The sequence below is a fragment of the Ornithorhynchus anatinus genome, chromosome 10, assembly GCF_004115215.2.
Source record: "Ornithorhynchus anatinus isolate Pmale09 chromosome 10, mOrnAna1.pri.v4, whole genome shotgun sequence".
Lineage (NCBI taxonomy): Eukaryota > Metazoa > Chordata > Mammalia > Monotremata > Ornithorhynchidae > Ornithorhynchus > Ornithorhynchus anatinus.
In genome coordinates, this window is record NC_041737.1 from 46,319,803 (window position 1) to 46,390,269 (window position 70,467).

Genomic DNA, 70,467 nt, shown 5'->3' on the forward strand with positions numbered 1-70,467 from the left:
CATGCCCCAGGGGTTGGAGATATAGCAGGAAGACAATGTCCCTTTTATGAATAAAGCAGACACTGCTTCCTGACCCTTTAAATAAGAAGTCAAGAAAATCAGCCACTGGCAAGTCCTTCTGAGCCACATCTTTCCTGGCTTCACTGGTGGGACCACCCAAATATTTTTCAACATGGCTCAAGGTTGGGCTGGAGCTGATAGGCAAATCCAGGATTGGTCAAGGATTACCTTTGGGCACCACAGTGGCCTTTTTGGGGAAATGCAGTGACTTTCACTTAATTCTTTTGGCCTGAGAATAGTCAGCACATTATCAGGTCAAGGAAATCACTGATATTTAAATAAGTTCAAGTGCTTCCCCCTTAAAAAAATAATTATGGTACTTGTTACATGCTTACTATGTGCCAAGTATTGTTCTAAGCCCTGGGGTAGTTAAAACTTAGTCAGGTTGGACAGAGTCCCTGTCATACATAGGATTCACACTCAACCCCCATTTTACAGATGAGGTAATGAGGCCAAGAGAGTGAAGTGCCTTACCCAAGGTCACACAGCAAACATGTGGTAGAGACAGAATTAGAAGCCAGGTCTTTCTGACTCCCAAGCCCTTGCTCTATCCACTAAGCCACACTGCTTCTCCACAAACTGCCACAGGAATTCATCCCAGATCCAAGGCTTTTACAAGGAAATAACTTAGAAAACGAGGCTGGCTGCCACATTTTCCCTTTTCAAACAATGTTGTTTTCCTAAAGGGAGCCTTTCCCCCACTATAGCCTCCCTCTCTTCAATCTCTTGCAGGGGCTGAAGTGTTCTGATATTGTCAAGTTCCCACATTCCTGTGCAATCGCCCTCTCTGCGAATGGAGAGGAACATTTCATATTAACCTGACATCCTGTTGCACAATGGCTTGGTCTGGGCTCCAGTGAGGAAAGAATGAAGATGCAGCTTGTCAATAGGTTTTGCCTACCATTCCTCATTCCCTACCTCCCCTACCCACCACCTCCCCAGCCAAAAACTCCTTCTCCATCTGGTGGGAAGGTACAAGATGGCTACCTCCCCCAAAGAGAGACCCACTGGGTCAACTCAATTGTTCCCTCCATTTCTGCTGTTTTAACTGCCCTGCAAGAAGAGGGAACAACAAATACCTATGGGGGTGGTGATGGGCAGGAAATATTTTGGCTGCAAACTAGCTGAAGTCCAGAACAGCCATGTGGACAGTCTTGCAGAAAGAGTTCTCTGAGGGTTGGGTTCGTGTTTACCAACTCTATTTTTTAATGGTATTTGTTAAGCTCTTACTATAAGCCAAGTACTGTTCTAAATTCTGGGGTAGATACAAGATGATTATGTTGAACACAGTTCGTGTCCCACATGGGGCTCACAGTCTTAATCCCCATTTTGCAGACAAGGTAACTAAAGCACCAAGGAGTGAAGTGACTTGCCCAAGATTACACAGGAAATGACTTGCCCAAGATTACACAGGAAACAAGAAGCAGAGCCAGGACTAGAACCCAGGTCCTTCTGAATTCCAGGTCTGTGCTTTATACACTATTCTGCTTCTCAATACTCTATTGAGTTGTACTTTCATTCATTCAATCGTATTTATTAAGTACTTACTGTGTGCAGAGCACTGTACTAAGTGCTTGGAAAGTACAATTCAGCAATAAAGAGAGACAATCCCTGCTCATACACTTAGTTCAGTGCTTTGCACACTGTAAGTGCTCTGTAAATACCACTGATTGACAGAAGCACCATGGCCAGGCTTCCGGCACAAAGTCAAGTATTGCCTTATCCTCTTTGCTGAGAAAGGGGGCGGGCAAAATATGGGCTCAAGTTTTCCAGCAGCTGAGCTTCCTGCTGCCCCAAGATAGGTCTCATGGAGAGAGAATCATTACTGCTGCCTGGAGCGGAAATGTCCAACACCTGTTGGGTGAGAGTCGCCAGGTAAAGGAACTGGTCTCTTGAACACCCGGATTGCTGGCATATGAGGAAATGATTTCTCGTAGTCCAGAGCTACCCAGATTGGCCCCCTAGGCCGCTTGAATTAGTGATCATTTGTGCCAAAGAGGCAGTCGGTGGAAGCTCCTGACCCAGGAGTCAGGAGTTGGCTACCTCTTTGTGCAAAAGAGCCAAACAAAAAGAAACCTTTGAGCTGTTGATGCACAAAAAACCCATCATACAAAACACATCAAGAACATAGTTTACCTCATTGTGGAATAATAATTTGAAGCAAAAGAGGACAGAGCCAAGGAGAGTGAGGACTTAAGTTTCTCAGTCTGCTTCGTCCCTTCCTGTCTTGGTTACCCTAATGAAATTACTACAATGATATTACCAGGAAATTATGGGGCACGATAAATTCCAAGGGTAAAAGTCTCCTCAGAAACCTTGAGTCAGAGAGGAACTGAGTGAGGAGAGCTGGCACCTCACACTAGGCCTTTCTCCTATCTTATTCACCTAAAATTTTTATCAATCAATGGTATTTATTGAGCACTTACTGTGTGCAGAACACTGTACTAAGTGCTTGGGAGAGTACGATACAACATAGATAGCAGACACATTCCCTTTCGCAGTCATGGAGTCTACAGATGGCAACTTTGAATTCATGGCAGGAATTGTGGAGGGTTGTTGCAGTGGGAAAGTATAGCAAACAAAAGTTTGTTCCCACCTTTTCTCTGTCTAGGATGTGACCAATTTCCCACTGAAAACTTCTTCCTCCTTCCTCAGTTACATTGCAGACCAACTGACAAGATCATGCTAGGAAGCAGCTTGGCCTAATGGAAAGAGTATGGAGCTGGGAGTCACAGGATCTGTGTTCTAATCTTCACTCCCCCACTTATCTGTTGTGTGACCTTGGGCAAGTCATTTAACTTCTCTGTGCCAGATTTACTTTATCTGTCAAATGGGGATTAAATCCTTCTGCCAATGATTTAGACCATGAGTCCCACACGGGACAGGGACTGTGTCCAATCTGATTACCTTGTATCTACCCCAGTGCCTAGTACAATGCCTGGCACGTAGAAGTACCACTTAAAAAAAAAAGGAAAAACCAAGTTTCAGAAGGCAGGGGGCTGGACCATCAATTCATATCCTACTCAGCCTTGAAAGTAGTTTCTTACCTATGTATTCAGGAAAAATAAGGATTTATGGTGAAGAAGAAAATGCAAATGCTGATTTTGTTCATTTCCTTAGTGCGGCATCTGCAAGGTGCACTAGAAAAAAAAAGTAGCTCGGCATTTTTAATATTTACCAAGATGCTCCACTATTGCTCATGAGCAAATAACTTCTGGAAAGATTTTATTCCTTTTCATCCCATATTTTAAAAAACGATTTTGGATGTTTAATAGCTTTTCCTGGCAACTGCCTTTCTCTGTCTCCCTTTCCGCCACCAACCTGAAACTCTTAACAGTGACATTTCCACGGTCTTAGGTAGAAGCGTCTGTTCATTTTTTCTCAAGGCTGCTGTTCGTAGCTCACATTCGTGGCCCAGATGCTACTTCTTTCCCCTGGGTCCCCTTTTGTCTATGCTTCATGCCAGCTGTGCAGCCTTTGCCTCAGTGACTCCAAATTACAATTAGCAGTGAAGGACATTGCTCTAAGCAAAATGAACAAAGTCAGTGTAAGGTTATAAAGGTCTGATTGTGTCCTGCCAGATTCACCAGGAAGAAACACCGATTTCTTCACTACCTGTTATCACATAGGTGCTCTAGCTGTTTCAGGTTATCCGATGCCAATGAGATGTGGCAAAACCCAACTTCACTCACACAGTTATATGTCTTGGTCTTGGGGGAATGTAGAGGTGGAGGAAAGAATTGAAAATGGATTCCCTCTAGTCTGTAAGCTCCCTGCGGGCAAAGAATGTGTCTACCAACTCTGTGATACTGAACTCTCCCAAGCACTTAGTACTGTTCTCTGCATGCGGTAAGCCCTCAAAAAATGTCATTGATCGATTGAGCCCCTAATTTAAATCAAAAGTTAAAGGCTGTAAGCTACTTTGGGGCCAGAACTGGGTCTACCTGCTCTACTGTACTGTAGTTTTTCAAGCGTTTAGTACAGTGCTTTGCACACAGTAGCACTCAGGAAACACTACTGATTATGGAGACTCTGGGCAGAGAATCTTTCCAGTTCTAAAGCGACACATCTGGCTGATCTATTCATTACCAGCATTAACCCAAGCATTTATCATCATTATTAGCATCAATGGTATTTACTGAGCGCTTACTATGTGCAGAGCACTGTACACAACAGATTAGAGCCCAGGTCCGATACAATATCTCAAAACAAGTAGTTCTGGTAGGGGAGTGGTCAGTCTTCTGTTCCCCTCCATCCCCCAACATAATGATAGGCAGAATGGACAGGTTCCACCACTGAAAAATGATGTTTAGTTAGCTTCGTGGCTCAGTGGAAAAAGTACAGGCTTGAGAGTCAGAGGTCCTGGGTTCTAATTCAGGCTCCGCCACTTGTCAGCTGTGTGACCTTGGGCAAGAAACTTAACTTCTCTGTGCCTCAGTTCCCTCATCTATAAAATGGGGATTAAGACTGTGAGCCCCACATGGGACAACCTGATTACCTTGTATTTCTCCCCACCCCCGCCCCAGTGCTTAGAACAGCGCTTGGCACTTAGTAAGTGCTAAACAAATACCATTATTATTATTATTATCAGGCATAGCACAATAGAATGTGTGGTGAGATCTAGGCCGGGTTTAGACTGCTCTAGGTCAAGGTCTCCTGAAAAAGCCAAGCTCTCCTAAGTGGCTATCACTCTCAGCCCCATAGCACAAATGAATATATCTATAAATTATATATTATAAATTATTTATTTATATTAATGCCCATCTCCCCCTCTGGACTGTACTTTCATTGTGGGTAAGGAATGTGTCTATCAACTCTGTTGCAATGTACTCTCCCAAACGCTTAGTACAGTGCTCTGCACACAGTAGGCGCTCAATAAATCTCATTGGCTGATTGATATCAGCATCCATATAAGATTTCTCAGGCGGAGAACCCCAAGATGTTGGAATTTGTGGTGCTGATGAGCTTAATCTTGAAGACAAAGAGGCACCTGCAAGCCACCAAAAAAGATGGCGTGTTCCCTCTAATAATGTTGGTATTTGTTAAGCGCTTACTATGTGCCGAGCACTGTTCTAAGTGCTGGGGTAGCCACAGGGGAATCAGGATGTCCCATGTGGGGCTCACAGTCTTAATCCCCATTTTACAGATGAGGTAACTGAGGCACAGAGAAGTTAAGTGACTTGCCCACAGTCACACAGCTGACAAGTGGCAGAGCTGGGATTCAAACTCATGATCTCTGACTCCAAAGCCCATGCTCTTTCCACTGAGCCACGCTGCTTCTCTCTGTGGCTCCCCACAATCCCCATCACAATTCACAGTTCAGAGCCAGCTGCCAACTGACAGTTCTGTGCGGTGAAGGCCACATCACCACAGCAGGGATTGCTTAAAGCCTCACCCCCACCTGAGAGCCAAAGTTTCTCCCGTGGGGGGTGGAGGGGGAAGTGTTAGATGGACAAATGGGTGGTCAAGCCAATAGAAGGTGATCTAGCAGATAAAACATGGGACTGGGAGTCAGGAGACTTGCGTTGTAGTCCCAGCTCCACCACTTCCCTGCTGTGTTACCTTGGGCAAATCACGTAATATCTCTGGCCCTCAGTCTCCTCATCTGTAAAATGGGGATTCAATACATGTTCCTACTTAGACTGAGAGTTGCATGTGTGACAGGCACTGTGTCCAATCGGTTGTATTTATTGAGTGCTTACTTTGTGCAGAGCATTTAGAAGCAGCGTGGCTTAGTGAAAAAAGCAAGGGCTTGGGAATCAGAGATCGTGGATTCTAATCCCAGCTCCGTCACTTGTCAGCTGTGTGACTTTGGGCAACTCATTTAACTTCTCTGTGCCTCAGTTACCTCATCTGTAAAATGGGAATTAAGACTGTGAGCCCCACGTGGGACAACCTGATTACCTTGTATCTACTCCAGCACTTAGAACAGTGCTTGGCACATAGTTAGTGCTTAACAAATACCATTATTATTATTATACTAAGCATTTGGTACAGTACAATATCATAGACTTGGTACACATGCTCTGTGCCCATAAGGAGCTTGTAGTCCAACCTGATTATCTATTATCTTCTCCAGCACTACGCACAGTGCCTGGCACACAGTATGCATTTAATAAATGATAATAGTAACAATAATAATAATAATCAAATGGCTGGAAATTTAGTGAGCCCCAGAGTGGGGAATTCACCCATCTCACATACACGGAAAAAGTTCGGATGATCCAAGAGAGTGCAGCTTAGAATTAGGACTCTGGAGCACCCACCCAGATGGTGTCTCTCTCACCTCCGGGAATTTTTTGGATATGAATCGAGAGGTTGGCAGGAAGGCACAGGATTGTTTGGCAGCCTCGGCCACAGGGGCCTTTTGAACATCCTATCCTACTACTGCTGTTTCCCAAACACTTCTCTGTGTTCCTATCCAGTCCTTGAAGAATCGTCCTCTCTTCTCTTCTCCATCCTCATGCATCCCCACCTCCCTGTCTGGCACTATACACAGTTCCCTCCTTTTAGCCAAGAGGATGGAGCTCCGTTTGGAGTGGGTTGCGGTGTTCTGTGCAATGGCTAGATGAGCTTTCTTTCAGTCAGAGCCAAACACTTCATCACGTTCCCATGACACTAAGCATGAGTGAGAAGCAGCATGGCATAGTGGATAGATCACGGGCCTGGGAGTCGGAAGGTCATGGGTTCTAATTCTGATCCGCCACTTGCCTGCTCTGTGACCTTGGGCAAGTCACTTCACTTCTCTGTGCCTCAGTTACCTCCTCTGTAAAGTGGGGACTGAGACTGTGAGTCACTTCACTTCTCTGTGCCTCAGTTACCTCCTTTGTAAAGTGGGGACTGAGACTGTGAGCCCCACATGGGATGGGGACTGTGTCCAGTTTGATTTGCTGGTACCCACCCCAGTGCTTAATACAGTGCCTGACACATAGTTAAGCGCTTAACAAATACCATCATTACTATCCAATTCCTTCCATTACTCCTGAGGGACAGGGGAACAGGGACACGGCCTGCTGCAAAGCTTCCTCCAAGAGGTATTTCACTTAGTTACAGAAGAGAGGCCTATCTTCAGTGAACGAACATCATTTATCTCTAACATCATTACTGAAAAGCTGCAGGCTGACAGCCACCATATTGTGCACAGAGCTGGAAAGGAATTGCACGCTGGCTGGCTTTGTTTCCCAACAGCGGTCCTACAAAGATAATATCTGTCCTGTCTTTGGGGCGGAGGTTAGACGGTGATGAGAAAAGGAAATATAATGATGTTCCTGATCATCTCTTGCTATCTTATAATCCCTTAGCGGCCTTAGTCAAATTGTTTCAGCCCCCTTAATTAAGGACTAGTGGCTATAAACCACTAGGAAGCAGCATGGCCTAGTGGATGGACCACGGACCTGGAAGTCAGCAGGATCTGGGTTCTAATCCCAGCTCCACTACTCGTCTGCTGTGTGACCTTGGGCAAGTCACATGTCTGTTAGTTCTGTTGCACTGTATTCTCCCAAGCATTTAATATAGTGTTCTGCACATAGTAAGTGCTCACTAAATATCATCAATTGATTGGTTCTCTGTGCCTCAGTTCCCTCATCTGTAAATTGGGAATTAGGACGAAGTCCCATGTAAGACATGGACTGTGTCCAACCCAATCACCTTATATCTACCCCAGCACTTAGTACAGTGCTTGGCACATAGTAAGAACTTAACACATGCTATAAAAAAAAATAAACCTTAGTTTACTCCTTTTCAGTGTTGAGAACCTAAGCTCAGCAGTATTTCACATCAATTTATCATGCTAGCCCTGCAGAAATTAGAAAGTCTATGTGATCAATCAATTGCATTGATTGAGCACTTACTGTGTGCAGAGCACTGTACTAAGCACTTGAGAGAGTACAATAACAGAATTGGTAGACACATCCCCTGCCCACAACGAGCTTATAGTCTAGAGGGGGAGATCAGACTAGTTTCCCAACTAAAAGTCATTTTGGCCCTTTTTTTTAAAATGGCATTTGTTAAGCATTTACTCTATGTCAAACATCCTTGGAGCTAGACTACTAGAAGAACATTCCTAAATTTTCTCTTAACAAATGGAGGATTTTCCACTGGTCTGCTAGTGGTAGGCCAAGTTTTCCAACTGGGGAAAATGAGGCAGCTTTACTCTCTGGGTGGATTAAAGCATTGATGTCAGGTGAGCATGGGCCAAAGTTACAAAAAAAACGGGGGCTACTCCCACTAAAATGGGCTATCCTCTACTCCTGAGGCAATTCACATCATCATTATTAATATTTACCAGGTGTAAAGCACCGAACTCGGCACTTGGGAGCAAACAATAAAAAGTTGGAGACAGTCCTTACCCTCAAGGAGCTTACAGTCTTATGAAGAGGATAGGAAGACAAACAGTATACGTATAACAACAACAAAATCAAATACAATTGAAGCAAAAACTGAAGGGCTAAGTGAAATTAACTGACACACGTAAGTGCCACTATCTGGGCAATGGGTTGACATTACCAATTATTCAATCAATGATATCTATTGAGCCCCTTCTACATGGCGAGCACTGTTCCAAGCACTTGGGGGAGTAGACTGTAACAGAGTTGGTAGACATGTTCCCTGCCCACAAGGAGTTTACAGTCTAGAGGCGGCTGCCTCCTGGGAGAGGGGCTTCTTTAAGGTCCTGAAGGTAGGGAGGCAGGGTATAAAGATCCACCTATCCTAAAAATCTTTACTGTCTAAAGGAAACAAATATGGATAGGCCCCGCCTCTATCTGCCTTCCCATTTAGAATCAGTGGACAAGTTTCTGTTCCTAAAAGATTTTTTGGGCCTGCTTGAAAAGAAGATAATCCACTTAAAACACAATGCTGGGGCTGGAGGGTTGGTCCTGTGAGCCGCTGGAGTCCAGAAAGGGGTATGAGGTGCAGCAGTGAAAGATTTGAGGTTTGCCCTCTCCTACCCCTTCCATAATTTCATAAACCTCAACTATGTCTCCTCATACCTTTCATCTTTCAAAACTGATATCCCAATTGTTTTCATCTGCCCTTCCATTGTAAGCATTTAATAAATGCTACTATTTATTCATATGGAAGTCTCTCCATCCCTTTGATCACCTTGATTGCCCTTCCTCTTTATCCACAAAGCATCACCACAGGTGATGGAACCTAACTGGACTGAACCGACCACCCTAATGGTAGTTCATCTGTTTAGAACTGAGGTAGTCGTGGCAGCATTTTGGAAGACTACTCAACAAGTCTTGGTGAATCAATGGTATTTATTGAGCACTTGCTATGTACTGAGCACTATACTAAGCACTTGGGAGAGTACAATACAACAGAATAGCAGACAATTTCCCGGCCCATAACAAGTTTATAGTCCAGAGGGAGTCCCGATTTTCAAATGTCACTTATACATCACCGTTCCCTCGGAAAATACTCTGAGGACTCTGGCCAACTGGCATGGGGATAACATACCAAAGAGACAAAACTAACCAGCATGCTGCCTTTCTGAATCCTGAGGAGTGGAACTCCAAATCGAGTGTTCTCAGGATCTGGAACCAAGTCAAACGGTTTACAAGTCATTGACTTCCTGCCATTCATAATCACATAAATAAGACTTGCATTTGGTTAGGTTAGGTTGTTAAGTCAATTCTTTCCCCCCTTCTCTGTTTCAGAGCCCCCATGGATTTCCCATCCCAGAGAGTGGTTTCTGATCTCTGCCACTGTGGCAGCTCTCTTTTAATGCACACAATTACCGTACATTGAACAAGAATGAGAAATCTCCATGTCTCCTGTTGGCGAAGAGCCCTAATAGCACAAATGAGCCTACTGCCAGCAACCCCTGTACAGGGTTATGACACCAGACCAGTGGAATCCGGGGGACAGGGGGAGGCATGTCCAAAGAGTAGTCAGGGTGCAGGGAGAAAATGAAAGCAGCTGCTGAATGGAAGGAGATACCCAGGAAACCATTCCTCTGTCCTATTATGCCACACTACCTTGACTGACAGCCCCCAACACCTTTCTTCCCATCCTGCAAATGAAGATGATTATGGTATTTGTTAATCACTTACTATGTGCCAAGCACCATACTAAGTACTGGGGTAGATAATAAAATAATCAGGTGGGACACAGTCCCCTTCCCACATAGAGCTCACAGTCTTAATCCCCATTTTATAGATGAGGGAACTGAGGCACAGAGACATGAAGTGACTTGTCCAAGGTCAGGCAGCAGACAAGTGGCAGAGCCGGATTAGAGCCCAGGTCCTTCTGACTCCTGGGCCCGTGCTCTATCAGCTGGGCCATGTTGCTCCTCTAAGTAAAGACGACTGAAGACAAAGATGCCAACTGAAGATGACAGTTTTAGCCCTGCTTCTTTGATGGCTTCCAGGGGTCACTAGTACCCAAAGAGATAGCCTTCAGAAGGGGTTAGTGCCACCAAGAAGACCCCAAGTCCAAGGAACCTCACTTGGTGTGGAATACTGGGCTGCCAAGAAGTCAAGTCCCAAGGGAAACTGAGAAACATCTTGGCCTACTGGATGGAGCACGAGGCTGGGAGTCAGGACCAGGGATTTAATCCTGGCTCCACCATTTGTCTGCTGTAGGACTATGGGCAAGTCACTTACCTTCTCTTTGCCTGAGGTACCTCATCTGTAAAATGGGGATTAAGAGTGTGAGCCCCATGGGGGACATTGTGTCCAACCTGATTACTTGTATCTACCCTAGTGCCTGGCACAGACTAAGAGCTTAAATATCATTTAAAAAATACCATTAAAAAAAACCTCCCCCAAGCCTCCCAAGCTGAGGTGTTATCCTTCCATGGAGGATACATGGCTTCAGGGTGGATTCCCTGGACACGGTCCTCTGCTCCAGACAGACTGACAAGAACACGGACCTTCCTGCGTGACCTTCCGTTAAGACCTAACCAAATCACCGAATGACAGAGGACAGGAACTTGATTCCCACTTACAGTCAAAAGTCTGGTGAGCAGACACAGAGCTGCCAGCCAACAAGAATGCCAAGAGGGGCAGAACACAGTGAACCAACAAATATGCTGAGGGTGTTCTGACCTCTTGGCATAAAGATGATGAATCCACGCAGGTCGAGCGGGCGACCGCAGACTCCTTGCCAAGGTAATGATAGGTGGCTCCAAGTAACCCAGCTCTTATCACCACCCCTGGGAGATTCTCTCTTCACTGAATAGTTCTCTTTTAGAAGGTTAACTTTCTTCCCCCACCGCCACGGCCCCTTCCTTCACGCCCTCCTCCCTAATGGCTGCCATTTCCTAGCACTCAGCCTACCGTATTCTGGGGGGCCGGGCCAGTGCCATTGCTCAGAAAAACCTTGCCAATCCCTTGCCCATGAGGTCGGCCCTGAAATCTGGGAAGTTGGGTTGAGACCCCAGAATCCCTGGGTCTTATCCCCCACTTCCCATTGAATCACTATGAGCACATCATTTAAGTCTTGGTTTCTCCCCTTGTGAGGACAGGGTTAAGAAATTTGGGCTTAGAGCAGTAGGACTATATACATCTGTTATGGGTTGCTGTAGAGCTAGGATGCTAATTGTTCTACACCTTCACAGAGAACAAAGCAAGAGAAAGTAGGCAAAAAGATGCACGCAGGGAATTTAATTTAAGCAGAAAGCTTGACAGTGAGGGTTATTAAATACCAGGGAGGTTGTAAAATTTCTTCCTCTGGGGAGGAAAGATTCTCACTGGGAAGACTGGAAGCACCTTGAGAGCAGGATTGCTCTGCATAAAATAGAAGCTAAATAGTCTGCTGATTCACCAGTCTCTCCAGGGTGATTAAAGGTGGCTTTGCCTTTAGGCAGAAGGTCCCTTTCCCTTTTTGACTTTAAGCAGTCTTCTCCTCTTGAAGACAAAAACAAATATTTTTGTTTTTGAAATCCTTAGGAAGTTAACAAATCCTCCACCATGGAAATAAAATCTGTTAACAGAGAGACCAGGCCTTGTCCACGCAGACTGGACATTTCCAGGCCGCTACAGACCAACACCAAGGCCTCTTTTTCCCTCAGTTAAACTCTGGATTTTTCTTGCTCTTCAAAGTGCTGGGAAAAGAACTATTTTTCCCAGATGAGTGATTTGACACATTTCCAAGTTGAATTATGCTATTTTTCTGTCACACTTCTCCAGTCTTACCATGTTGGCTAGGATTGATGAGACAGTGGCGTTTTTCTTCCGAGAATTCAGCTGGAATCAGCTCCATGCTCGGTGTGGACTCAATTAATTGAGCCACCTAGTGCAGTAGCAAGCAGCTGCAGCATCTTATAAATTGCCTCCCGATTGATCTCTCTCTTCTTCTGATCAAAGCCTGCACTAGTTATGCTCTAGCTGCAAAGAGAATGGTAATATTAACTTCGATGTGGCTAATAAGCATGGTCTAGTGGATAGAGCCACAGTTACTTTTGTGCCTCAGTTACCTCATCTGTAAAATGGGGATTATGTCTGTGAGTCCCATGGGGGACAGGTACTGTGTCCAACTTGATTAGCTTGTATCTACCCCAGGGCTTAGTGCTTAACACATAGTAAAGCACTTAACATATATCTTTCTTAAAAAAAAATGACTGGAGCGATTTATAATCATGGAAAGAGGTTTCAATTCACTCCTCTGACATTCAGTTTTCAGAATGACCATAGTAAACTGGTTTCAGAACAGGCTACCTGGTGCGGGTTTGGAAAATCAAATGAATGGAAGAGAATAAACTATGAGGTACCTGAATTTGAAGACCACCTTCTAAAAGAACTGCTTTTTTAAAAATGGTAATAGGTCTCAGGAAGCAAACTTCACTTGATAGTCACCCCACTTTCAGCCCCACGGTACTTAATACATATACATAATTTATTTCTTTATATTAATGCCTGTCTTCCCCTCTAGACTGTAAACTCTTAATGAATTGTACATCGCCTTGATTCTATTTAGTTGCCATTGTTTTTACAAGATGTTCTTCCCCTTGACTCTATTTATTGCCATTGTTCTTGTCTGTCTCCCCCGATTAGGAGGGACTGTCTCTATCTGTTGCCGACTTGTTCATTCCAAGCGCTTAGTACAGTGCTCTGCACATAGTAAGCGCTCAATAAATACTATTGAATGAATGAACTCGCTGTGGGCAGGGAATGTGTCTACCAACTTTGTTATATTGTACTTTCCACTTAGTACAGTGCTCTGCCCACAGTAAGCGCTCACTAAATATATTGATTAAACATCTCAAAGCATTGAGTGATCATGAGCAACAACAGAGTCTCAGAAAAAAAAAAGATTGTAAGCTCGCTGTGGGCAAAAAAAGTCTCTAAATACAGTGCTCTATACAATGTAAGCACTTGATAAATACGATTGATTGAATGACTGATGTTTCCTGTGGTATGACAACAGAACTCCAGAACAATAGCAGCAGACGGAAGGGTGACATGCTGCAATCAAGAAAAAGAGGGATGGGAGAAGTGTGGCTAACTCTTTTTAGAAACTTAGGGAGTCGCTTTTAGACCAAGAGGCAAAACTGGAAACTCCTCCAAGCACTGCAGAAAGCAAACCAGCAGCACACTTGATCAGGTGACACACTTAATGTGTGCATTATATAGTGTGGTAGATTGTTGTCAAACAATGGTCTTTTCAGCCACACACAAGCACCATCAATGATGTCTCCTTCACATAAGATCTCTTTCTCTGTTTTTTCAAATTTTATGGTATTTGTTAAGCCCTTACTGTGTGCCAGGCATTGTACTAAGCCCTAAGGTAAATACAAGCTAATCATGTCTCACATGGGCGCACAGTATTAATCCCCATTCTACAGATGAGGTAACAGACACAGAGAATTGTAGTGACTTGCCCAAGGTCACACAGCAGACAAGTGGCAGAGCTGTCTCTTAATATATTATATACATAAAATAATTTATCTACCCATAATTACTGCAAGTGCCTATCAGTATCTAAACAAGCATGTGCATTATACTCAAATTATCACCTACTTAAGTCCTAATTATGTGTCTCTCAAATCACCCTGAAAAATATGCACATTTCCCTACAACTCAAACCTGGGCTTTTCATTACATCCTCAATGAAAATGTATCTAGTCATTAGCAGTGTAATGCTGGGATATAATAAGATGTATAAAATAGGGTGCAATAGGAGTTTCAAGGCTTGCAGTCACAATGCAATGGGCATATTCATTAGGGTATAATTAAGAGGAATATAATATATTGTGAGATGGGCATATTAATAGTTTCAGTACATTGTCTTGCTGGCACTGTAATGAAATGCTCATATTTTCAGGATGCAATGACACTGGATATGCATATTCATTCAGGATGTAATGAGATGTGCATAATACAGATGAGGAGCACTTATTTGGGAGAATTAGTCCATTAGCATAAGAAGGATGAAAGGAAACGTGCATCTTTTAGTGATACGAGATGCACACACTTATTAGAATATCAGAATTCAACTGACATTTCTGTTTGGAATTCATTACCATAGGAAATTTTGCGGGTAAAAATATTACCAAGTTAAAAGAGGGTTTCTATAAATTCACAGATGAAAGGTCCATGACGGATTACTGGGGGACACCGTAAGAAGTCAAAGAGGACATATTAAAGGGAAATCAATCAATCAATGGTATTTATTGAGCGCTGTGTATAGAGCACTGTACTAGCGTTTGAGAGAGTACAATACAAGAGACTTGGTAGGCACAATCCCTGCCCGCAGAGGTTACAGTCTAGGCATCAGAAATTGGAACTTGGCCCTCAGAAAATGACTGCCCTTCAGGTTTCCAAAAGCCAAAAAATCCAAGGAAGAAGGGGTAACCAGGCCTACCAGTATCAAGGAAAGGAAAGAAAAACTTTTTAGGGCAGAAGATCTAGGGTCCAAGCTAGGATGAAAAACAGACTCCATCCACTGCCAGATTATTCCTGGGAAGTCTGCTAAATTTGAAGGTTTAAGATAAAGAGCAAGGGAAAAGTCATGTGGTTTAGATCTGCAGAATAATGGGGCACTTGGTGTTATTTCTTTAGGCGCATTTTTAAGAGTCCAGTATTGTGCATTGTGCATAAATCAAAATGTGTTTCCACTCACCTGGCTTTTCTGCTTAGTTTTTTCAGCCTGGGGAGGGCAGGACTTAACTCCCCTAAGCAGGGACAGCACTGACTACCGAATCCTGTTCTGCTCGATAAAGGCCAACTCATGATGAGGCCAACTGGCTGGGATGGGCAGTGCCTCACCTGCACTGCCATTATTAAGTAAATCCATGCGGTTATTAGAACCGTCTACCGTGACAGAGCACACGAGAGCCAAGAACACCAAAACCACCTTCCCTCCACCCCAGCCTCTTACCTGGCTACTCATTCACGCTCAGCCTACAGACCTGGGAGGTGGAAATTGGTAGGTACTGAACAGTTAATAATTTAAATAATTTACGCTACAACAATAAGGTGAGATGAGCATGCGAGATACTGTGGTCTTTAAAACAAAAGCCAAAGGTGCTTTTCTTGAAACAGGATGTTTATCAAAGTGCACCTCTGAAAAATCAGCCTCTAAGCACAGTTTTTACAGTGGTTTCTACTCAAGAAACAAGACTAAAACCGGACTCAACTGACAGCCCCACTAGCCCTGGGGATAATTAATACATGAAGCATCGGAGTCCTCCTGACTTTTGCTCTGGGACTGCCCGACCAGACCGAGCGAGCGGGGCTGAAGTTCAGGACTGCCCAACTCAAGGCAATGTGGCAGGCGAAGGGAAGCTTGGCAAAGGGGCCCCTTCGACATGGTCCCGTCGCAGTCATTTTTTTCCCCCGACGGGAAAGATGCAAAAGGTCTCTACACTGAGCATCGGGACACGAAGCTTGAAAATGGGTGGGCACAATCCTCTCCGCTCGGGGAGTTAGCTGTCGAACCACTTGCTCTTCTTTCCCAGGGCCGCCTTTGGGTTCCCTAATATTTTCTGCTTGTACTGCTCCACCAGCTGGTTGAAACGGGCTTCTGATTGGTTACCCTTGGCCTTTCTCCTCGGCACCTACAGTAGATGGAGAACGGACAGTGGAGAGAAAAATGAATCTAAATGCCCAAATCTCATCGTCTTCCTGGACTACCCACCGAACTATATCTGCAGCTTCCCAGAAAGTGGTTTTGGCAGTAATCAATGTCCAGTAGGGGAGAAGGGTCTGCATGGGGCAAACTCAAAAACAGTGGTGACTATATCTCAGCAAGGCCTGATTCATCATGGAACCTTCACTCCCCTCCCTTCCAACCCAGCCTAATAGAAAGGAATCCCCCGGCACTGGGTGAAGAAATCACGGACTCTTCTCCTCAGAGGAGCAGTCAGGACGTCCCCTGCTCCGTGCTCAGGGCCTGAGCCACCAAAACCCCCGTTCCCCACCCCCCCCAGCCACCCATTAAAGAGGGGCTGTGCCCTGGAAGCAGCCAATTCCATTTTTCTCACCTGGGAGGGCAGTGCTCTCTGTTTCTTTGCCCTCTGTTTTTCCTGCTGCCGCTGGTTCTTCTGGGGGTTTTTGGGAGGAAGGGGTTTCATCTTGCCTTTGTCCCGTAACCTGGAATCATTCATTAATTCAATTGTATTTACTGAGCGCTTACTGTGTGCAAAGCACTGTACTAAGCACTTGGAAAGTACAATTCAGCAACAAATATCACAATCACAAATGTCAGAATCAGTCAATCTGAGCACTTATTGTGTGCAGATCACTGTACTAAGCACCTGGGAGAGTATAACAAGCCATCTCTACATCACGCTCCCTTCTCGGTGGCCCCGGAGAGTAGGCCAGGAATCTACCTCCTACTAGCTAGAGTCACTTAGCGACACGTCTTCTTTTTTTTGACGCTTTACAGAGCTAGTCCAAGCAGTGGGAATCGAACCAAAAACCTGCAGTCATCTCTGCATCCCTACCACTCGTCTTTATTTTTCCTTTGGATAGTAATTGTTAGGTGCTTTATGCTAGGCATTGTACTAAGTACGGGGTAGATAAAAGCTAATCAGGTTGGACACAGTCCATGTCCCACATGGGGCTCACCGTCTTAATCCCCGTTTAACATATCAGAGAACTGAAGCACACAGACTTGCCCAAAATCACACCGCAGACAAGTGGAGGAGTTGAAATTAGAACCTAAATCCTTCTGACTCCCAAGCTCGTGCTCTACACACTTGGCTATGCTGCTTCTGTCTTGTAAAAGTGCACCTTTCTCTCTCTCACCTCAGAAGGGTTGAACTTTTTGCTCCAGCTGTATCTTGTGTCCTTTATCTGATGCCTCATGTTTCAAACACCACTTGTGACTCTACCCTTTCTAAGGTCCATTTCATGAATTAGAGGGGAAATCTGAGCCAGCAGGGTCCAGTCAATACTGAAGCACCGTGAGGAGAGTCTATGGGCTTTTCCCAATGGGCTTGGAAACTCTCAACACCACTGCGCAGAAGGCGTGGAACAAAGTCAGGGATCACCAAACCCAGGAATCCCATCTCACAAGGGCCCACCCCTACAAACCTGCAATGGTCAGGGTAAGGCTTGATTTTTTTCAACCTTTTTAGACCTGAATGACAAATGCCTGGGGATTCCTTTGAACTGAACCCCACAAGGTAAACGATGGAAAAGCCAGCTAGTGCTTGGAGGGTCAAAAACTATTCAAATGGCCTTCGGGCAAACTTTGGCTGCCTGCAGAGAAGAGGTTAGCCTCTTGCAAACGCCCCCTGAGCTCCTTCCCACCTGATTTTCGGCCCTCGGTGTGAGGGGCGCATCAGAACTTTTCTCCGCTTCTTCCCATCTGGCAGTTCCACCTGCTCCACCTCTGGCTTGGTCTGAAAACCTGCCCAGGAAGTGGATTGTGCCGCTCCTTTGGGCCCTGATGAGGGAGCGTTGGGGGACGGAGTATTGGGCCCCTTGGTGTGTTTCCCAGGGGCCTTCTGCCATTTGCCTTTCCCAGGATTCCGCTGCTCCTTCAGGGATGCATCTGCTGCTGGTTTGGATTTCTTTTTTTGCTGCAGACACAAAAAAAGGACATCAGAGATTTCCCCCATGCTTCCTATGCAAGATGTGTTGGCTCAAAGCCTGCCCAGAAGGAAAATGGATTCCAAGAGTGAGCTGCACGGCCTAGTGAATAGAACACGGGCCTGGGATTCAGAAGGACGTGGGTCCTGACCCCGGCTCTGCCACATGTCTGCTGTGTGACCTTGGGTGAGTCACTTCACTTCTTTGTAGCTCAGTTTCCTCATCTGTAAAATGGGGATTAAGACTTGGAATCACATGAGAGATAGGAACTATGTCTACCCTGATTACCTTGCACCTACCCTGGCATTTGGTACCATGTCTGGCACATAGTAAGAGCTGTACGAATACCAGAAATATTTAAAAAAAGGAAAAAAAATCATCGGGGTTCTTCTGAAAGGTGGATGGATAGACCCAGAAGAAATCCTAAAAAATAGCTGAGAACTGGAAGGGGGAGACAAGAAGAGCAAAAGCCCAAGTCTTTCCCAGCAGTCACAGATAGGAAGGGGATGACGGACCCTCTGCACACACTACAGCTCCCTCAGAGGATTAAAGCACAAAGAACTGCGCCTTCTCATCACTCCATCCTCTCTTGTTGAAATCAAGGTGAAGGAAGGATGTTCTAGGATTCCAATGGAGGAAGAGAGGCTGGCCAAAGGAGCCCTGACGCCACTAGGTCAGAGGAAAGGGTCACAGAGGGTCACCTATGGCTTTCTCGGTGGGATGGGAAGCCGAAGCCAGCCCCACCCCAACCCTCGGAGCTGAGAAGGTGCCAGAAATGGAGCTGACAATAATACCCGCTCCTGCTGCTGCCTGACACGGGCGGGCCGACGATTCCCCAACTCGACCCAATACCCAAGTTTCGTGGCCCGGTCAGAGGCTCCTCTCACCCCAGCCTCCTCTGTGGATCTGGTAGGTGTTGGAGCTTCACGGATTACAGTAGCTGGTTAAATCCCCTAGGGCTGGTTCGCACAGCCTCTGCCCCCCCGACAAGCTCGGAATCGCTGCCGTCTGCTACCACCACCCGTGCCCAGGGGCCCCGTCCAGGCCGTGGCCGTAGCCATCGTCGCTTGGCTGGCGGAAGAAGGGGTGGAGTGGCAAAAGGCGGGGGTGACGGCTTGGGATTGGAGGATAAATCCCCTCTTTCCTTCCTCCCCCTTTTCCCCTGTATTTACCTCCTACTCTGCCCATCCCCAGGTTCACCCCTCGATGGAAAGTTGACACACCTAAGGCTGACAGACTGTCACTTCCATTGTCAAATCCGGATTACCACCTAGATACCTATACAGAAGTTTCAACCTGGTCTCTTGGCAAATACAGGTCCCGTCTACATTCTCAAAATTGTCGTCAAGAGGGCTGTAACTGCAAGAGCTAGTGAAGGCCATCGACCCTCAACTGTATATATTTTCGTTACCCTATTTATTTTGTTAATGAATTGTACATCGCCTTGATTCTATTTAGTTGCCATTGTTTTTACGAGACGTTCTTCCCCTTGACGCTGTTTAGCGCCATTGTTCTTGTCTGTCCGTCTCCCCCGATTAGACTGTAAGCCCGTCAAACGGCAGGGACTGTCTCTATCTGTTGCCGACTTGTTCATCCCAAGCGCTTAGTACAGTGCTCTGCACATAGTAAGCGCTCAATAAATACTATTGAATGAATGAATGAATGAATGACCCCACCAGTGCGGGGTCACTAGAACCAGCAAATGATCAGATGCTGGGTAACGAGTGATGGGGCCTAATGCTAGGTAGGAGAGTCAGCGCTAAGACAGGGCTTCCAAACTCCATAGATCTCGGGCCAGATTTTGGAAAGTGGGCCTTTTCTGAAGCCCTGAGCACGGCTCCTCAAAGCAAATCCAACTCGTTTCACATGCGCTCTCTGGGACTGAACCATCTGCAGTCACATCCTTGCCAAGTCCCCTATGCCCCGTAGACAAACGTTCAGATCTTGGCTTTTCCAAGGTGCCCTGGGGGTGCCTTCCCCACCTCCCTCTCCTGCCCACCGGCACACGGACGTGAAGATGTCAAGATAAACAGTCCGTCCGCTTTCAAATGCTGGGAAAAGGCTCAGAGGCGAGGGCAAATACTCAAATTCTTTTTTTACGGTCTTTGTTAAGCATTTACTATGTGAAAAGCACTGTACTAAGCGCTGGGGTAGATGCAAGAGAGGTTGGGTACATTTACAGATGCGGTAACAGACAAAGAGAAGTGAAGTGACTTGTCCAAGGTCATACAGCAGATAAGTGGCGGAGCCAGGATTAGAATCCAAATCCTTCTGCCTCCCAGGCCCGTGCTCTATCCACTAGGCTACACTGCTTCATTGGTCATTAACACCTGGGATTACCCCAAGGAATGGAGATGTGATTCCCCCCACATGGGAGAAGGTCTGAGATGCTTGTCCCATTCTCTGAGCACTTCCAAGTGGGCTCCAGGCCTCCAACAGAGCCAACTCTCGGGGATCTGTGCTAACAGGGGAGAGGGGCCATGCGGGTAAAGGAAATCCAACCACTCCAAAATCACCATTTTCATTTGAGAGGGATCCTGAGCCCCAGCCAGGCAAGAGCCCATGAATGCCGAGTCTTTAAATCAACTATCTTTAAATCAAGAGGAGACCGAAGAGCTGCTGAGATCCATACCAGGTTGCGTGCTGCCCGCATCTCCTTCACTTTCAGTTTCCGGCTATCTTCCAGGGAGAACTCCACTATCGGTCTCTGCATCAGAGGGATTCCAAAAGGCAGGAGTCAAATTCAACTGGACACATTAAGCCACAAACTCAAAACCTTTTCAGGGTGGGTACTTTGGGCTCATTCTGGAGTTAGTTCATCCCCAATATGCCGCTGATGGAACAACCATGTCTACCTCTCCCACCTGGTCAACCTCGCTCCACCCTGTCCTGTCCCCCGCCCCTCCACCCGAGTGCCAAGGAAAGGTGATGAGAGACTGCGACTATTCTCTGGGGCAGAAGAGGAAGGCAGCAAGGCACTGGCAAGTTCACTGCCACCCCTTGATGGAATGGTGGAGGAAGGCAGGGTGTTATTTCACCAGGGCTTCAGCCCACCTCAAGGCTGCCTGAGTGGCCTCCTCTCGAGGGTGGGAGCTAAACAATCCAGAAGAGGACCTAAAGCCTGGGGAGTTGGTTCCTTGGCCAGCTGAGGAAGCCTAACCCTGGCCTTTGAGGAGGACAAACTTACCAAAGAGCACCCAGCTCTCCCTCGAGGTGGGTACATGGTTTTGGGGACTGGCAAGTTGGCAGGAGGACTTTTTGATTTCCTCCACAGACCTACCCCCCCATCCCAAGGACCAGACTCAGCCAGAGAGAGAATAACTGCTCTCTTTTAGTGCTCCAGAGAAAAAGGTGCGGATCCCTGTTTCTGTCTCAGCCAGAGGTTGGGGGAGGGGTCAACGTGTGGCCACATCCAAGACGCTCCGCTGTAGTCGAGTCCTCTGGAAGTGGTGTGATACCTTTTCTCTGGATCACACAGTCCCTCTAGGGACTAAGTTGCAGGCACTAACTCAGGGAGAGCCAGCTGGACAGCCACTTGGGGTACACGCTCCGACTCATGATTTCGAGCAGTGCTTCCCAGCCCATGATCCCAGCACCCAGTGCTACCCAACCCAAACACAGGTATCCGGCCAAGACAGATTGAGCTCATTGTGGTGTATTCTACTCTCCCAGGTGCTTAATACAGTGCTCTGCACAGAGTACGTGCTCAATAAATACCATTGATTAGGGAAGTCTGTTGGCTTTCTGGCTTAGACAATTGTGCACTCTCTTCTAAGTATGCTACTTTTCTGGTAAGAGTTGCTATTCTAAGCCTCTCCACCACTTCCACTGAAGGATCCTCTCCCAAACACACTGGAAGACAACCACCATTATAAAGGGGAGCGGCTTAAAATCTGTAACTCTCAGAAGTCCAGCCATTCCGGACCCGGCCACTAGATTCTGGGAAGGCCATCCAACCAGCCCCTGCTCCCTTTCAGTAATAGTTTGGTGATTCCGGCCACCCACAGGGCCCGAGAACCCACGTCCCCTTTCTGCCACAAAAGGGTGCAGGCAGAACCCACCCCCGGGAGAAGCCCCTTACCTTCTGGGGCCCAAAGATTTCTGGGTTGTTGTTGGTGTAGCGCAGGGCTGCCAGTGCGTGCTCGTGCTCCTGGAACTCTACAAAGGCGTAACCGAGAGACTGAGCCTTGTGATTCCCTGTGGCGCCCTTCAGGTCCCTCATCACCCGACACTGTGGAGGAAAATAAGGAGATAAAACACGGGGTCGGGAGGGGGCAGAAGAGCCGGCTTCCGGTACCTCCCTGATTCCAGCAAGTCCTCTGGCACCAGTCAATCATATTTATTGAGTGCTTCCTGTGTGCAGAGCACTGTTCTAAGCGCTTGGGAGAGGAACAATAGAAGAGTTGGTAGAGACATTCTCTGCCCACAACGAGCTCACAGTCTAGAGGGGGAGACATATAAATCAAATTATGGATATGTACATAAGTGCTGTTGGCCTGAGGGAGGGTTGAATGAAGGGAGCAAACCAAGGCGATGCAGAAGGGAGTGGGAAAAGAAGAAATGAGGGCTTAGTCAAGGAAGGCCTCTTGGAAGAGATGTGCCTTCAAATAGGCACCCCGACCGCTCCCACGGATTCTCCGAGCCACAGGAATCCAGAATCTTGAAACCACCCTCCAATCCTGCAAACACTAGACCACCCTGTTTTAACCTTTTACAAACACACGAGGGCTTGCCCTTCTGGGAGGCGACATTCTAAATGGACACACAAATAAGGATATGTAGGACACTGCAATAATACTGATAACTAATAATAATTGTGGTATTTCTTGAGCGCTTCCTATGTGCCAAGCACTGTACTAAGCGCTGGGGTAGCAAGATAGATTTGACACAGTCATTACCCAACATGGGACTCACAGTCTAAGTAGGAGGGAGACCAGATATAAAATCCTCATTTTAAATGTGAGGAAACCTAGGCAAAGAAAAGTGAAGTGATTTGCACAAGGTCACAAGCAGTTAAGTGGCATGGCTGAAATTAGAACCCAGGCCCTCTGGCTCCCAGGCCTGTGGTCTTTCCATGCTGCTTTCCGTACAGGCAATGGGGTGCTGATGGTAAGGAGAGGACAGACACCAGCTACTTATAATAGCTGCAATGGGTGTCTTCGCTGTATTAGAGGTCTTAGACTGCATAGTATGACCTCCCGGGAGCTGGAAAGGGAGCTAATGGCTCTCGGGGCTTCTCTTGGGTTCAGAGAAGGAGGTCTTTGAAGGAATACCCAGAGAGGAGAAGAATTGGGGAAGGGCTTGCCAGACTCCAGGAGTGGCCCACGGAGTCCATGAGAGAAGAGAATGGGGAAAAGTCCCCCTCCATGCCCCTCCCTACCCGCCTTCATGAGCTCAGACCCTGAGTCAGCTAAAATCTCCTTGTTCAGCAACTTCTGTGCCAAAAGAAGGGGGCTACTTGGCCACTCAAGGGCATTTAGGAGGAGCTGATAATGAGGGCTGGTCCCCAACACCTTTTAAGCCACGTGGCTTCTCCAAACAATAAAGTCAAGGCTGGAGACGCTGGGGTAACCAAGTCTTCTACATGATTTTCTAGCTCAGTTGGTTGAGACACCCCACACTTCTCTTCTCCCCTTGGACGGCAAGGTCCTTCTCTGGAATAAGCACGAAGCAAACTGATGGACTGACTGAATGAGATCCTAACTGCGAGGGAGCAGCAAGGCCGGTAGTAAAATCCTCTCGGCAAAGGGCCAACTGCAGATTACGCTGCCGGGGACAAAAACCAATGCATTCGGTTCTAGAGAGTGAGGACTGCCCTCCAGGAAACCCTCCCATTAAGGAAAACTAGCCCCACGGCACTGACCTGGTCCCCAACTACGTGCACACAAGCAGAGCCTTGATCCCGACGGCACGCCGAGCCCAAAGAGAGTCACGATGCTGGGACAGCGTTTCCCAATTTCCTACTCACGTTCTAGCCAAGACCCACCCTGAAAACTACGGTAGAACTGGGTGAATTCTGGAGAACCCTATCAGGGCAGAGGGAACCATCCCTGAGGCCCAACTGAGTTTGATGCCCAAAGAAATCCCCAAGAGATCGGGGAACTGCCAGCCTAACCCTTGCACGATGAAGACTCAAGCCCGGTGATATCCCCCTCTAGCCGGGCTCTGCTTTACTGCCCGCTGCATGGGGCTGAGCGGGCCACCAGGGGTGAAAAGCGCTCTCACCTCCTTGATGCGCACAGCCCGGCCCCCGCCAGCCGCCCTGAGCAGCAGCTTCCGGAGCTGTTGGTCATCCACCGCCTTCGGGAGATTGTGGAGGCAGAGCCTGGTCCTGGAGATAAAGATGTTCTGGTCCTTTAGTTTCTGGTACTTCAGCTCCTCAAACTGGAAGGATGAAAAAAAAAAGTCTCTTCAGCTCAAGCAGCTGGCGGGTGGGAGGGAGGGAGGCCCTGCACCCAGCTAGAGCGGGTCTGGCCCTTGAGTTGAGGGGGCAGAGGAGCCCGGTCTCCACTCCCCCCACCCCCAGCCCGGTGACCCGCTCACCACTGCCTCAAGCTAGACCCATGACATGGAGGGCGGGGCAGGGTGGGGAGTGACGCTCGTTTTAACACCACGTTTGGCAGAGAGTGTTGCAGGGGGGACTGAGAGGGTCTTCCAACAACATGCACCCATCTAGGCAGTGCTCGGGCCTGTGCAAGTGACGACAGGCAGGAGGGGTCAAAGTGTAAGTGCGTGATAAAACAAGCACTTTCCTTGACGTGGGGGGAGTTCGTCAACAGCCGGGCCCCCCAACATTACAGGACAACTGAAGCAGCGTGGCTTAGCGGATCGAGCCCAGGCCCGGGAGTCAAAAGGACCTGGCTTCCGATCCTGGCTCTGCCACGTCTGCTGTGTCACCTTGGGCAAGTGACTTCTCTGGGCCTCGGCTACCTCATCTGTGAAATAGGGATTAAGTGTGTGAGCTCAATGTGGGACAGGGATTGTATCCAACCTGATTAATTTGTATCCACCCCACCGCTCAGACTAGTGCTTGACACATAGTAAGCACTTAAGTACCAAAATTATTTTTATTATTATTATTATCCTGGGGTTTCAAGCTGACCAGCGGGGAAGTAGAGAACAACAGTGCCAGCCCTGGCTCTCACACCTTCTTGGCAGCGTTCCTGGGGGACCTGGCAAAGGGGGCTCAGCAGCCCGTCACCAGAAATGCTGTCAGAAGCGACACGGCTGGTTCCCAGCAAAGGTGTCGTGGTTCCTTTAGTCGACATGTTCATTAATTTCATGGTTTTGTTCAATGACAGTTTGGGTAACGGTTGCATTTGTGGGCTCAATTCCAAGCCAGCCTGGGTGAGTCTCGTTTCAAAAGGACGGGAATTCTAAGAGAGGAGAAGCTGTGGCCACCTTATGATCCCACACATTATGGCTATCGCTCGACAGCAATTGAGGCCTGCACAAGAGGCTTCTCCCAGGAGTCTTTTCTTATATGCTACTTGTTAAGCGTTTTCTATGTGCCAAGCACTGTGCTAAGACCTGAGGTAGACACAAGATAATCACAGTGGACACAGTCCATGTACCACGAGGGGCTCACAGTCTTAATCTCCATTTTACAAATGAGGTAGCTGAGGCACAGAGAAGGGAAGTCACTTGCCAAGGTCACACAGCAGACAAGTGGCAGAGGCAGGACTAAAACCCAGGTGCTTCTGACTCCCAGGCCCGGGCTCTATCCGTTAGGCCATGCTTCTCTAGTTCTGGCCTTCTGGGCAGCAGCTCTTTAGGGAACAACTGTTTGTGCAAACCACCCTTCCACCAAACATGACTCGTGCTCTTGGGAAGCAACAGCGATGGGGTATTTGCAAGTCACCCAAGAAAGAAAGAGAAAAAGAGGGCCAGTAAATGGCCTGGTGTAAGCTCCTTTTAGGCAAGAAACACATCTGCAAGCTTGTTGTGCGCAGGGAACCTATCTACCAGCTCTGTTGAACTGTACCCTCCCAAGTGCTTAGCAGAGTGCTCTACACACAGTAAGTGTTCACTAAATATGACTGACTGACTGCAGTTTGTGATGGAGGCTTCTGGAGGCATGAGGGATCTGGGGATTTTCCAAATATTCCAGAACTGATCTTTGTTCAATCCTGATATTTTTGAGTAGGGCAAACAATGTGTCTGTTATACTGTTGTGTTGAACTCTCCCAGGCACTTAGAACAGTGCTCTGCACACAGTAAGTGCTCAATAAATGCAACTGACTGACTGATGAATTTGTCTTTGCTGCTGACACCTTTTTTCTAACTGCCTATCATCCCTGACTTCAACTGTGGGACAGAGAGCACTTGTGAGAGAATTTCCCTGTAATTCTCTCCACTCCTAAGAAGAGCGTTTTGTACAGAGCAAGTTCTTAATGGTATTTACTGAGAACTTCCTGCATGCAGAACACTGTACTAAACACTTGGGAGAGTACAAGAGAGGTGGTAGACACGTTCCCTGCCCGCGGGGAGCTCCGTCTTAATAAATGACAGTGGAAGGGACAGTAGAAATGATGAAGTAAAGGGCTTTGCCTGGCTCTGGCACACTCACCCGCGTTCTCTTGGCAAGATCGGTGGCACTCAGACCCTCAGCAGCTTTTGTCCCAGCGCGGATCACTGCAGAAATAAATCATAATTGTGGTGTTTACTAAGCCCCTCCTCTGTGCCGGGCACTGTGCTGAGCTCTGGGCAGATACAAGATAGGTCAGACAGAGACCCTGTCCCATACGGGGCTCCTAGTGTAAGTAAAAGGGTGAACAGGTATTTTAAAGATGGGGAAACTGAGGCACATAAGAACTTCAGTGATTTGCCCAGGTCACACAGCAGGCAAGTGGCTGAGCTAGGATTAGAACCCAGGCCTTCAAACTCCTGGGCCTGGGCTCTTTCCACTAGGCCTCACTGATGGCAATGAACCACAGGATCCATGTGACCTGAGCTGCACAAGCCAATGCATATGAGGCCGGATTGGCTGGGAGGCGAGGAGGCCGAGGACAAGATCCGGGACTGTCCGGGCCCTGAGCTCACCGGACCCTCACAGCCCTGGGGTTGCTGCTTTCACATGGGGAAGTTCATGCTTATGAAAAGTGCCAGAAGAAGAGTCCCGGACCAAAGCAGCATATCCTACCCATTAGCTAGGCTGACTTCTCCAAAAGATTCTGAGCTAGGGGCCCCATTCAGACAAGGAAGGAAGGACTCACCCAGTCCCACAGCACTTCTGTTCGTGTCCTTATACTCTATTATTTCCCCTACCTGTAATTTATTTTAATGTCTCTCTCTCCCTCTGTAGACTGTCAGCTCCTTGAGGGCAGTAATTGTGTGGATCAACTACACTGTACTGTTTTCCCAAGTGCTTAGTACAGTGCTCTGCACAAAGTAACACTCAATAAATACCACTGAATGATTGAATGATTGATTGATTAGTCCTTGGTAGTTAGCCACACACCCAGAGCCACAAAAATTTCCTGACTGGACAACAGTCAAAGAAAGTGATACAAACAAGCCTGTATGACTAGACAGAAGAACGCGGTTACAAAAATTCTAGGCTGAAAAACGTTTTGCATTTATAGCCAATTTTTCTCTAGAATGGACAGTCACAATTTGATTGGAAGGCATCTTAAAAGTGAGCACTCAAGAAGAGTTTTTGACTCTAAAATGGGATTTGAAGATTACTTGTAGATTTCCATTTTCCACAGAAACCACTGTCCAAACTCCGGTCTCCATCGATAATGGAAATCCACGGCTAAACCCCAAATCCCATTTTAGTTTTCGGCTCTAACCTCCTCTTCCTCCTCCCTGACCCATCCCTTTACCAAAACTACAAGATGGAAGCAGAGACCACTGAGAATTTCACCTCTCCTGCCTCCTCTTGGACAGAGGAACTAAAAAGGGAAATGGCTAAAAGGCAGGCAGAAAGAGGTTGGGGGAGAATAAACCATTCAATCTGCAGTCTTGGAAAATTAGCATCTCGTTGAGAATCGGCTGGCTCTGCCTGCTGAAATGCCTATTACTCTGCTGAAAGATGTGGGTTGGGCACTTGAAATTTTCCAAGTCCCAGGGTCTTCAGTGTGACCTACGTTGCGGCTACTGTGATCAACCTCGATTTGAGGGTGTATAAATCCCATAAAAAATACTCATTTTAACAATGATGTCTCCCACCAGGTCAAACCTCAGTCCTGAGGCCACAGGCCCAAGAGCATAAGCAAAGGAATTAATAACAGTATCAGCAGTTGGCATGGGGTCATGCGCACTTTCTCGTCCCCACCTGGGCATGGAGTGCAGCAGGTGGGAAGGAGGGCAGGGATGCAGCACACTGAAGTGCATGCACAGTCTTCTCCCGTGTTGGTCAGCTACTGACAGAACCAGGGTTTGAATCCAGATCTCCTAATTCCCAAGGTAGTGCTCTTTCCACTGGACCCACAGCAGGGCTGTTTGTTGTAACAAGTGCTCAGTGGTCGTCCTTCAACCCAGTGAGACTCCTGCTGCTGGCCAACCCTTGGGAGGGCTTGAATGCCCACTATGGGTGAGATCCCACTCTCGGTGAGCTGAGGCCCCGCCCCCTCCCCACCCCAACTCACAGCCTTCTCTGGCCAGGTATAGGTTCCGGGTTCCCGTCGGTTTCTTCACCTTCTTGCTGCGCAGTTTTTCAGCATCGTCCCGGCTCACCGCCAGGTCCACTTTGAGCCTCCGGCCATCCAGTTTCAGCCCTCCATCCTGCATGAAAAACAACAAAATCCATTTTTCTGAAAGCAAATGATTGTGGGTTCGGAGGGACGCCCCAGGGTGGGAGAAAACTAGAGAGTTGCGCTGGGGGAGACCCGTTTCCCTCAGGGCAAAGCCCTGATGAGGTCATGAGAATTGAGAAGCAGTGTGGCCTAGTGAATAGAACACGGGCCTGGGAGCCCGAGGGACCTAGGTTCTAATTCCAGCTCCGCCATTTGTCTGCTGTTTGACCAGGGGGGCAATTCACCCCACTTCTCTGTGCCTTGGTTACCTCATCGGTAAAATGGGGATGAAGACTGTGAGCCCTATGGGGGACAAGGACTGTGTCCAACTTGTATCTACTCCCGTGCTTAGTATGGTGCCTGGCATATTGTAAGCACTTAACAAATATTATTTCAAAAAACGAACAAACCAAAAAAAAAAAAAAAGGAGTGTGAACAAGAAGCTGGAAACCTAGCCTGGGACCAAATGTAGCCAGGGGTCGGTGATACTTTAGGACTGTCAGGACTATGACAATTCTGTCTAATTACCTATGGGGGGTCTGGCGTGAAGTCTACAGGGCAGACACTAGCTGGGCAACTGTTTAGTTCCTCCCTGCGAGGCTGTACCCCTAGTAACCAGCTCACTCGAAGTGAGTTAGTACCCTGAGCCCGCTAAGAGTGCAGTCCATAGCTGCTGCCACGAAGAGGCACTATGGCACCTGTTACAAACTCAAGCAAATTCCTGCCTCACCGTCGCATCCTCCCTGGCAGCTTCCAGGCATTTCTGGGTGGCTTCTTGAGTCAAGAACTGGGCGAAAGCACAGCCTGGGGAGAGAGATGGAGAGACGAAGAGAGAGATGGGGGGGGGGGGGGAGAGCGCACACGCTGAGTGAAATCTTAGTTACCAGCTGCCTTAGGCAGCCACGTCAACAAGCAACCCTACCAGGGCCCAAGGGGAGAGAAGCCAGGATTCCTTCGCCACCCACCCCCATTAATACCATTGATTAGCACTGTCTCAAATGAGTGTCAGGGCATGGTATTAACGCTTGGGAATGTACAACAGAAGTGAAAGGACCAGGCACAGACCAACAGAAGCGAAAGGACCAGGCACAGACCTCCAGAAGTGTCAATCTACTGGGGGAGGGAAGCGGACACAAGGGCCCAGCATGCAATTCACTTGGTTCTCCTGTAGCGCGGCGGTTACGTTCTTGAGAAACCCAGGGTTAAGGAGAATGGGTGCTAGAGTTCGCCCACCCTGACCGGTGCTCGTGAGCGTGAGCACAGGCACTTCATCCGACAACACGTCCACGGACCCTATCCGGTCAGACAGTTGGCCATAGTCACAAGGACGGTTTCTAATTCCCTGACAACTTTCTATCCAAAATGCCAAGTGAACACGTGCTTTGTGGGAGAATTGAGTGCAGGGGAATTTGTGCACAGATGGTAAAAACAAAAGCCAGCAAATAAAACTATAATGACCAGACACCCTTGAGGGCAAAGATGGCTGATAGGGAGAAAGAGCGGGGGGGGGGGGGGGGGAGCGAGCTAGATTTTTAAAAGGGCTTTGAAGGTGGGGAAGGATGTGATCTGGTCAACTTTGGGGGGGTGGGGCGGAGGGCTCCATGCAGAGGAAAAGGCATGAACCATGGCTTGCTCCAAGATAGAAGAGCCACGAGTGAGGTACACTGTTAGAGGGCTAGTTTGAGTGAGAACAGTGAGAGCTGAGGTGCAGCAGAAAAAGAGAACATATAAGTAAGAGGGAGACAACTAGTGGAAATCCTTGAGACCAAAGATAAAGGGCTTTGCCGCCCCAAGAGACCTACCAGGCACTGCCCCACAGGCTCCCAAAGCCCTTGATGTGGCCTTGCGTGCCCCGGGCAGCTCCTCTCCCATGGCACCCACCCACTGAGGTGACCTAATAACCACATGCACATGTCTCGACTCTCTTGTGTCAGCATGCCCATATCTCCCTCCTCACCCACTCGGGAGGAAATCGAGCTGGCCCCCACCAGAGAAGAAGTGGGTGTGGGGCCAGTGTGACCCCCTCGTTGGCTGGGGGTGGGCCAGGCTGAGACGAGATGGGATAGGTGTCTCTTTGGCCCTGGCAGAGTCCATGCCTTCAGGAGCATGAAGAACACGAGACTCCTGGGTGGTGGTTACCTTTAGAATGCTCGGTATCGTGGTGCAAAACCACACGGACATACTTCAGTTCCCCAAACTGCTCGAGCAGCTCCCCGAGATCTTCCTCCTCCGAGTCAAAGGACAGGTTCCTGTAGAGGGGTAACCAGGGGTTATCATGGGGGGGGGGGGGGGGGGGCAAAAGGGCTTGGCCCCAGAGAGAGCAGATTTGAGGCTTATGGGGACATGGCAGCTACCAGGCAAACAAGAGGCTGGGTCTTCCAGGACTCATGGTCAAGTGTGCTCCACCACCCAGAGGTATTTAAATCAAAAGCCCATTCTTTCCCAACAGAAAATATGGAAGAGTAGATTTCTGAATTTCTTGAAAGCATGTAAAAGAAAAAGCAAAATAGCTTCCAATGTCTTAGCCCTCTAGTTCAGATCTATGCGGGAAGAGTAATTTGCTTAACACTCCAGGACTATTTTTCTCCAAGACAATCCAACAGGGGGTACCCCCTGGCCTCAATGCACAAGATTGTTTGCCCTCTTCCAGGTCGAGGGGCCTTCCGGCCCCGTCGACTCAACTTGAAAGGAATTGGAAAACCGAGAACATTTTGTAGCATTTTCACAGAGAAGAGTCAGAGCCGGGGGGCACCCACATGGTTCAAGGAGGGGTGAGTCTAAGACTCTGTCAAGTCTCTGCTGGGTCATACAAGGCGAAAGTCTCATGCCTCCTTCCTGGTTTAGCATGTTCCTTGGATCTCAGGGTGGGAGAGGTTTCCTTCGCCAGCCCCCACTCTGAGCCCCAACGCTCCAGCCTGAGGGGAAAGCCCACCTGATGAAAACAGTTTTCCCCTCGTTCACGTCCGACGATAGCTTCCTCTTCTTCTTTTTGGGAATGTCTACATCTGCAGTGAAGGCCAAGAGGAAGTGAGCCCAGGTACTCTGTCGCTCTGGTGGGGCAGCTTACTCCAGGCACACACACGAACACACTCGGTCCTGGACCCAGCCTTTCTCCCTGCACCATTCCCTCCCAGAAGCACAGGGGCCAACTGATAGATATCTCGGGAACCACCCAAGCCAGCATGCCAGCAGACTGCATCCTGGAGGAAGTCAAAAGTGCCTCAGGACTGCTGTTCCAACTGAAATCCCCTCTCCAGCTAAACCCAACCTAGGTACTGGGGAATAGTTATCGAGCACCCTGTTTCTGACCCTACCTGCCCTGATCCTGCTTTGCCTCTGGGACCCTGAGGCGAAGCCACCTGCTTCAGGCATGCCCCAAACACGTCGGATGCAGGCAGAGACGGGTGGCTGCGGCTTTCCAGGGTAACGTTTGCTGTTCTGACAGAGGCTCTCGGGCGGGTCTGTCTATATCCTTTGGGACTACAGGGATCCCATTATTAACAGTCCAGTTGAGCTGATGCCATCCCACTGTCTCCTAAATTTAACAATTCCCTCAAGCTGGACGATCGGACAGAGGGCTTTCCACCTGGGATTCGATCAAGGCCTCCAATCCCACTAAACACACTCTCATTCCAACTGCTTAAAGATGGACCCAATGGGGAAGTAACGGAAGGAAGAGGAAGGGAACGGGACACAAAGTGGTCCAGGCTTTAAAATACTAATTTATACTAATGCTGGTCTCTCCCTCTGGAGTCTAAGACTGCTGTGGGCAGGGAGCGTGTCTATCAACTCTTGTTGTACTGTACTCTCCCAAGCATTCATTCATTCATTCAATAGTATTTATTGAGCGCTATGTGCAGAGCACTGTACTAAGCGCTTGGAATGTACAAATCGGTAACAGATACAGTCCCTGCCCTTTGACAGGCTTACAGTCTAATCGGGGGAGACGGACAGACAAGAACAATAGCAATAAATAGAATCAAGGGGATATAAATAGAATCAAGGGGATGTAAATAGAATCAAGGGGATATAAATAGAATCAAGGGGATATAAATAGAATCAAGGGGATATAAATAGAATCAAGGGGATAAGCACTTAGTACAATGCTCTGCACACAATAGATACCATTGATAACGATACAAGCACTGGGGAGGGGAGAGTCAATTAAATTGGGCTGCTGGCTCCCTTTTAAGTAGCTGAGGCTCAGATCTTTTCTTTAATCCAAATTGGACTCTGGACAAACCTTCATCTTCTCCATCTGAGTCTGTTTCTTCCTGTTCCAATTCTCCATCCTCACTATCTTCCTCTTCCGAGTCACCCTCCTCCTCGGACTCCTCTTCGTCACTGCTATCTGCACCGGCAGCTGCTGCTCTCTTCACAGGCCTGAAAAAGCAGTCAACAAACATCACTCGAGTGTCCAACGCTGTGTTAGGAGCTCGGGGCTCATTTTAAAAAACAGTCAGGGCCCCTCTCCACAAGGAGCTTACCGTCTACTACACTGAGGATCAGAAATTAAAGATTGGGGTCACATACAGGTCTGTCCCCTCGGCCCCGAAGGAGAAGTTCACTTTGCTCCCAAGCCCGGGTTCACAGCCCTTAACCAAGTTCAATCTCTGGTGTCAGACAACGTAGGAGGCTTCAAACCAGACGCTGCCTCCAAATCTCGGGCCAGATCTGCCGCTCACCTCCTCTGGGATCCGTTTGGCTTGGTTGTTTGGGATTTTGGGTCCTCTTCCTCATCTTCATCTTCGTCATCATCTCCCTCCTCGTCGTCTTCATCATCTCCCTCCTCCTCCTCATGGTCCTCGTGAATGCCAACCTCTTCTGCTGCTTCCTCCTGTATGGGAGGTGGGGGGTTCTTGCTCCCCTGGCCTTCACAGGGAGGTGAGATTCCCACATGGAAAGTGAGACGTCTGCTCTGCCAGATGAGGCCAAATCAACAGACCCCCAGCCCTGGCTGGACCCCAGCCCCAGGAGTCCCCCATTTTTGACACCTTTACCAGTCCTAACGGCCAGGAGGGGGGGACTTGCCCCTCAGATCTCTCTCTTCCTCTTGGGATGAGTCCCTGGGCCTCCTCCCTCCAACTGTCTGGACCCAATTCTCAGAGATGGAGATGAGGGGATGGGAAGAGCAGCCCCACTTGACTGTGGCCGAGGTGAAGCTCCTGCTCCAGCCTAGCGAGACCAAGTGGCCATTCAGACCAGCAGCTTCACTCCCTGAGGCAGGGGGCCCTGAAGCTGAGGGCTTAGGAACTGGTAGCCCAGCAGCTTCCTCCCAGCTCACAGGGAGAGAATGCTCACGAGCAGCCTCGGAGGAGGGCAGCCCAGATGACCTCAATCTCAATCTCAGTCTCTCAATCTCTCTCTCACAATCTCTCTCACTTTCCCCCCGCCACCCTCACAAATACACACATCTGCCCGGCTCAACTCCACCAACCGTCCGCCTCAGAGCCAACCCTGTCACCTGTGGGCCTTGGGTCTTGCTTCTGAGTTAGCAGAGTCACAGTGGCCGTTTCTCTCCCCAAAGTGCCACAGCCACTTTCTGAATCCTGCTGAGTCCCCGGTGCCCATGGCCACCCCGATCCTCAGCATAGACAACTGGGGCCTCCCGGCTGGGTTCTGCCCTCTGACCCTGGGGACCGGCAGCCTCTCCACCCCACCTCCCCCAGGGACGGCAGAAGACCCTCCGTGGCCCTACCTGCAGCATGGGCAGCCTGGGTAGCGCTGTATTTATCCTTGGCCACTGCCCAGTCCACAGCCACTGTCCGCCCTGTGGGAGATAGGAGGACCATTAGTGGCCCTTAGTCCAAGGCCTTTCCGCCCCACCCCGCCAACCCCCAGACAGAGCTGTGCAGTCAATGATGTAGAAGGTGAGGTGCCAGCTCAGCCAGCCGGGGGGCAACTCCCCTGTCCCTCCCTTCACCCCACAATGGGCCCGTTTCAGCCCACAACAACGTCCTGATGCCCTGAAAGCTTCCCGCTCTAGCAACACCAGGATATCTATTTTTCCCTCCACTATATTCTCCCCAAGCATTTAGCACAGTGCTCTGCACACAGAAGACATTTAATAAGTATTACTGAAAGTGCCCATCAGCCCTTGACCATAAGAGGCCCTATCCCCATAGCAGTCACCCACTCTTAGTTTAACATCCACATGCCCCTGACAGAGCAAAGAAATGAGAGGGGCTGAAACCTCCAGGTATGCCAACTTCCATTCAGAAACCACTCGGAATTTCAGGGGTGCCATGTGCTTTTTGTGCCTTGGATATTTCCCGTGTCTGCTGGAGGAGAGTGATGTCCAAATCTTCCCAGAAATGGCTCACCCTTCTAGCTTCCTGGAGCATCATTGGAAAACCCCAGAAGGCACAGAGCTTGCCTGTCCAGGGAAGGCCTGAGAATCTGGACTCCAGCGCCCAGTCAGGGTTCCAGGCCACGACATGGCCTTAGGCCAGGCTGCGTCCATACCCCCAGGGAGGGGAGGGGTGAGGAAGCAGGATGACTCACCTTTGATTTCTTTCATGTTCATGCCTTTCAGAGCCTTCCCTGCTTCCAAAAGATTCTTGAACTGAACAAAAGCAAATCCCCGCATCTTCCCATCTGATGGAGGGAAGGAAAGAGAGGGTAAGCAGGGTAGAAGTGGAAGGGAAGAGCCAAACTAGACAAAAGGGAAAGGTCAAGCGGTCAGCTATTCCTTTAGCACTGTGCTCCCATTTAGAGAGTTCAGAATGCTATGCCCAGTGCAACATACAGAAAATCTATATTGGAGGGCCAGGAGCTGTAGATTAAGGAACGACTTAGGATCTAAAGCTCTCAGCTCTAAGCCTACGCAATCAAATCTGATAGGAGGCTAGAGGACCCTGGGAAGTTCAAAGCCCAGCTACCAAGACCTCCCCTAATTTTTTTTAAATTAGCATGCCATTAGACTATAAGCTCCTTGAGGATAGGGGGTCGTATGTCTACTAACTCTATTGTCCTCGTCAAGCCTCAGTGTCCCATCGGTTGACTGTAGGCCTCAGGCTTTGGAAGTGGGTGTGGCCACTGGGTGTACGCCCTGCCTGCAGGCTCTCAGCAGAGCAAGGCCCAGGTGAGCAGGAAGAAGCCCAGCTGAAGAAAATGGCTCTAGTGTCGTCAGGAAAACAGGGGTACTAGAAGCCCCACACAAACTTACAAGGCTATAACAAGCTCTGCTCCCTCCACAACACGTGCTACTGCCCACTGGAGCAGAGTAACAACAGGATTTTGCCCAGCCCACCCCTGGCCCTCCTCCACAGAGGGTCCCATCTCTCAAATCGCTCTGAGGAGTAAGGCCCTCATGTCCCAGAATGCTCTACAGCTCACACAACCAGGCCCAAAGTGAATCCATAAGGGGGGCTCCGGGACCTTCTGAGGGCAACACAGACCTAGCTGAGGTGTCTCTGGGAGGGCCTGTAGAGCCCCCACTCCGGCCATTACTAGCCACGATCGGCCAGTCTCTGCTCTCAAACAGTGGAGGTGCTCAGAGAGATCGAATTCCCCAACATCAAGGGCTTTGTCTTTATTTTCTGGACAGTGCCAAGCCGAGAATGGAGAAGTAGGATGGAGGTGTGGGAGGCAGGAATTTAATCACAAGGCCAATAGAGTGAAGAATCAACCATACCTGGTTTCTTGGGGATGTTCACCTCCAAGACGGCTCCGAACTGTGCAAATGAGGCCTTCAGGTCATCCTCTGAGCACTGGGAGGACAGAGATGCTGAGAGAGTCAGAGGGAAGAGGGGCATTGGAGAAGAGAGAGAGACCACAAGTCCCACCCAGTCCATAGAACTTATTTCTAGTTTGGGATTTTTCAGTGATATTTCTTAAGGACTTTAAGGGTAGATACAAGATAATCAGATGGGACACAGTCCCTTGTCCTACATGGAACTCACAGTCTGGTTCCCCGGGGACAAGCAGGTCCCAATTCGAGAAGCCGTAAACTTGGCAAAAGGGAATCTAAGGGTGGGAGTCAGGGAGGAGGAAGGGGGACTAAATTGTAAACTTCTTAAGAGCTTCTTAAGAACTTAAGATAAACTTCTTAAGATAAACTTCTTATCAGGTCTAACAACTCGCACTGTACCCTCCCAAAGGCATAATACAGTGCTCTGCTCACAGGAGGAGCTCAATAAATACCACCGATTGACTGACTGATTTACTCGGAGCAGTGGAGAACAGATTTGAGGAATTCATCCCAAGGAGAACTCCTTGGAATCTGGCACTCTTCTTGGACTTCTTGGCAGAGTCTCATCTTCTGACTAATCAGACATCAGGCTGCTTAGGGCTGGTTTTCAGGAAGGCAGAACTCCCAATGCACTTCACACTCACTCTCACTGCACTGCATACTTCTGGAGGGGTGACCCAAAGCTCCAGTGCCCTTCAGTGCCCTGGGAGCCCAGGGGACAAACATCCTTTGGGAAGTTGTCCTACCCACCTTAAAACTCAGGTTCCGGATGATCAGTCTGGCTTTCTTGTCGGCCACTTTCACTTTTTTAGGCTTAAGCTCTGGCTTTGTCCCTTCCTCTGGGGACGCTGCACAGTCTGAAAAATAAGAGGGAGCAGATTAATCAACACAGCTGCTCTGGGAGGCAGCCCCAAATCACACGACTTGACGCAAAGGACAGCAGGCAGGCTGAACTAGGGACGGGACACCCCAGGGAGAGCCCACCTCTGCTGGGTGGAGGAGGAAGGGTCCCAGCCAACGCTCCTGAACTAATGAAACAGGTCTTGGCACTCCAGGCCAATGGCTTAACACTGACCACAGCTCAAGCTACGGCTACCCGAGCCTTTACCCATGTAGCTCAGGGAAACTGGGCTTTCCATCTGCCCGGAGGTGGACCACTGGCTAAACTGAGTGACTGAAAAGACTTGGTAAGCTGCTGGAAAGAAGTTTCGGAACGTTTAACTCAAGAGACAGGGCCCATGTCTAACTCCCATCTGTGCCTTCTCTCCTAGCTCTTAGTTCAGTACTCTGCACATAGTAAGCACTTAATATTTTTGCTGTTACTACTGCTACTTAAGGCACTGTCCCCTTCCCCTGCTGATACAACTCCACACCCTTATCCCAGACCAAAACAGGGCCTTTTGATAGATGGCTTGGGGGAAGATTCAAATAACAGTAGTAGAAGTAAGAGAGGTGTTTGTTGAGCACCCATTTGATGCACTGCACTGTAGTAGGTGCCTGGGAGATACAGAATAACAAAGTAACACGTTCCCTGCCCACCAAGGGGTTGCCCTCCAAAACAGGGAAGACGAATATAAAAAATAAATTGAGCAGACATATACAGGAGTCCTTACGAGGATGTAAATAACCTTGTGCCCTCACCGATGTCCTCTAAACGAGGCAGGCCTCTGAAAAGGCTACCACTGCCAGTGCTTATAGCAGACGGACCTGGGTTCTAATACCAACTCTGCACTACCCTGTTGTGATACCTGGGTCAGTCATCTTCTCTGGATCTCCTTTTCCTCATCTGTAAAATGGGGATTCAATAGCTGTTCTCCCTCCTATTTGGACTGTGAGCCCCAGGGACAGGATCTGCGCCCAACCTGATTAACCTGAATCTACCTCAATGCGTAGTACAGTGCTTGGCACAGAGGAAACACTTAAACACCACTGTGATTATTATTTACTTTCTGGAGCAGGTAGTGAGTTGTCTCCCACTTTTCCCAGCACTAAATCTGCTGGATTGGACCCGAGTGAGTCGGGTATGACTTTTTTTGATGGAATTTGCTAAGCATTTACTATACACCAGGCACTGTACTAAGCACTGGGGTACATACAGGCTAATCAGGTTGGACACAGTGCATGTCCCACATGGGGCTCACAGTCTTAATCCCCATTTTACAGATGTGGTAACTGAGACACAGAAAATTGAAGGGACTTGCCCAAAGTCACCCAGCAGACATGAAGCAGAGCGGGATTAGGATCCAGGTCTTCGTCACACAGCAGACATGTAGCAGAGCGGGAGTAGGATCCAGGTCTTCTGACCTTTAGCATGGCCACCCCGCTGACCATTCCTGTTGCTCCCCTATCTCCTCCTGGCCCGAAGCCCTTTATAAGGTGCAGAGAAGCATCCTGAGACTTCCTGACTTACCCTCCTTTTCTTTCTTTCTTTTGTCCCTTTGTTTCCTCTTGGCCACAGTCACGTTGATCTTGCAGCCTTCGAAGGTCGTGACTTCCTTGAGGGCCCGCTGGGCATCCTCCAGCATGGAGAAGGTGACGTAGCCGAAGCCTCGACATGTCTTGCTACCTGAAAGAGAAAAGGGGCGGGGAGGGGGGAGTTAGTCTAGGAGGACAGTGGAGCCCTGCTAGGTGGCAGGTGGCAGTGCAGTGGGTTCTCCTCTCACGCGGCGGGAGCACCCGCCCCAGGCACATGCACAACCCATTTCTCCCACTGGCACCTCGCCTCCTAGCCAGGCAGAGAACAATTCCTCATTCTGCGGTCACGTGCTCTGTACACTCCACACCACGTAGTGACAACACAGGTTCTGGGAGAACTGAGTGTACAAAGATGAGAAGCAGTGTGGTCTAGTGAACAGAGCATGGGCCTGAGAGTCAGAAGGACCTGGATTTTGATCTCTGCTCCACCTCATGTCTGTTGTGTGACCTTGGGCAGACCACTTAAATTCTCTGTGCTTCAGTTACCTCATCTGTAAAATGGGAAAAAAGTGTGAGCCCCACGTGAAGCTTGTATTAATTTGTATTTACCCCAGCACTTAACAAGTATCATAATTATTATTATGGAATGCCAGAATGGGAAACGGCCTCGCTGGGCCTGCCACTCAGACTCCTGCAGAAGAAGCCAGACCCAAAGCAGGCTTTCCCTTTCGGGTCTGTTGTTCAGAACCAGTTTGACTCACGCTCAGAAGCAGCCATCCTCAGGGCTGGGAAGACCTGAGGGGGTTAGTGAAAGCTGCATCAGCAGCTGTGTTGGGCAGGCTTTGTAGCTTACAGTGTTTACTACCTTCTACCTGGCCCCGAGTAGCTAGTTGGCTTGCAACCAGTTATAGCTGAGCAGCAAAGTGAAAACATTTCCACTCCTCTATTACCTCTGTCCCAGACCAGCCCTGATTCAAGACAGCAGGACCCTTAATCTGACCCCCGGTGCTGTCACGTCAATGCTCCCTGCTCTTGGGCACCCTGGGTCCCCTGAAGAAGAGGGGTGCTCTGAACTTGGAATGGAGACAGGCGATCTCTGAGCTGTGAGCTTGTCCTCTAGACTTTGAGCTCGTTGTGGGCAGGGATTGTCACTCTTTATTGTTGTATTGTACTTTCCCAGGCGCGTAGTACAGTACTCAGCATATAGTAAGCGCTTAATACAACTGAATGAATAAATATTCCCTTGGTATCCTCTAGACCGTAAACTCACTGAGCACAGGGAAAGATGTCAGTAATTCTCTTGTGTTGATCTCACCCAAGCACATAGTACAGTGCCCTGAAAACAATAAGCACTTAGTACGATTGATTCTGAGCTCAAGTAAGCACTGTCCACTTTTCACCTGAGGCCAGTCCCACACATTTCCCCACACTGAGAAGTCAGCATTCTCCCCAAGTCAGAGGGAATGACTTGCCCAATTAAACCAGTAACAGGAACAGACCTCAGAGGCTCTACCCTCCTCTCTTACCAAGTAACCGAATCCCACCTATGCCAAGGGGCAATGCAGACATTGCCCTGCATCTCCCAAATAATAATAATCTTAATAATGGTATTTGTTAAGTGCTTACTATATGCCAGGCAATGTACAAAGCAGAAGGATGGATACAAGCAAATTGGGTTGGACACAGTTCCTGTCCCATGAGGGGCTCACAGTCTCAATCTCCATTTTACAGATGAGGCAAGTGAAGCACAGAAGTGAAGTGGCTTGCCCAAGGTCACAGCACACATGGCAGAGCCGGGATTGGAACCCAGATCCTTTTGCCTCCCAGGCCCGAAGTTCTCCACTAAGCCAGGCTGCTTCTAGGCTTGAGGACTCCAGGATGGGGATCGTGGTGGGAATAATAATAATGTTGGTATGTGTTAAGCGCTTACTATATGCATAGCACTGTTCTAAGCGCTGGGGTAGATACAGGGCAATCAGGTTGTCCCACATGAGCCCGCAGGTCTCCCAGTCTGTCAAGAGATCTGGGGGAATTCTGCTTCCTCTCCACTGTGAGAGGAAGCACACAGTGCTCCCTGGCCTGGATGGGAAACATGGAAAAACAAGTTAACTGCTTCTGAAATAGCCAGAGGAACAATGTGTGTGGGCTGGGTTGGAGAAGGAGAGAATCGAGGTGAGGCAAGAGTGAGCTCTGGTGGGCAGGACTGGTGGCTCTTTATTGCTGTATTGTACTTTCCCAAGCCCTTGGTACAGTGCTCTGCACACAGTAAGCGCTTAATAAATATGATTGAATGAATGAATGAATAGGTGGGGGCAAGGTGGTGGAGTGCTCTAAAGCCAATGGTGAGGAGTTTTCGTTTGATATGGCGATAGATGGGCAACCACTGGAGATTTCTGAGGAGGGCCGCAGACAATAATGTTGGTATTTGTTAAGCGCTTACTATGTGCAGAGCACTGTTCTAAGCGCTGGGGTAGATACAGGGTAATTAGGTTGTACCACATGAGGCTCACAGTTAATCCCCATTTTACAGATGAGGTAACTGAGGCACAGAGAATTTGTGACTTGCCCACAGTCACACAGCTGACAAGCGGCAGAACCGGAATTCGAACCCAAGACCTCTGACTCCCAAGCCCGGGTTCTTTCCACTGAGCCACGCTGCTGGATACGTTCCCAAACAATCAATGGAATCTGAGACCTTACTGTGTGCAGAGCACTGTTCTAAGCGCGTGGGAGGCCATTGTACTCCGAGTCGGTTGACACATTCCCTCCCTACCATGAGCTAGCAGTGTGGCCTAGTGGCAAGAACAGGGGCTTGGGAGTCAAAGGACGTGGGTTCTAATCCCGGCTCCGCCACTTGTCCGCTGGGTGACCTTGGGCACGCCGCTTAACTTCTCTGTGCCTCACTTCCTTCATCTGTAAAATGGGGATTAAGCCTGTGAGTCCCACGTGGGTCAACCTGACGACCTCGTGTGTCCCCCCCGCGCTCGGCACACAGTAAGCGCTTCACAAACACCACCATAAATATTATTACCGAGCGCTTACTGAGAAGCAGCGTGGCTCGGTGGAAAGAGCCCTTGTTGGGAGTCAGAGGTCGGGGGTTCGAATCCCGGCTCCGCCGCTTGCCAACTGTGTGAGTTTGGGCAAGTCGCTTCACTCCTCCGGGCCTCAGGTCCCTCATCTGTAAAATGGAGATTAAAGCGAGCCCCACTTGGGACAACCTGATCCCCCCAGAGCTTAGACACAGTAAGCGCTTAACGAATGCCACTATTATTCTTAATTACCGTGTGGCGGGCGCTGTTTCCAGCGCGTGAGAGAGGCCGGCACAAGAGAGTTTGGCGGACCCGTTGCCTGTAGTTTTGAGGGAAGAGCGTGCGGGGAGGCGGCCGCCCTCGGCGCTCCCCGCCTCCCCGTCCCCTTCCCCGATTCCCTCCTACCTTTGTGGGTCACGACGAAGCAGTGCTTGACCGGGCCCACCTGGCTGAACAGGTCCTCCAGCTGCGGGCCGCGGGCCGAGGCGGGCAAGCGGCCCACGAACAGGGTCAGTCCTGCCATGGGGCCGGCGCGCGAAGGCGTCTGGGAGGGCGGCGCCAGCTCGGGGCCCGGCAGGGAGGAGAAGCGCGGCGGGGCCGCCGCCATCTTGACCGGGAGGCCGGAACCTCCCGCCATGGCCCAAGGACCCGCCCACAGGGGCGCCCATCCGGGGAAGGGGGACCGGAAATGCTCAAGCTTTGCTTCCTTGAGTCTGTTCGTTTGGGGTTTTTTAATAATAGTAATACTAGTGTTGGTATTCGTTAAGCACAGAGCACTGTTCTAAGCGCTGGGGGAGATACAGGGTCATGATAATAATGTCAGGATTTGTTAAGCGTTTACTATGGGCGGAGCACTTTTCTAAGCGCTCGGGGAGATACAGGGTCATCAGGTTGTCCCACGTGAGGCTCACACTTAATCCCCATTTTGCAGATGAGGGAACTGAGGCACAGAGACTAATAATGTTGGTATTTGTTAAGCGCTTACTATGGGCAGAGCACTTTTCTAAGCACTGGGGGAGATACAGGGTCATCAGATTGTCCCACGTGAGGCTCATAGTCTTCATCCCTGTTTTACAGATGAGGGAACTGAGGCACAGAGAATAATAATGTTGGTATTTGTTAAGCACTTACTATGGGCAGAGCACTTTTCTAAGCGCTGGGGGAGATACAGGGTCATCAGATTGTCCCACGTGGGGCTCACAGTCTTAATCCCCATTTTACAGATGAGGTAACTGAGGCACAGAGGAGTTACGTGACTTGCCCACAGTCCCACAGCTGACAAGTGGCAGAGCCGGGATTCGAACCCGTGACCTCTGACTCCAAAGCCCGTGCTCTTTCCACTGAGCCACGCTGCTTCCATAAGCTAAGTGACTTGCCCACGGTCACACAGCTGACAAGTGGCAGAGTCGGGATAAGCGCTTACTATGTGCGGAGTACTGTTCTAAGCGCTGGAGGAGATACAGGGTCATAATAATAATGTTGGTATTTGTTAAGCGCTTACTATGTGCGGAGCACTTGTCTAAGCGCTGGGGGACATACAGGGTCATTAGGTTGTCCCACGTGAGGCTCACAGTTAATCCCCATTTTACAGATGAGGGAACTGAGGCACAGAGAAGTGAAGTGATTGGCCACAGTCACACAGCTGACAAATGACAGAGCCGGAATTCAAGCCCGTGACCTCTGACTCCCAAGCCCGGGCTCTTTCCACTGAGCCATGCAGCTTAATCAGGTTAGATATTATTGAAGGTACATCTCCTCCAGGAAGCCTGCCCTGACTGAGCCCTCCTCTTATTAATAATAATAATAATAATGGTATTTGTTAAGCGCTCACTATGTGCCAGGCACTGTACTAAGCACTGGCAAGCAAATTGGATTCCCTGTCCCATGTGGGGTTCACAGTCTCAATCCCCATTTTACAGGTGAGGGAACTGAGGTTCAGAGAAGTGAAGTGACTTGCCTAAGATCACACAGCAGAGAAGTGGTGGAGAGGGATTAGAACCCATACCCTGACTCCCAGGCCCGGGCTCTATCCACTCCTTCATTCATCCTCTCTCCCTTCCCCACAACACATGCATATATATATCTGTAATATATTTATTTATCTATCTATTTATATAAATGTCTGTCTCCCCCTCTAGATGTGAGCTCATTATGGTCAGGGAAAGTGTTTGATGTTATACTGTACTTTCCCAAGCTCTTAGTGCAGTGCTTTATACAAAGTAAGTACTCAATAAATATGATTATCATTATTAATAATAAAATATCATCCACTTTCCACAAGGGACTCACAGTCTTGGTCCCCATTTTACAGATGAGGTAATTGAGGGACGGAGAAACTAAGTGACTTGCCCAAAGTCACACTGCAGATGGAGCAGGAATTAGAACCCAGGTCTTCTGACTCCCAGGTCTGTGCTCTTTCCACTAGGTGACACCACTTCTCATCCTACTCTCCACATTACAACTCCTTATCCATCTTTATCCTTCTCCTCTCCTAAAACATAAGCACAAGCTTTCTTCAAGAGACCTCTGCAAAGGCGGTGTGACAAAATGCAAGTAGGGGTGGACTGTGATAATAAAAAATAAGTAAAAGTAATAATAAAAGTAATAAAGCAGTGTTTAAGTGCTTACTCTGTGCTAGGCCCTGAGATAGATGCACTACAAACATATCAGAGATAGTGCCTGTCCCATGTGGGACTCACTGAAGTATTTAATCCCCATTGTACAGCTGAGGAAACTGAGGCACAGAGAAATTCAAAACTGGGTTAAAAACCTAGGTCTCAACTCCCAGGCCCATGCTTATGGCCATGCTGCTTCTTAGGTAGCTAAAGTGTTTGCAAATTTTAAAATTGCTAATTAGAACTCCTAAACAGTACAGTGCTTGGCATTGGTTAATTTACTGAATTGAAAAAAAAAGATGGTATTTGTTAAGCGCTTACTATGTGCCAGTCACTGTTCTAAGCACTGAGAACAGGTCTCAATTAGGTCTGTTTAGTAATTCTCAAGGAAATTTCCAAGTTTCAAAAAAATCATGTATTTTCACTTTTTGGTTGTCCCCATCTCATTCCTTCTAGCCCTGGCTCTGACTACAGAAAGGGTCAGTTGAGGAAGATGGAGAGATGTGCTGATCCAGGGGCAGGAAGTATAATGGAATGGACATGGGAAGGCAGTGAGGGCTACAGTTTGGAGGAAACCTCCTAAGAGCTCTCTGCAGTTCAGAAGCCCACCTCCTCCAGAAAGCCCTTCCTGATTAAGCAAGGCTGGAGCACCACGCCATCCCCACCCCTCACCCCCCAATCAAAATTAACATCTGCTCCTTAATTTCTCACTCTCTCCATCCCCTTTCGTTACAAACAACGGAATCAGAATAAATACTTGACTATACAACTGAATATCCACCTATCCACAAATGCTGATGTTGGGTATAAATTACTGTGAAAATGTTAGAGGCGGCTGGTGTTTTGATACGGCCGGCAATGTACCACAGCTTCTGTTGTTACTGTTCTTGATTTATGTTTTTGCTGCATTTCATCATATTATTTCTTTCTCTTTACTTCGGTTTCTCCCCTCTCAGATTGTGAGTTCCTAGGAGCCAGGACCTGTGTCTGAGCTATCATTGTTGTACCTTTCCTCAGTCCTTAATTCAATATTCTGCACAATTTAACTGCTTAAGAAATGCAATAAACAATCTAAATATAGATTACAAAAATAAATAATAATAATAATAATAATGTTGGTATTTGTTAAGCGCTTACTATGTGCAGAGCACTGTTCTAAGCGCTGGGGTAAACACAGGGGAATCAGGTTGTCCCACGTGGGGCTCACAGTCTTAATCCCCATTTTATAGATGAGGGAACTGAGGCACAGAGAAGTTAAGTGACTTGCCCACAGTCACACAGCTGACAAGTGGCAGAGCTGGGATTCGAACTCATGAGCCCTGACTCCAAAGCCCGTGCTCTTTCCACTGCGCCACGCTGCTTCTCCAAATAGACAGATATATACTTGAATGGATGGGGGGAGGGCCTGACCAGGAAAGTGAGGTGATTATCTTGTACCTACCCCAGCACTTAGAACAGTGCTTAACACATAGTAAGCGCTTAACAAATATCATCATTACTAGACCCAACCACTCACTTACTCTTACCCCTCAGCTGTAGAGGGAATTTCAGGCCAGGCAGAGCTGAGCAGCTAAATTCAAGGCCTCAGTCCCCCATGGCAATTCTACAGTTCTTGTTGCAGGGAAGCAGAAAAATTCCTCAATTGTACATTTCTACACAGGAAGCATGAGACAGAGCAAGGCCTAGTGGAAAAAGTCCAGGCATGAGATACTGGAGACATACGTTCATTCATTCAATTGATCGTATTTACTGAGCACTTACTGTGTGCAGAGCCCTGTACTAAGCACTTGGAAAGTACAATTCAGCAACAAATAGAGACAATCTCTCCCCAACAAAGCATCACCATTGCCTTGGACGTGTCACTTAACTTCCCTGTGTCTGTTTCCTCATCTGTAAAGTGGGTATTAAAACAGTGCTTGGCACATAGTAAGCACTTAAATATCATCATATTATTATATTTTTACCTGCTCTCTCTGTTTAACCAGTAGTGGTGGCATTTGTTAAGCGCTTACTCTGGGCCAAGCATTATCCTAGGCACTGAGGTAGACACAAGATAATCAGGTAGGAGGCACAGTCTTTGTCCCACACAAAGCTCACTGCCTAAGGGGGAGAGAGAACAGATATTTAATCCACATTTTACAGTTGAGGAAACTGGGTCACAGAGAAGCTAAGGGTCACACAGTAGGTAAATGGTAGAGGTGGAATTAGAACCCAGGTCTTCTGGCTCAGCCCGTGCTCTTTCCAGTAGTCCATGCTGCTTCTCTTTCATTGTTCATTCAATCGTATTTATTGAGCGCTTACTGTGTGCAAAGCATGTACTGAGCGCTTCGGAGAGTACAGTATAACAACAGACAGACACATTCCTGCCCACAGTGAGCTCACAGTCTAGAGGGGGGAGACTGACATCAATATAAATATATAAATAGACAAATAAATAATTTGTCAGTATTATTATCATCATTATTAGTACTATTATGGGTCCTGGCCCTACTCGAGCCCCAGGTTCTCTATTTGCAGGCTGACACAACCAGGCTGGGGCCCATCCAAAGCTCCTGGGAGCTAAGCAGTCTGGTAGCTCTGCTGTTCTCCTGACCCATCCAGGCCGCCCTAGTTCAGCCCCAACTGCTCAAAGCAGCATCCAGCAGGGGACAGCAAGCACTCACAATGCTGAGCCCTCCGGACCCCAAGAACTGACCAGAGGGTCCCTGGCCCTGTCCGTCCCCCCTCCTCATTCATTCATTTATGCAATAGTATTTATGGAGCACTTACTATGTACAGAGCACTGTACTAAGCGCTTGGAATGTACAATTCGGCAACAGATAGAGACTATCCCTGCCCAATGACGGGCTTACATTCTAATCGGGGGAGACAGATGAACAAAAACAAGACAACGTAATCACGATAAATAGAATCAAGGGGATGTACACCTCATTAACAAAAAAAGGGTAATAAAAATATATACAAATGAGCACAGGGCTGAGGGGAGGGGAAGGGAGAGGGGGAGGAGCAGAGGCAAAGGGGACTTAGCTGAGGGGAGGTGAAGGGGGGAAGGGGGAAGGAGCAGAGAGGGAGCAGAGGGAAAAGGGGAAGCTCAGTCTGGGAAGGCCTCTCGGAAGAGGAGAGCTCTCAGTAGGGCTTTGAAGAGGGGAAGAGAGTTTGGCGGAGGTGAGGAGGGAGGGCATTCCAGGTCAGCAGTAGGACGTGGGCCAGAGGTCGGTCGGCCTGGGTGGGCCAGAGGTAGGCGTGAACAGGGGACCCCCCTCCCATACCAGGCCTAGCCCCATGGACCCTACCCCAACCCCACTCTTGGGTCCCCTTCCCTATGGCTCAGTCCTTCCTCTCCCCCCGCCCCCCAACCCCCACTCCACATCCTCTCAGGTCTGGGAGGGCCAGGGCTCATTAAATCGGGGATACTTTCCCATAAATAGCCCTTGAAAGTGTGCCAGCAGGGCTGTCCTGGAAGCTTTCCCTCCCCCATCCTCCCGGCCCGCCCAGGGCACCAGTCATGATGCTGACTGCCAGGGGAAATTAAGGGCCAGCCGCCACCCCATCCATCAACGAGCAGCAGGCCGGGGCCAGAAGGAGCAAGAGGGGAGGGGAGGGGAGAGGGAAGAGAAGAGAAAGGGCTGAGCGGAGCAGGGGCGGGCCTGAATCCCACCCACCCTCTCCTTTCACCAAAACCAGGTTTAGTCCTCCGATTGTCCCAAGTGGGGAGGGACCCTCTGCTCCTTCCCTGGTCTGGGATCCGGGCCCGGTGTTGGGGAGAGGGATAGGGCCCGAGTCAGCCATTTAGCCTTCCCGTCCCTACTCCCTTCACACGTTCTGCAGAACGCATCACATCCCAGTCTGGGACTAGGTCATGCTTCATGTGCAGCACAACAGATTGACATCATTCCATCACGCTGGGCCTGCGAGCATCATAATGACATTTTTCAGGCGGGCTTCTCCCTGCTGCGTCGCCGCCACCCCTTCAGTGGAGAACAAGAGGCAGAGAAGAGGGAGCAGGCGGGGAAGGGGGGGAAGAGTGATTTTCCCAGACAGTATTTCTTTAAATCAAAAGCAACAGAGGCAAGGCAGGGAGCCGGCCTAGGCTCAGCTCCTCCTCCTGCTCCTCCACTGAGAAATGCTCATAATTTGAGTCAGGCTGAGAGTGCGGCACAGCTCAGGGCAGAGAGGATTCGGAGGGGAGCGGCTGGTGCCAGGCTGGGTATGGGTAGGTGTGGGCAAGGGACCTCAGCACTAAAGCCCCGAGAATGCTAGCCCTCAGTTCCTTTTTCCCCTCCCCCTATAACTAGCTCTCCCTGCCCTCTCAACACCGCCAACTGCCTCTTCCCCATCCCCGCTCCCAAGAGCCCCTGGCCCTAGCACCCCTCTCCCCTAAACTTGCCCCTGTCTTCCCAACCTAGCTTGCCGCAGCAGTGGGAAAGGCAGAGATGGTCAAAGTTGGGGGATGGAAGGGTGGGGGGTTTCGCTGGAATCACCACTATTTCTGCCACAGAAATGCCAGGTTTTAGTTTTTATAACCTTAAGACACCTGCTGAACCAAGATGTCCATGTTTCAGGCAAAATTCTCCTCCCATCCACCCTGACAGTCAAGACAAACTCAGGCCCTTGGAAACGCATAAGGTTTAAATTCTGGGGCCCATGAGAGAAAAATAGGCTCTGCCCAGTGGCACAAAAGAGCTAATGGTTGGGGCAGGGGAATCAGGCAGTCTACAGAGAGCCACGGGCCTGAAGTGGAAAGGGATTCCTGGGCACCCTTGTTGGGGTTTGGCACAAAGGGAAGGGGTCTGGGGAAGAAGAGATAGATGGGAGAGAATGGATGGTGGCTGAGGGGGGCCTGGGAATGAGGGCAGGGAGCGCTGTCTGCTCAACGATGTGGTCTGGGAGACCCAGCCAGTTAGCAAACATTCCAGCATGGACACCGCCATGCCCAGAAACTGATCCTTAACACCCTCCAGAGCTGGCCCCAGCCTGGGACATTGACCGGGGATGGGGCCAGTATCGACTAACAATAATAATAATAATGTTGGTATTTGTTAAGCGCTTACTATGTGCAGAGCACTGTTCTAAGCGCTGGGGTAGACATAGGGGAAACAGGTTGTCCCACGTAGGGCTCACAGTTAATCCCCATTTTACAGATGAGGTAACTGAGGCACAGAGAAGTGAAGTGACTTGCCCACAGTCACACAGCTGACAAGTGGCAGAGCCGGGAGTCGAACTCATGACCTCTGACTCCAAAGCCCAGGCTCTTTTCCACTGAGCCACGCTGCTTCCCAACGTGACTGGTGAGCCCATCTTCCACTCTCATCCCTGGGAAGGGTCTGGCCTGCCCCGCCGTCTCTCTGCTCCCATCCAAGAGGTGGAAGACCAGAGAGAAGCAGTTGGTCTGAGCATACCCTTCCTGAGTCTTCAGAGGAGGTGCCCATGAGCCTAGGGTGGGTTGCCAGCACTGGATGAGGAGGGAGCTGGGGAGGAGATGTAGCCGTGTTCCAGCGGACATGAGACCACAAGCTCAGCCCCATTCAGAGCTCCTAAGCTTTGGTCTGAACAGAGAAGCGGCATGGCATAGTGCAATGAGCGTGAGCCTGGGAGTCAGAGGCCCTGGGTTCTAATTCTGCCTCTGCCATTTGTCTTCTAACTTCTCAAGTCAACTAACTTCTCTGTGCCTCAGTTTGTAAAATGGGGATTAAGACTGTGAGTCCCATGTGGGACATGGACTATATCCAACCTGATTATCTTGTATCTACCCTAGCACTTACTTAGTACTGTGACTGGCACATAGCTCTTAATGAATACCACTTAAAAAAAACAGGTTCAGGAAAGCAGGGGTTGTACACACTGTTGCTCCTACTCTGTGTCACACACACACAAACACGCAAAGCTGGGAGACTGGACTCTTCTCTGCAGAAAATATTTTATTGATAATTTAGCTCTAAAAGTGGCCACTTTGAGCCAGGTCAGAGAGGAAACTGCTGGACAGGTCAAGGGTGTTGCTTTGGGGACAGGAGTCAATTCAGTGTGGGGGACAGGAGCTGGGGAGGCAAGGTCCAAGTTCCCCACTAGATGGAAGGTTCCTGTAGGTACTGGGGAAGGGAGGGAGGGGCTCAAGGAAGCCCAGCCCTTGGGAATGCCCTCAGGATGCCCACGAAGGGTGGGGGCAGGTGGGGCACCTCGTGGCGTTATTGCTGGTGAATGCCAAAGTGAATGCCTCGGAGAGTCTAGCTGGGCTAGAGGCAACCCTGGGGGAGCCCCGGACCTGGACGATGAGGAAAGAGGCCCTGGGATTATGAAGAGTGGCCTCTCAGTTGCTCATCCCCTAATGCCCTTCCAACCAGCCAGCCAACCAGCCAGCCAGCCAACTAGCCAGGCAACCAACCAGAAAAGCCAGACAGCCAGCCAACTATCTAGGCAACCAACCAGACAGCCAGCCAACCATTCAACCAGCCAACCAAACAGCCAATCAGCCAACCAACCAACCAGCCAGCCAACCAACCAGATAGCCAACCAGCCAACCAACTAGTCAGTCGGGCAACCAACCAACTAGCCGGGCAACCAACCAACCAGCCAGCCAACCAGCCAACCAGCCAGCCAATCAGCCAGTCCCACTAGACGAAGGGTCCGGCTCTGGCCAGGAGAGCCCAGGGACTGTGGCTGGGGAAGGAGTCTGGTCCAGTCAGGGCAGGGGTAGACCACAGTGTGCAGGTCACAGGCAATGCGGGCTCTGGGGGCCAGGCAGGGGGAGGAGGAGTGGTGGGGCCCCTCCTCTTGGTATCACAAGTCTATGGTGTCACTGCCCACGCTGAGCTCGTCCATCTGCCGGTGGGCATCCGGGAGCCGCTCCTGCAGTAGGGGTCCAGGGGATGCCCGGCGGGTCGGCGCCAGAGCCCGGTAACAGCGCCCAGAGCGGCCCGGGTCGGTGACCGACGGGAAGCCCGGGGGCCTGTCGGGGCTGGAGCAGAGCAGGACGGATGAGCCGTCTCGGGACAGTCCAAATGGGGAGTCGGAGGAGGCGTTGCTGCCGGGTGGCCAGGGGCCCGGAGAGGGGGGCTCCGGGGAGCCCTGTCCGGCCCCACATATGGCAGGGCCCGTGAAGAGGAGACCGGGGCCCAGCAGGGCCTCACTGCCGAGGAGCGCCTCGGCGATGCTGCGGCGCAGGTCAATGGGAGATGGCGGGCAGAAGTCCTCGGTTCCGTCGCTGCCCGGAGATGAGGACGGGGCCGGGGCCGGGGCCGCCCCCTCGAGGCCCCGGCCCCCGCCCAGGGGCAGCAGGTCCGGGCCCGGGCCCGTTAGCGCGCACAGGGGCACCAGCTCGGCCTCAGCTCGCCCACCGGCCTCTTCCGGGGACGGCTTCTCCCCGGGCCCCTTGGCCCAGGCCCCCGGCGAGAGGCGGAGCAGCTTGGCCCAACAGCGCGGGGGCGGGCGAGGGCTGCAAAGGGCTGGGTAGAGGCCGAGCAGCGCCAGGGGTAGGGCCACACCAGCCTCGCCCAGCCGAGCCCCCAGCTGGAAGGCCCACCAGGGCCAGGCGGCCCCCAGGCCGGGCTGGCCCCCGTAGCCCAGTGTGTGCAGCACCGCGTAGCCCTGCAGCCCCCCGCTCAGCAGCCCAAAGACCCCCGCCACAGGGGCTGTGCGAGCCGCCCGCCGCCAGGGCCCGGGCCGGGGGAAGGGGCCCCGGGTCAGGGGCGTCAGGGTGGCGGCCTGGGAGCAGGGGCCCCCGTGGGGAACACCAGCCCTCCGGCTCCTCGGGCAGGAGAGGACCATCAAGGCCCCCGAGAGCAGGGCCGCCACCAGGGCCGTGAGGCCGCGGGAGGCCAGGAGCAGGGGCAGCAGCGGGCGGTGGGTGGCACCGGCCAGGACGGCACCCGCCGAGAGGGCCAGGAGCAGGAGGAGCAGAGCCGCCAGGCCGCAGGGGCAGCGGGGGGAACGGGGCCGGGCCAGCAGCAGGCAGGACAGCCCCAAACAGGCGGACAGGCAAGGGAGGGTCAAGTCCCGCAGCAGCAGCCGGGCCAGGGCCGGCAGGCGGGCCTGGTGCCCGTAGGCATCGTAGAAGAGCGGGAAGGCGTGGGCGGTGCCTGCCGAGAACAGAAGCAGGTCCAGCAGCGCCAGGCAAGGAGTCCCGGGAGGGCAGCGCCAGGGCAGGAGGGCCAGGCTCAGCAGGGCCAGCAAAGCCACCAGCCCAAACAGGGCCCCGGCCCCATATACGTGGGCCTCCCAAGCCAGCCCCCAGTGGGTCCGGGCCACCGTCCAGTCGGACTCCAGAGCCAGGAACAGGGGAGCCAGGGGGGCTGCCGGGGGGCGCTCCTCGGGCTCTGGAAGGACCAGTGGGTCACAAGGCTCGGGCCAGCAGTCCGGCTGGCCCGTAGGGCCCTCTGGTCTGGTTGGGGAGGAGCCTTCTGTGCTGGGAGTGAAGGCTACGGGAAAAGGAGCCAAGAGACTGAGGTTAGAATGCCAGCACTCGCCTCCCCGCTGCCATTAGCGGAGGAGCTTCTACATCCCCCATGGCCAACCATCCCAAAGGGAGAGGGTACGGTCCTTCAGCCTCTCTCCTCTCTTTATACCAGACCCCCCCTCCAACCTCTTTCCCCATCCATTCAGGTCATCCCTTCATTTTCTTCTTCTTTTTTTTTAATGGCATTTGTTAAGTGCTTATTATGTACCAAGCATTGTATTGTGTTAGAATAGATATATGCTAATCGTGTTGGACACAGTCCATGTCTCACGTGGGGCTCACAGTCTTAATCCCCATTTTACAGATGCGATAACTGAGACACAGAGAAGTTAAATGATTTGCCCAAAGTCACATAACAGACAAGTGGAAGAACTGGGATTAGAACCCAAGTCCTTCAGACTCCCAAGCCAGTGCTTCATCCACTAAGTGCGCTTCTTCTTCTCAAATAATAATAATAATTATGGCATTAGCACCCTGGTTTAGTGGAAAGAGCCCAGGCTTGGGAGTCAGAGGTCATGGGTTCTAATCCCAGCTCTGCCACTTGTCTGCTATGTGACCTTGGGCAAGTCACTCATCTTCTCGTTGCCTCAGTTCCCTCATCTGTAACATGGGGATTAAGACTGTTAGCCCCATGTGGGACAGCCTGATTATCTTGTATCTATCCCAGTGCTTAGAAGAGTGCTTGGAACATAGTAAGCACTTAACAAATACCATCATTTTTTTTTCATGCCAAGCACTGTTCTCTGTCTTTCACAGCCCACAACCTCTCCCCTGGATCACCTCCCCCCAAACTTCCCACACACATACTTTCTGTGTCTGTCTCCCCTGCTGGACTGAAATCTCTTTGAGGACAGGAATCAGATCTCTCCAGCCCTGAGCTCTGTGCTTTTGCTCATAGAAGCTGATCAGTCGATACTATTGATTGATTGACTGATTAATTGATGGACATCCAGTTTCTACTTGACTCACCTTTTCCTGAACCATCTCCCCGCCATTTTAGGAATCCCACCTCTGCTCTCCCCCTCTTGACTGTAAGCTCCATCTGGGGAAAGAACGTGTCTACCAATTCTGTTGTATTCTCCCACGCATCTAGTAGAGCGCTTCGCAGTCAGTAAATGCTCATCAAATACCACTGATTGACCATTGATCGACTGGTGGATTTCCATTCCTTTTTCATTCCCTTTTCCTCCTCCCCAGATATTTCCCTCCCCTCCGTCAAAACTCCAGCTCCCCCTTCCTCACAGCCTAACTCCTCTGGAAAGGCCACCTTGATTGGGGAGGGACCAGAGTATGGTAGCCACCTTCCCTGCCCCAAGTTTCTCAAACACAGCGGCCCCTCCTCCAGCCACTAAAGAGGCAGATGGGTCTCTGGCTGAGCCTCCAGGGCCCTGGCAGGACTTCCCAGGGTCTGGGTCTGTGGAGGACCCACTGTGTGTCAATGTCAATCGTTTCATCTCCAGGGCAAATATTTGTAAGAGCTGCCAGAATGCCCATTGGCTCCTGGGACAATTACCGACCTCATTTCCAGCAGGCCAAACAGACCCAACCTCCCTGGGGGGGCCTAAGGCTGGCTGTCAGTGGCAGCAGCTGAGGAAGAATTGGAACCTGGAGAGTGGGAATGATTCGAGCTAGCAATAAGGAGGAATTCAGGGAGTCTTTCTTGTGCCCTCAGGTGTCCCCCTGGCCCCTGCTTATCCACAGAACAGCCCTTAAAGGGACCCAGAATCTATCCCAAAGCGCTCTGAGAATGGCAGCTTCTGGAAAGAGGAGCTAGTAGGTCCATGAAGCAGAACAGAGCGGGTTAGAGGCGAAAAGCAGTGTGGTCAAGTAGAAAGAGCACAGGACTGGGGGTCAATCAATCAATCCATTGTATTTATTGAGCATCTACTGTGTGTAGAGCAACTGTACTAAATGTTTGTTTTTGTTTTTATGGTATTTGTTAAGCCCTATGTGCCAGTCACTATACTAAGTGCTACGGTAGATTCAAGGTACTCAGTTGGACACAGTCCTAGTCTCACATGGGGCTAGGAATCTTAATTTCCATTTTAAGATGAGGGAATTGAGGCACAGAAAAGTGACTTGCCCAAGGTCACACAGCAGACAAGTGGAAGATCCGGGATAAGAATCCAGGTCCTTCTGACTCCCAGGCCCATGCTTTATCCTCTAGGCTATGCCGCTGCGTCTCTGAAGTGCTTGGGAGAGTATAACACAACAGAGTTAGTGGACATGATCCCTGCCCACAAGAAGCTTACAGGGTAGGAGGAGGATCTGTGAGCCTAATGTGGGAAGCAGCGTGGCTTAGTGGAAAGAGCACGGGCTTTGGAGTCAGAGGTCATGAGTTTGAATCCCAGCTCTGCCACTTGTCAGCTGTGTAACTGTGGGCAAGTCACTTAACTTCTCTGTGCCTCAGTTACCTCATCTGTAAAATGGGGATTAAGACTGTGAGCCCCACGTGGGACAACCTGATTCCCCTGTATCTACCCAACGCTTAGAACAGTGCTCGGCACATAATAAGCGCTTAACAAATACCATCATTATTATGTGGGACAACCTGATTACCTTGTATCTACCCTAGCACTTAGAACAGTGCTCTGCACATAGTAAGCACTTAACAAGTACCAACATTATTATTATTACTATTAGAAGGAGAGTCAAGAAACCAGAGTTCTCTTCCCGGCCCCACTGTTTTCTGCTGAGTGATCTGGGCAAGTCAGTTAGCTTCTCTGGGTCTCAGTTTCCTTATCTGTAAAATGGGGATTGAATACCTGTTTTCCCTTTCCCTTTAAACTCTGAGCATCATGTGGAACAGAGACTGTGTCCAATCAGATTATCTTCTATGTACTCCAGCATTTAGCACATAGTAAACACTTAACAGATTCCACAATTATTAATACTATTATTAGAAGCTGCAGTAGAAGAGGCATTCGTAGCAGATGGTCTGGAGTGGCAGGGATGGGAACCGATTCTGAAATCCTTTCCCCTCTAAAGGGGAGAGGCAAGGAGGGATGGGGAGGAGCTGGTGGAGCAGAGAGCACTTCTACAGAGCAGCAGGGGGAGAGGGAGAAGGACAAAGAGTACTACTGCAGACCAGAGCAAGGGGGAGAGGGTAAAGGAGCACTACTGCAGAGAAGAGGGAAGGAGGAGAGGGAGGAGAGGCAGAGCATTACTACAGAATGGGGTGAGGGAGATGGAAGAGAGGCAAAGCACTGCTACAGAGCAGGGGGAGGGGGAGAAGGAGGAGAGACAGAGCACTGGTATGGAGCAGGGGTAGAGGGAGAGAGAATCGAAATAATAATAATAATTGTGATATTTTTTATGTGCTAAGAGCCAAGTACTGTTCTAAGTGATATAGTAGATACAAGGTAATCAGGTTGGATAGAGTTCCTGTCTGTAAAATCGGGATTATTACAGATGAGGGAACTGAGGCACAGAGAAGTGAAGTGACTTGCGCACGGTCACACAGCAGACATGTGGCAGAGCCGGGATTAGAACCCACGTCCTCTGACTCCCTGGCCTATCCACTAGGCCATGCCACAGAGAGCGTTATTAATAATAATAACAATAATAATATCTGTTAAGCACTTCTTTGTGCCAAGCACTGTTCTAAGCACTGGGGTAGGTACAAGGTAATCAGGTTGTCCCAGGTGGGGCTGACAGTCTTAATCCCCATTTTACAGATGAGGTAGCTGAGGCGCAGAGAAGTGAAGTGACTTGCCCAAAGTCACACAGCTGTCAAGTGGTGGCACCGGAATCAGAACCCAAGACCTGTGACTCCCAAGCATGTGCTCTTTCCACTAAGCCATGCTGCACTACTACAGAGCAGGGGAAGAGGAAAGGGAGGAGAGAAGCGAGAGCACAACTACAGAAGGGATTAGGGGAGAGGGAGAGAGAGAGAGAGAGAGAGAGACTACAGAGCAAGGGGGAGGTGAGGCAGCTGTGGACGGGAGTGAGGGTGGGAGGGGAATCCCGGCTGCCAGAGCCCCAGCCACCCCGACGCCAGTCACTGGATTCCTCCTGGGGGCCTGGAGCCACCACGCCACGTCCGGGCAATCCAAGGGAACACCAGGAATACACCCCACTCTGTGTAGGACCAGCCCCCAGAGACACCAACCTGGAGAAGGGCAGTGGGCAGGGAGAGGGAGCGTGATAGGGTTAGTGTACACACTCCTTGGGCTCCAACTGCATCCTGAAAACAAGAAGGTCACTCTCTCCCCTTGTCCCTCACTACAGGCCCCCCCAAAAAATCATACCCACACACATGCCTGGAACTAATGCCCACCCCTCTGGGCTGGCAGACCATCAGAGAACCTCCCTCCCCCTGGAAAGGCAGCTGTCTCTCCTTCCCAGCTGTCTGCCTGGCTGCCGGGAGACACACTATGGGCTCCTGCCTCTGCTGGTTCACAGGGACCTACCGGAGCCTCCCACTTGCCAGCTGCCCAGCTAGCCAGCCCTCCCGCCAGCCAGCCCCGCTCCAAGACCCAGGTCGAGGCTTGACCTCCCTATATATACACCACAGACTCCACTGTCCCTTCCCTTGTTGGATCCAGAGCTCCTATCAGTCTCCACCTGTCCCTGCCTGCCACGAGTCTGTTTCTGAGGCCCAGCATCGAGCCAACCTCACTGTACCCTCTCCACGGCCCCACTCTGGGCTCTGGTCAGAGTCCACACCCTACGCTTAGCCCTTGGACCCCAGAACTTCATGGGAAATTAATTTAAGGTTGGAGATGTCTTCCGGTCCACCCTGCTCTGAACTGATAGGGCTTCTGAAGAAGAGCCTCCTTGTTACCCAGCTTGGTTCCTCTGTGGAGCCCCTCAGCACTCTCCTATTACCCACATAACACCAGCCCTGGATCTGTCTCCTGCCCGGAGCCCTGGCTCTGCCTCACAGGAGGGGTTGGGCAAAGGAGATCGCCAGAAAGAGGTGGAAGGGAGGGAGGAAAGAAGGGATGGAGGGAAGGTGGTGTGGAGGGACCAAGAGGTGTGGGAGAATTGGGAGGAGGGGCAGTGGGAGGTAGAGACTGTTTATCAGCCAGAAGTCCAGATCAAAGGGGCTGGGAGAGGAACAACCGGGGGACCAGGCTTTGAAGCTGCAGCTGGTTGGGGGCCCCTCCCCTCCCCCAGCTTCTTAGCTGGGATCCAGCTCTCTCAGTTTCCCAGGGGCTTCGGTGATGGGGGCGGAGGATGGCCCATAGGGGGTCAAAGGGTCAGCAGCCTAAGCAACAGGAGGGGAGGAGAGGTGGGGGGTGACGGGAGTGGGGATGGCCAGGAGGGAAGGAGAGAGGTGGCGGCAGGGGGAACAGCCCTGGCTGCCCCCACAGGTCAGGCTCCCCCAGGGAGGGGCGGGGAGGGCCCCGGGGCCTGACCGCCTGGCCAGTCTTCAGTGATGGATCTACTCTCCTACTACAGCCCAGCCCGCACACTTTGCTCTCTTAATGCTAACCTCCTCACTGTACCTAGATCTCATTTATCTCACTGCTGACCTCTCATCCATGTCCTGCCTCTGGTCTGCAATGCCCTCCCTCCTCATGTCCACAGAGTAGCATGGTCTAGAGAAAGGGCATGGGCCTGGGAGTCAGAAAAACCTGGATTCTAATCCTGGCTCTTCCGCTTGTCTGCTTTGTGACCTTGGGCAAATCACTTCACTTCTCTGGGTCTCAGTTCCCTCATCTGTAAAATGGGGATTAAGACTGTGAGCCCTATGTGAGACGGGGACTGTGTCCAACCTTCAATCATTCAGTCGCTTACTGTGTGCACAGCACTGGACTAAGTGTTTGGAATGTACAATTTGGCAACAGTTAGAGACAATCCCTGCCTAACAACAGGCTCAAAGTCTAAAAACCCGACTGTCTTGTATCTACCCCAGAGCTTAGAACAGTGCCTGGCACATAGTAAGGGCTTAACAATGCCTTTATTATTATTATGTCAGGAAGGTAATTACCCTTCAGAGTCTTATTGAAGTCACAGCTCCTCCAAGAGGCCTTCCCTGACTAAGCCCTCATTTCCTCTTCTCCCATTCCCTTCTCTGTCTCCCTGACTTGCTCCCTTCATTCATCCCCCTCTTAGACCCACAGCACTTACGTACATATCCATAATTTTATTTACTTCAATTAATGTCTGTCTCCCCCTCTGGACTGTAAGCTTGTTTTGGGCAGGGAATGTGTCTGTTCATTGCTATAGTGCACTCTCCCGTAGCTTAGTGCAGTGTTCTACACACAGGAAGCACTCAGTGAGTATGACTGCCTGACTGACTGACTGCTCACCCCCTTCTGGCCCTCTCTTCCTCATGCCCAAGGAGTGGGTCCAGAGCCCAGCCCCTGGCAAAGGGGAGAGGCAGAGCCAGGAGGGACGGAGGGGTGAGCGGGCTGCTGAGCTGAGCTGCCTCTGCCCTTGTCCAGAGTCATTAGGTCCCAGTGGGTGGCTGTGCCCATTCCATGAACCGACAGGCTGCCAGACAGCATCTCTCTTGAGCCAGTCCCGGGCTCTGCCACCGGCAGCACCGGGCACCTCATGCGAGAGAGCCCCCACCCCTCCTTCCCCAGGCCACTCCACCAGAAAGGACCACGCAAGTGCCAATGGGCACAGCCGTTGAGCCGCATCTGGGGGCGGTGACTCTGCCTAGGGAGGCTGGGCTCTCTCCCCTCGAATCTCCTTCGGACTCGACTCCTCTGATCCTCGGCTGACTTCTTCCCAGCCTGCAGGGTAGAACTCCACTCCAGGGTCTCACCCCTGCCGATCCCCTACACCTCCCTCCCAGCCAACTCCAATTCCTCCCTACAGCAGAACCCATATTCCCCTCTCATTCCTCCCACATAGCCTTCCTCCTACAGGAAGCCTTCCCAGATTACCCACCGCAGGCCGCAGTAGCAGCAGGAAGACTGGGCAGCAAGCAGGGGCCCCTTCGTCGATGGGACCGCTCTGTGAAGACTCACTGACTGTCAACGCTGCTCTCTCTGTCCTCGCTCTCGCTTCCCGCCTGCCCCTGCTTATGCAAAGTCCAGCCCAACCCCAAGACCTGTTGCTTTACCAGGAATGACCATGCTGTTCTGAGCCCTCTGCTCCTGCTCACCCTATCCACCCTTGTCTTCACTGACCAGAGCCGAGCAGCTTGGCTCAGTGGAAAGCGCATGGGCTGGGGAGTCGGAGGTTGTGGGTTCTAATACCGGCCCTGCCACTTGTCACCTGTGTGACCTTGGGCAGGTCACTTACCTTCTCTGTGCCTCAGCTGCCTCATCTATAAAATGGGGATTAAGATTGTGAGCCCCACGTGGGACAACCTGATTATCTTGGATTTCCCCCAGTGCTTAGAACAGAGCTTGGCACATAGTAAGCACTTACCAAATATCATTATTATTATTATTATTTGGCCCAGCCCAATTAGAGCCCTTGGAGGATCAGGCTCATTTGTACTGGGACCCGCTGGGTGCCGGTCATACCAGTAGGCACCCCTCAGATCTGCCTACCTGCACCTTTCATAAGCAAACATGACTGCCTTGAAGGACCCCTGCTCTCACCTCTTGTCAGAGGCCACAGGCCCCCCAGGTGGTCCCCATCCACCAGGCTAGAGCTCAGGGAGGGCAGGAATGGGGGCTGTCTCACGATCAGCCAAGAACCAGCAGAGCTTTGCAGCTAACTCATGCCCAGCCTGGACTCCACTGCTCGAGATCTGGGTCATTTCAGTGGCTCTGCCCCGGGCAGAGTAGACAGGTGGCACCATTAGCTAGGAGAGTCCTGAACTGGCCTCTCTCTCCCAACCCAGCCCAGGACTTCGAGTGCAGAGACGGGGAGTAAAGTGAATAAGTTGGCAGGATCGGGGCCCAGGGGTACAAGGTGGGCTGAGATGCCCCCTACGTTCATAGGTGCATGTCCTTAGCGTGTCCTTGGTAGGTCTGAGGAGGTCTAGGCAAGAGAGACCTAAGAGACACAGTCTGGCTGTGTTGCAGGGGCAGAGAAAGGAGGTGGTAAGTGCAGCCCTAATTGTTGTGTAGGCTCGTTCTCAAGGAATGGGAGGGAGCAAGGGAGGAAGCCAGAGGGCTCAGCGTGTGGCTTGGGCAAAGCTTGCCCCCCCACCCAATCTTCCCAGCTCTGCCCACCCATGACAGTCCAGCACTTTAGACCAGACAGCCAGAGAAGCAGCCGCAGGCTGGAAGAGGAAGGTAGGGTAAAGAGGGAGTCAGGAGGAAAGAAGAGGGTGAGGAAGGGGAAACTGGGGCAAAGCCAAGACAGAGGGAAAGGAAGAGTAGAGGAACAGCACTGCAGAAAGGAAAAAAAAGTTCCCAGCAACCTCAGGGTCCACTCACCTGGGGATGAGATCCTTCCTGTCGCCAGGATCCCTCCTGTGGCTGGGGTCCTTCCTCCAAGTGGGGGGACCCCCTCTGTGACCGAGGCCCTTCCCGTGGCCGGGGTCCCTCCTGCAGTCGGGGTCCCTCCTGTGGCAGGGCTGGTGGAGGAAAGCGAGCCCAGAGTGCTGCCAGTGTCATTCTCCTCCAGGGGCTCCAGCTCCTCGGGGGACGGGGACAGGGACGGGGCCAGTGACGGGAACAGGGTGGTGCCAAAGAAACCTGGGAGGAGAAGCGCAAACTCCTGGGGAGGCAGCTGGGCAGCTCTCATCCCCTGCCCTGCCACCCACACCATGGCCCCTGGAGCTCACTCAGCCCAGGTGCCCTATGCGTAAAACTCCCTTAGGGTGGGTATCAGAGTCACTGGGGCCCAGACACCACAAGGTTCACGAAGGCATGCTGGGATGCAAACCGGCAGGCCAACACATGCCCCCAGGTCCTGTGCACACTTTGAAGTGCTGAGAGTGGAGACCACTGTGTGGACAAAGATGTGTAGTTGTCGGGGTTTTCCCAACCATCCCGGGATCAACTCGGCCCACCGATGCTCACCCACCCTCAGAGCTCCCCCCGGCCCTGCCACTCACCGGAGGCCCCGAGGCGGTCCGCGATCTCCGCCAGGCTGACTCGCAGGCTGGGCAGAAGGGGCAGGGCCCTGCGCCCCTCCAGCATTCCCCCGGCAGTGGGACTGGCTCCCGCCCTCAGGGCCACCTCCAGTTCCAGTTCCAGCTGACTGCTGCGGGGCCGGGAAGCTGTGGGGCCCGGAGCCAGGGAGGCTGGGCCGGGCCGGTGCTGGTGCAGGTGGGGAAGCCTGTCTATGGGCCTGGGGCTGCTGGGGACTGGTTCGGAGGTCAGGGAGGTGCCAGAAGAGGGAGAGCTGCCCTCAGCAGATCCCCACTCCGGTGGTGAGCCCCCGGGACGGTCCGAGCGGAGTCCTTCGGGCTCCCTTGCGGGACCCTGGCCGGGTTGGGTCTCCGTGACGGCACCCCCCCGGGTGGCACCAGACCCCCGCACCTGGATCTTGAAATTGAGCCCCAAGTTTAGAGACAGCAGAGAGGCTTCACTTTGAGGAGATTGGGCCAAGGTGGTGAGGGGAGCCCCAGGGAGCAGGGATATGGGCTGAGGGGCTGCAGGGCGAGCGTCCAGCAAGATCCAACACAACAGCCCTATCCCTGCCCAGCTTCGCCCCGCCATAGTCCCACTCAGTGGGTGGGGTCCGTGCCGCAGTGTCGGGGTGCGGGGGAGATGCTGTCTGTCTGTCCGCTTCCTGGCCGCCTGCAGAGAAGGGAGAGAAGCCTGGGTGAGCAGTGTCTGCAGAGAGAGACCTCTTTCCTCTCGAGAGCGGGATTCATTCATTCATACATTCATTAGTATTTATTGAGCGCTTACTGTGTGCAGAGCCCTGTACTAAGTTCTTGGGAAAGTCCAATATAACAGTAAACAGAATGCTAGCTGGGGAGCCTGGCCTAGGGGATGATATTCTGCTGGCCTCTGACATGCCCCTGGCTCGGAGACCCCAGAGGACTCTGCTCCCTTGGGGGTCGATGCTCTGCACCTCCACTCAGCCATCAGGAGGGCCCTTGCTCCTCCCCCTATCTCCCCTGCCTTCCTCTGGCCCACCCCACCCAACCTCTAGCCCGCCTAGAGCCCAGCCCTGGCTCCTCAGCCTCCCCAGAGGGCCACGTGTCCTAAATGCTGCAGCATCGATCTCCCACCCCTCTAGTGGCCCTCGCTCCACATTCCTCTCCGCAGCCCAGAGGGTCAGTTCACCCCACTGACCCTATGCCCCCTCCCCACCAGTCAGCTTCCCCAAGGGGGGCTCTCAGCTGCCCTGCAGTCTGGTCCCTCGCCCACAGCACTGTCCATAAGCCAGGGCGCTGGCCCTTCAGCCATCCAGGGAACTGAGGCTTAAAGGAGGCAGCCGGAGCCTGGAGAGAGGATGAGAAACAGCCTTCCGTGGGAGTCCCAAGGCTCAGGCTCTGAGCCTGTCTCCTCCCTGGGCTGTCCCAGTCTGGGCTTCCCCTTACCCCCTGCCCCATCTCAATCTGTCTCCCTCCCCTCCTCCCACCCCTGCTCCCTGGAGGTTCCAAGAGTTTACCCCTCCCCCAAACTCATCCACTGGATAGCCAGGCTCTGGGGAAGAAGGCCAGGCCAGGCTTTTTAGGTTCTGCAGCTGGTCTTTCTCTCTCACATGCCCACACCCACCCATCTCTCTCTCTCTCTCTCTCTCTCAATCTCTCACACACACATACACACACACACACACATTAAATCACCAGTCAGGAATGGGGAGAGAAGGTATGAAAAAGGAGGCAAAAAAGATAAATGCACATTTGACCATGCTCATCATCCACACACAGATTTCATGACATACACTACATGCAACCCTCCCATCTGCATAGCCAGAAAATTCTCTCTACTGCACATCCTTGCCACACATTCTCATCCACAGGTGCACACGTATACACATACACACACACACACACACGCACGTACGTTCACACGCACACATTCTCTCCTAAACCCACACATTCACTATCTCTCTTCAACCCAGCTCTCTGCCAGCTCAGAAGGATCCTTCGGTGCATACTCACGCCAGGAGAGCACATGAACTTACCCATAACGGCACGAACACATGAACATGTTTGCTTCTTGCACACATGCAAATGCACATACATGCACCTAAATACATGCCCCAAAATATGCACATAGTCACACACGCACACACACACACACACGCACACACACACACACATGCATACACACCCCTCCTCCTCCCCACCCCCCAGGGGACCAGCCTGGCTTCCCAGGGCCTGTTCCCTGGGCCCTAGCTTGCTCTGAGTAGTCCATCCTCAGCCTTGCCCACCCGAGGGCCGCCCCAAGGAGCCCTCTCTCCCCACCGGCTCGTCTCCGCGCTCCCCATTACCCCAACTGCCCGTCCGTCGCCCCAGCAGGGGTCCAGCTCCGCGGCCCGGCCTCCGTGTCCCCGGGGTCACTGTGCTAGGCCCCACAGGGGCTTCGGCTCTGCTCCCTCCGAACCTGCCGAAGCCTCGGATCGCCTCTCCTCCACGCCCTCTCCCTCTCTCTCTCCCTTTGCTGCCCCTCGCCCCCTGCTCCCCCTTTCTCCACAAGCTCCCCCTTTCTCTCTCCCCTGCTCCCCGTTACCTCCCTTCTCTCTGTGCCCACTCCCCCTTTCTCTCTCTGCCCAATTCTCTCTCTCTCTCTGTCTCTCTCTCTCTCCCTACCCGCCCCCTTCTCCTCTGTATGCCGGGCTCTCTCCAGCTCCCTCTCTCTCTCCTCCTCCTCCTCCTCCCCTTTTCTCTCCCCCTCCTCTCTCTCTCTCCTCTCTACCCAGATCAACTGCCCGCGGGAAAAGCAAAAACCCACGCTCACACTCAGACACACAGTCACCCTCCACACACAACCATACACACACACAACACTCTCCCACATGTACACACTTATACACAGCAAAGACCCTCATGCATGTTCTCGCTCAAACCCACACCATCACATGTCTGCACATGTAGTAACACAAACCCAGGACCATACTCCACACTGACTCCAAAACAAGAGCCTACAACTGTGCCCACAAACAGGCACACTTCACACTAAAGCCTAAATGCACATTCAGTCACAGCGACTCAAACACGCCCACTGCACCCGTTCACCCTGCAGAACCCCATTCAGTGGCCCAGGCAACCGTGGACACCTCCACACATACACACATCCAGTCACGCACGTGTGTACTCATTGATTACACACACAGAGGCACGCGCCGCGCACCCAGTCATCCCCACCCACGTACACTGTCACACACCGTGGCTTACACTCAGAAGCCCACCCACACACAGGCAGTCCGATCCCAGAGCACACGGCCTGTGGTTTCAACTGGCTGGGTCAGGATGCAGCAGGACCCTGAAATAGGCAGGTTCAGAAATGGAGGCAGCCAGCCAGATCCCTTTGGCACCCCAAATTTCCTCCTTTCTCTTTCCTCTCATCTTCCGGCCCCACTAAGGAGCGTAGAGCAGGAAAGCGGGTGGAGAGGAAGCTGAGTCACCCCACAACTTTCCTGGAAATACTCCTAGGATGGGTTTTCACCCTTCCCCTCCAGCCCCAACCCCTCTGATCTTTCCCACTCTTCTCTCTTTCCTGCTCCCTTCTGGGAGCAGGGGTCTTCCTGGAGGGTGGGGGGGCGGGAAGGAAGGACTTGTGTGTGGAGAGAGAGAGAGAGAGAGAGAGAGAGAGAGAGAGAGAGAGAGGGAGAGGGGGAGAGAGTGAAAGAACTCAAACCATGCTGCAAGTCAGGATCCTTGGGTCCCAGACTACAGCTTTCTCCATTTACCCAACCACCAGGCAGAATTCCGACACGTCTCTCCCTGAATAGACCACAGTAAGATCGTATCTGTGTGTACTGGGGGAGAGGCCACAGCTGGCTTGGTAAGCGCTGGGAGAGGGGAAGGAGTCAGGCTTGGGATTTGGGGGTGAGGAAGGGCAAGGAGGGCCCCAGCAAGCGCTCAGATCATCATCATCATCATCATCATCATCACCATCATCATCATCAACATCACCAATGGAATTTATTGAACTCTTACTGTGTGCAGAGCACGGTACTTAGCGCTTGAGAAAGTACAATATAATAATAATAATTACGGTACTGCTTAAAGAAGCAATGTGGCTTAGCGGAAAGAGCACGGTCTTGGGAATCAAAGGTCATGGGTTCTAATCCCCGCTCCGTCACTAGTCAGCTCTGTGACTTTGGGCAAGTCACTTAACTTCTCTGTGCCTCAATTACCTCATCTGTAAAATGGGGATTTAAGACTGTGAGTTCCACATGGGGCAACCTGATTACCTTGTATCTACCCCAGCACTTGATACAGTGCTTGGCACATAGTAAGTGCTTAACAAATACCATAATTATTCATTATTATTATTACTTGTTAAGCAGTTACTATGAGTCAAGCACTGTTCTAAGCACTGAGGGAGATACAAGTTAATAATAATAATAATGGTATCTTTTAAGCGCTATGCACCAAGCACTGTTCTAAGCACTGATCAAGTTGGGCAGAGTTCCTGTCCTACACAGGGCTCACACTGCTAGTCTCCATTTTACAGATGAAGTCACTGAGGACCACAGAAGTGAAGTGACTTGCCTAAGGTCACACAGCAGACACGTGGCAGAGATGGAATTAGAACCCAGGTCCTTCTGACTTCCAGGCCTGAGGTCTATCCACTATGCCATGAGTTGGAGAAAGGCAAGAAAGCAGGGAAGAACGGGGGATGGCTCCATTGAGTTGGCAGATATGTTCCCTACCCTCAAGGAGCTTACAGGCTAGAGATGGAGAAGAACCTGACTGGCATGCTAGTGGCTGAAATTAAGAAGAGACTGAAGTTAACAGGTCAGGGAAGGGGAGGGAGAAATGGCATTCTGAATACTTAAAGAGATGGCAGGTGGGATGCGGGCTACTGCCAGGGCATGGAAAGGGCAGCAAGTGCATTCTCTGTGACCCTGGATGAAGGCGGGGATCAGAAGTTCAAGCAATACAGAGCGGGTAGTTCGTAAAGAGCCCAGAACTGGGAGTCAGAAGACCTGGGTTTGAATCCCAACTCTGCTGCCAGCCTGCTGAGTGACCTCAGACAAGTTACTGAACCAGTGAACCACATTGTACCTCAGATCTTTTTTTGCACCTGTAAAAGGAGAATGAATAATAATAATGGCTGCCTTTCCCTACCTCCCAGGTTAAAAATGAGACAACTGAAGTTAGAGCACTTGGGAAAAATTCAAGATACCTGTATGATCACAAGATATTAATATTAAAATACAATATTATACAGGTGTACATTCACACACACATACACACAGTCCCACACACCCCTAGGGGATCCGAGGCATTGTCAGGGGACAATGAGATTGAGCTGGGCAGGCAGGAAGAGATACGCCCGGACCAGAGAAGAGGACGAGTGGTCAGTTTGGGTCTTGGTGCTGGCCAGGATAGAGCCAGTCAGAGACCACTGCTGACTCCCCCCACCTCTGGCCAGGAGGAAGGTGACAGGGTCAATGGAGCCATCCCCTGTTTGTCCCTGCTTCTTTGCCTTTCTCTAGTTCATGCCAGAACAGGAGTCAAACCCAAGCTGCTGGATGCTTGGGTCAACCTAGGTCAGCCTAGGTCAGCCTCTCAGGCCCCTTGCCCTCAGGGGGGCTTGGGGAATCTTTGCTGGCCAGGGGCAGACGGTCTTGGCCAGCTTCACTGGAACGTGGCCAGACAGGCTCTGGGGCTGAGGGAAAAGGGCATACACTGTCACCTCCCCCCTTCCCCCAGCCCAGCCCCACTGCAAGAGCTTCTGACAAGGGAAATATCCAAGGAAGGAGCAGTACCCAGGAAGGAGCCCCCTCCCCACCCTCAGGACTGGGTACATAATAATAATAACTACTATTATTATGGTATTTGTTAAGTACTTACTATGTGCCAGGCACTATTCTAAGAGCTGGGATAGTTACAAGATAATCGGGTTGGACACGGACCCTGTCCCACAAGATTCTCACAGTCTTAATCCCCATTTCATAGATGAGGGAACTGAGGCCCAGAGAAGTGAAGTGACTTGCCCAAGGTGACACAGCAGACAAGTGGCAGAGCTGGGATTAGAACCCATGACCGCCTGAATCCCAGGCTCATGCTCTATCCACTAGGCCATGCAGCAAGTTGGGCAGGAGGGGTCAGAGAGGAAGGGGCTTCTGACCAGCTGGACTTGGTGGGGCCAGGAGTCTCTGGCTGAGAGTCAAGCCAGCAGAGAGGGGACTGGGATGCTGCTCCTGGCCAACTGATTGGGGGTTCAGCTTCCAGCACCCCCAGCAGGAACAGCTGCCATAGTCCCGGAGCCAGGGTGCCACCTCTGTGAACATGGTGCTGGGTGAGTGGGGGCCCCAGGGATGGGAGCCCCCTTGGCAGCACCCAACTCCATGACCTCAGCCATGGTGGGGCCCGGGGCTGCTGTTTCCAGGCGCCCGCCGGCCCTCGGGTTATCCGCCTGGCTGGCCCCGAAAGCGCTTTGTGACTGCCATCCCAGGCAGAGGGAGAGGGGGAGAGAGAGGCCAGCTTTGGAGGTGAGGGAGTAACCCAAGGATGTTAGGTATGTTGGGAAGGGGAAGAGAAACAGACAGAAAGACAGACAGGCAGAAACAGAGAGGGACAGAGATTGGACAGAGTGGGAAGCTGGATTGTGAACCAACTGAGGGCTAGGATTGTGTCTACTAACCGTATCCAATTGGTTAGTATAGTGCTCGGTACAGACTAAGTGATTAATAAATACCACTAATAGATTGATTGGATAGAGGAGGGTCCTCAGCAAAGCTTTCCTGCCCAGTTCGTAACCAGACCCAATCCCTCCCCTTGGCCCCTCCCATCCCACCAAACTTTAGCACTTCCTCACACTAGACCCAAAGATGTGCTTAGTAGAACATTCTGTATAATAATAATAATGATAACAATAATAATTATTGTGGTATTTGCTAAGCACTTACAGTGTGCCAGACACTGCACTGGGGTGGATTCAAGCAAATAAGGTTGGGCACAGTCTCTACCCATGTGAAGCTCACAGTCTCAATCCCCATTTTACAGAGGAGATAACTGGGGCCCTGAGAAGTGAGCTGACTTGCCCAAGGTCACACAGCAGGCAAGTGGCAGAGTCAGAATTAGAACCCACGACTTTCTGACTCCCAGGTCTGTGATCTATCCATTGATGACGTAAATATTATCGATTGATCTATCGATTCTTGATCTGCCTTTGGGATCAAGTTAGTTTCCCCAGTACCAAGGTTCTGTTATCCATCTCATCTTGCTCGAGACCTCTCTCCAAACTTCCTTCACCTTCTCTCATGCCTCTTTCACCCTGCTCTCTCCCCTACCTTCTCCCCACCTCTGGTTCTCCCTAGACCAGCCTCCCCCTTCATTCTCCTCACCCCCTCCCTTCCAATTCCAAGACTAGCTCCAGCCCCCCTCCTCTCAGGAAGGTGCCCTGATTCTGCCAGAGCTCGATACGGCATCCTATCGCCACCCTCGTGAACCTTCACACAATTAGCAGCCCCCAACTCAACCCCCTTTCTCTAAATAAATCCAAATCCATCTCGCAACTCAATAAGCTCTGTTAGCCTGTTTCTGCTTTGAAACCTGAAATCAGATGACTGATGGCCGGGGAGGTAAGGGGGGAGGGAGGGGAGATTGAGTAGGATGGGGAGGTCCACGAGAGAGCTTCCAGGGGGTCATGGAGAGCAGAGCTGTAGACTTCTTTTACAGCAGCACGGCCTAGTGTTGCTGAATTGTACATTCCAAGCGCTTAGTCCAGTGCTCTGCACATAGTAAGCGCTCAATAAATACTATCGAATGAATGATTGGCAGCACACTGCTAAATCTCTGAATAGGGACAGTCCATGTCGGGCCCCTGCCTCCTAACCTTTAAATTGGATTCAAAAACCAAGGGGCGTTTTTATTTGTTTGTCCCGGTGACCAGGCCATATCGAAGGACCGAAACGCTTGAGATTGGATGGCGAGAGAGAGAGAGACTGCGAGCCCGTTGTTGGGTCGGGACAGTCTCTACGTGGGCCCTAAATGTACTTTCCAAGCGCTTAGTCCAGCGGTCTGCACGCAGGAAGCGCTCAATAAATAGGATCGAATGGATGAAGTAGCCTTCGGATGCTAGATGGCCATTTTGTGAGCCCCACATGGGACGACCCGGGCCCCTTCCTCCACCGAATTGTAATAATAATAATAATGTTGGTATTTGTTAAGCGCTTACTATGTGCAGAGCACTGTTCTAAGCGCTGGGGTAGACACAAGGGAATCAGGTTGTCCCACGTGGGGCTCACAGTCTTAATCCCCATTTTACAGTTGAGGGAACTGAGGCACAGAGAAGTTAAGTGACTTGCCCACAGTCACACAGCTGACAAGTGGCAGAGCTGGGATTCAAACTCATGACCTCTGACTCCAAAGCCCATGCTCTTTCCAATGAGCCACGCTGGAATTGTACTTTCCAAGTGCTTAGTGCAGTGCTTTGCACACCGCTTAGTGCGGTGCTTTGCACACCGTAAGCGCTCAATAAGTACGACGTTCACCCCCTTGATTCTATTTACTGCTATTGTTCTTGTCTGCCCGT

General features: G+C 50.8%; 2 protein-coding genes across 2 annotated transcripts; both read right to left on the bottom strand.

Annotated features, from left to right (window-relative positions):
- Positions 1 to 15,486: 15,486 nt before the first annotated feature.
- Positions 15,487 to 42,525, bottom strand: RBM28 (RNA binding motif protein 28). Its single transcript, XM_029073664.2, has 19 exons — positions 42,329 to 42,525; positions 38,890 to 39,045; positions 37,230 to 37,336; positions 36,423 to 36,498; positions 35,291 to 35,383; positions 34,485 to 34,556; positions 33,472 to 33,658; positions 33,030 to 33,169; positions 31,719 to 31,791; positions 30,926 to 31,035; positions 29,517 to 29,590; positions 28,640 to 28,775; positions 26,617 to 26,681; positions 24,273 to 24,431; positions 22,129 to 22,278; positions 20,680 to 20,754; positions 17,766 to 18,037; positions 16,493 to 16,601; positions 15,487 to 16,066 (listed from the first exon to the last, which is right to left on the bottom strand). Exons 1-19 carry the CDS (start codon positions 42,444 to 42,446, stop codon positions 15,935 to 15,937), a joined length of 2,304 nt encoding a protein of 767 aa, XP_028929497.2. The 5' UTR covers positions 42,447 to 42,525; the 3' UTR covers positions 15,487 to 15,934.
- A 7,911-nt stretch (positions 42,526 to 50,436) lies between these two features.
- Positions 50,437 to 64,390, bottom strand: PRRT4 (proline rich transmembrane protein 4). Its single transcript, XM_029073540.2, has 4 exons — positions 64,247 to 64,390; positions 61,908 to 62,595; positions 61,285 to 61,545; positions 50,437 to 52,949 (listed from the first exon to the last, which is right to left on the bottom strand). Exons 2-4 carry the CDS (start codon positions 62,512 to 62,514, stop codon positions 51,313 to 51,315), a joined length of 2,505 nt encoding a protein of 834 aa, XP_028929373.1. The 5' UTR covers positions 62,515 to 62,595; positions 64,247 to 64,390; the 3' UTR covers positions 50,437 to 51,312.
- Positions 64,391 to 70,467: the final 6,077 nt, after the last annotated feature.

What these genes read in the sequence shown, in the direction of transcription:
- RBM28 (XM_029073664.2), bottom strand. Translation starts at nt 42,446, where the DNA reads ATGGCAGGACTGACCCTGTTCGTGGGCCGCTTGCCCGCCTCGGCCCGC. An exon ending in AAATCTTTGGGCCCCAGAAG is followed by an intron (nt 20,755 to 22,128) that starts GTAAGGGGCTTC and finishes CCTCTGATGCAG; the next exon opens with AGACCGATAGTGGAGTTCTC. An exon ending in CACCGAGGGCCGAAAATCAG is followed by an intron (nt 16,602 to 17,765) that starts GTGGGAAGGAGC and finishes GAATGATTCCAG; the next exon opens with GTTACGGGACAAAGGCAAGA.
- PRRT4 (XM_029073540.2), bottom strand. Translation starts at nt 62,514, where the DNA reads ATGGCGGGGCGAAGCTGGGCAGGGATAGGGCTGTTGTGTTGGATCTTG. An exon ending in GGACCGCCTCGGGGCCTCCG is followed by an intron (nt 61,546 to 61,907) that starts GTGAGTGGCAGG and finishes TTCTCCTCCCAG; the next exon opens with GTTTCTTTGGCACCACCCTG. An exon ending in AGGAAGGATCTCATCCCCAG is followed by an intron (nt 52,950 to 61,284) that starts GTGAGTGGACCC and finishes CTTTTCCCGTAG; the next exon opens with CCTTCACTCCCAGCACAGAA.